Source organism: Nicotiana tabacum, chromosome 3, assembly GCF_000715075.1.
Source record: "Nicotiana tabacum cultivar K326 chromosome 3, ASM71507v2, whole genome shotgun sequence".
Lineage (NCBI taxonomy): Eukaryota > Viridiplantae > Streptophyta > Magnoliopsida > Solanales > Solanaceae > Nicotiana > Nicotiana tabacum.
The window spans coordinates 9878838-9950926 of NC_134082.1; the positions used below are offsets into that span (position 1 = coordinate 9878838).

The 72089-nt window shown below is 39.0% G+C and overlaps 3 protein-coding genes and 1 long non-coding RNA gene across 4 annotated transcripts; 2 read left to right on the forward strand and 2 right to left on the reverse strand.

The window, feature by feature from the left end:
- The first annotated feature begins 20313 nt into the window (after positions 1-20313).
- LOC107813248 (uncharacterized) lies at positions 20314-32301 on the forward strand. The gene is made up of 3 exons (XR_001654277.2): positions 20314-20443; positions 20523-31048; positions 32084-32301. It is a non-coding gene; the product is annotated as an uncharacterized LOC107813248 (long non-coding RNA).
- Positions 32302-43799: 11498 nt separating this feature from the next.
- On the forward strand, positions 43800-46425 carry LOC142179390 (F-box/FBD/LRR-repeat protein At3g26920-like). The gene is given in 2 exon segments (XM_075249206.1): positions 43800-44252; positions 44354-46425. A coding segment is annotated over 1 exon segment (726 nt). The 5' UTR covers positions 43800-44252; positions 44354-44571; the 3' UTR covers positions 45298-46425.
- Positions 46426-51448: 5023 nt separating this feature from the next.
- LOC107813247 (ran-binding protein 1 homolog c-like) lies at positions 51449-57945 on the reverse strand. The gene is made up of 4 exons (XM_016638487.2): positions 57668-57945; positions 56363-56514; positions 55603-55728; positions 51449-51998 (listed from the first exon to the last, which is right to left on the reverse strand). The coding sequence occupies exons 1-4, from the start codon at positions 57823-57825 to the stop codon at positions 51769-51771; spliced, it is 666 nt and encodes a 221-aa protein (XP_016493973.1). The 5' UTR covers positions 57826-57945; the 3' UTR covers positions 51449-51768.
- A 10603-nt stretch (positions 57946-68548) lies between these two features.
- LOC107813243 (uncharacterized) lies at positions 68549-68914 on the reverse strand. Its single transcript, XM_016638484.2, has one exon. It carries the CDS (start codon positions 68912-68914, stop codon positions 68549-68551), a length of 366 nt encoding a protein of 121 aa, XP_016493970.2.
- Positions 68915-72089: the final 3175 nt, after the last annotated feature.

Consider the following 72089-nt stretch of genomic DNA (forward strand, 5'->3'; position numbering starts at 1 on the left):
TCTCCGTACCATGGGTATATCAGGATCGAGTGGGGTTTCCTTCACTATTTTCCAGCTTCGAGGAGCCTCCTATGAGTGGTGGCGCACCTATGAGTTAGACAATCCGGATGAGGCTGCTTCACTAACTTGGACTCAGTTTTCAGATCTGTTCCTGAGAGAGTATGTTCCTCAGAGCCTCAGGGACGCATGGCGCGCAGAGTTTGAGCATTTGCGCCAGAGTGCTATGACTGTCTTAGAGTATGTTGTCCATTACACTAGTTTGGCTAGACATGCACCAACATTGGTTTCTACTGTTCTCGAGAGGGTTCACCGGTTTATTGAGGGGCTTATTCCCAGCATCAGGTCTAGCATGGCTCATGAGTTGGAGATGGATATTTCTTATCAGCGGGTAGTAAGCATTACTAGGAAGATTGAGGGTATGCATGTTAGGGAGAGATAGGAGAGGGAGGCCAAGAGGTCTCGAGAGTCAGGCCATTATTCTGGTGCCCGTGCCCCAGCTGCAGGTCGTCATGATAGGGGTTATATAAGTCGCCCTGTTCATTCAGCTCTTCCAGTAGCCAGTGTTATTCCAGCTCCTCCTAGGCCTCGGGATCCTTATTATGCACCTCTGATTTCTAACGCGCCTCCCGCGCGGGGTGCTTTCAGAGGTCAGTACAGTAGACCTAGCCCGAGCCAGTCACAGCCACCACATCCTCCTAAAGCTTGTTTTGAGTGTGGTGACACATGCCATATGGTGAGGGATTACCTCAGATTTGGGAGGGGTGCACCTCCGTAGACTTCTCAACCATAGCGTGCCCTGCAGAGTCCTTAGGATATGGTTACAGCTCCATTTGCTAACCCACCTGCTCAGCCAGCTAGAGGTTGAGGAGGTAGAGGTCGCCTTAGAGGGGGAGACCAGGCCAGATACTATGCCCTTCCTGTCCGTACCGAGGTTGTTGTCTCCGATTCTGTCATCACAAGTATTTTACTGGTTTGTCACAGAGATGCATCGGTTCTATTCGATCCAGGCTTCACTTACTCTTATGTGTCTTCTTATTTTGCTCCACATTTGGGTGTATCTTGGGATTCTTTGAGTTCCCCTGTTTATGTTTCTACTCCTGTGGGAGATTCTCTTTTTGTAAACCGCATTTATCAGTCGTGTTTGGTTGCTCTTAGTGGTTTTGAGACCAGAGCCAATTTATTGTTGCTCAACATGGTAGATTTTGATATTATCTTGGGCATAGACTGGTTGTCGCCCCACTATGTTATTCTTGATTGTCATGCCAAAACCGTGATGCTGGCTATACCAGGTGTACCGCGTGTTGAGTGGAGGGATACTCTAGATCACACTCCCAGTAGAGTTATTTCTTTTCTTAAAGCTCAGTGTATGGTTGAGAAGGGGTGTGACACATATTTAGCTTAGGTGAGAGATGTCAGTATTGATACCTCTTCAGTTGAGAAGGACTTCCGGGCATGCTGCCTGATAGAGATATTGATTTTGGCATTGATCTGTTGCTGGACACTCAGCCCATTTATATTCCTCCGTATCGTATGGCTCCTCCTAAGTTGAAGGAGTTGAAGGATCAGTTATAGGAATTGAAAGGGTTTTATTCGGCCCAGTGTATCACGTTGGGGTGCTCCTATCTTATTTGTAAAGAAAAAAGATGGTTCTATGCATATGTGTATTGATTATCGCCAGTTGAACAAGGTTACAGTGAAGAACCGTCATCCTTTGCCTCGTATTGATGATCTGTTTGACTAGCTTCAGGGTGCACGGGTGTTTCCTAAGATTGACTTGCGCTCAGGTTACCATCAGTTGAAGATTCGGGAGCCAGATATCCCGAAGACTGCTTTCAGGACTCGGTGTGGCCATTACGAGTTCCTTGTTATGTCATTTGGCCTGACCAATGCCCCAACAGCCTTTATGCATTTGATGCATAGTGTGTTCCGGCCGTATCTTGACTCGTTCATCATTGTCTTTATTGATGACATTCTGGTGTATTCCCAGAGTAGGGAAGATCATGAGCAGCACCTGAGGACAGTGCTCCAGACTCTGAGGGAAAAGAAGTTATATGCAAAGTTCTAAAAATGTGAGTTTTGGTTGGATTTCGTGGCATTTTTAGGCCACGTGGTATCGAGTGAGGGTATTCAGGTGGATCCGAAGAAAGTAGAGGTAGTGCAGAGTTGGCCCAGACCATCATCATCTATAGATATCCATAGTTTTCTCGGCTTGGCGGGTTACTACCATCATTTTGTGGAGGGGTTTTCATCGATTGCAGCCCCTATGACCAGACTGACCCAGAAGAGTGCTCCGTTCCAGTGGACGAAAGAGTCTGAGGTGAGCTTTCAGAAGCTTAAGACAGCTTTATCTACAACCCCAATTTTGATATTGCCTGCAGGTTCGGGGTCTTACACTGTCTATTGTGATGCCTCTAGGATTGGCCTTGGAGCAGTTTTGATGCAGGACGGTAGAGTGATTGCCTACGCGTCCAGACAGTTGAAGGTTCAAAAGAAGAATTATCCTGTCCATGACGTTGAGTTAGCTGCCATTATTCACGCCCTGAAGATCTGGCGTCATTATTTGTACGGGGTTCTTTGTGTGATTTATACTGATCATCGGAGTTTGCAACACCTGTTCAAGCAAAAGGATCTAAATTTGTGCCAGAGGAGATGGTTAGAGTTGCTGAAGGACTATGATATCACTATTTTGTATCACCCGGGCAAGCCAATGTGGTGGCCGATGTCTTGAGTCGTCGGGCGAAGAGTTTGGGGAGTTTGGCTTATTTACCAACATTGGAGAGACCTATGGTGATGGATGTTCAGGCCTTAGCCAGCCAATTTGTGAGATTGGATCTTTTGGAGCCCAGTCGGGTTCTAGCTTGCGTGGTTTCTCGGTCTTCCTTATTTGATCGTATCAGGAAGCGTCAGTTGATGACCATCGTTTGCTTGTCCTCAAGGACAAGGTTCAGCACGGTGATGCCAGAGATGTGACTATTGGTAATGACGGGGTATTGAGGATGCAGGGTCGGATTTGTGTACCCAATATTGATGGGCTTCGGGAGTTGATTCTTGAGGAGGCCTATAGTTCACGGTATTCCATACATCCGGGTGCCGCAAAGATGTATCAGGATTTGAGACAGCACTATTGGTGGAGACGGATGAAGAAAGATTAAGTTGGGTTTGTAGCTCGGTGCCTCAACTGTCAATAGGTGAAGTATGAGCACTAGTGACCGGGAGGGTTGCTTCAGCAGATAGAGATTCTGGAGTGGAAGTGGGAGCGGATCACCATGGACTTTGTAGTTAGGCTCCCACGGACTTTGAATAAGTTCGATGTTATTTGGGTGATTGCGGATTGACTGACCAAGTCCGCGCACTTTATTCCTATGTGTACTACCTATTCTTTGGAGCGTCTAGCGGAGATTTATATCCGGGAGATTGTTCATCTATATGGTATTCCAGTTTCCATCATTTCAGATAGAGGTACTCAGTTCACATCACGATTCTGGAGGGTCGTTCAGCATGAGTTGGGTACTCGGGTGGAGTTGAGTACAACATTTCACTCTTAGACGGACGAACAGTTCGAGCACACTATTCAGATTCTTGAGGATATGCTTCATGCGTGTGTGATTGAGTTTGGAGGGTCTTGGGATCAGTTCTTGTCATTGGCGGAGTTTGCCTACAACAACAGCTATCAGTCCAGTATTCAGATGGCACCGTATGAGGCTTTATATGGTAATCGGTGTAGATCCCCGGTGGGTTGGTTCGAGCCAGGCGAGGCTAGATTATTGGGCACAGACTTGGTTCAGGATGCTTTGGAGAAGGTCAAGGTGATGCAAGATAGACTCCATACAGCCCAGTCCCGATAGAAGAGTTACGCAGACCGGAAGGTTCGTGATGTTTCCTATATGGTTGGAGAGCGGGTTCTGCTCTATGAAGGGCGTTATGAGATTTGGAAAGAAGGGGAAGTTGAGTCCGAGGTTTATTGGCCCTTTTGAGATATTGAGGCGTGTTGGGGAGGTTGTTTATGAGCTTGTCTTACCTCCCAGCTTGGCAGGAGTCCATCTAGTATTTCATGCTTCTATGCTCCGGAGGTATCACGGTGATCCGTCGCACATGTTGGATTTCAGTTCAGTCTAGTTGGACAAGGATCTATCCTATGGTGAGGAGCCAGTGGCAATATTGTGCAGGCAGGTTAAAAAGCTGATGTCAAAGAATATTGCGTCAGTGAAGGTTCAGTGGCGGGGTCACCCGGTCAAGGAGGCGACCTAGGAGACCGAGCAGGATATGCGCAGCCGTTACCCTCATCTTTTCACTACTTCAGGTATGTCTCTATGCTCGTTCAAGGACGAACGAATGCTTAAGTGTGGGAGGATGTAACGACCCGGACGGTCATTTTAAGAATTTATGCCCTGATCCCCTATTTACTGCTTTCCCCATGTTTATTTCTGCTATTTGATTTGTCGGGATGTTCGGTTTTGAGTTTCGGAGAGTTTTGGGACATTTAGTCCCTAAATGAGAAATTAAGTGTTAGAAATTTGACAGTAGTTGGAACAGTGTGAAGACGGCCTCGGAATAGAATTCCGATGGTTTCGCTAGCTCCGTTGGGTAATTTTGGGCTTAGGGGCGTGTTCAGATTGTGTTTTGGAGGTCCGTAGCTAATTTAGGCTTGAAATGCCGAAAGTTGAATTTTTAAGTTTCCAGTTCGATAGTGAGTTTTTGATCCGAGGATCGGAATGGGATTCTGAAAGTTGGAGAAGCTCTGTAGTGTTGAATGCAACGTGTGTACAAAATTCCAGGTCATTCGGACGAGGTTTGATAGACTGTTTGATCAAAAGTGTATTTTTAGAGTTTTGGAACACTTAGGCTTGAATCCGTGGTTGATTCGTCATTTTGATGTTGTTTTCGGTGTTTTAAGGATTGGTATAAGTTTGGACAGTGGTATTAGACTTGTTTGTGGTTTTGGTTGAGGTCCCGGGGACCTCGGGATGATTTCGGATGGTCGACGGAAGAATTGGAAGTGGTTTGAAGCAACTGAAGCTGCTGATCTCTGTCATAACCGCACATGCGGTTGGGTTCCGCAGGTGCGGAGCCGCAAAAGTGGCGGATCCATCGCAGAAGCGGAAAGGGGAGAAGCCAGCAGGAGCCGCAGAAGCGGTACCGCATCTGCGAATGGGGAGTCGCAGGTGCGGAAACAGGCTGAGTTAGTGATTGTCGCAGATGCGACCGTTTGTCCGCAAAAGCGGGATCGCAGAAGCGAATTAGCTAGGCAGAAACATATAAATTCTTGCCTTCGCGAATTTGAGCTATTTTTCACCTCTTTTCAAAAGGGAAGAAGGCCTGAGGAGCATTTTCAAGAGAGATTTTCAGAGGAGTTCATTGGGGTAAGGTCTTTGGTCTCTAAACTCATTATTGGAGTGATTTTTATCATTATAAGCATGAAAAATTATAAAAATCAGTGGTAATTTGGGGGTTATGGCTTGATTAATTAGAGACCTTTGAGTGATGATTTGAGGGACCACTTGAGGTCCGATTTTTGTACTTTTGGTATGACTGAACTCGCGAGAGTGTGAGGATTATAGAAATGTAAATTTTACCCGATTCCAAGACGTGGGCCCGAGGGGCGTTTTGGTCATTTTACCTAATTTCGCGTATTAGTTTAGAATTTCTTTCTAGAATTAGTTAGTTGAAGTTTTATTTACATTATGCAATTGAATTGAATAGATTTGGGCCATTTGGAGTCAAGTACTCGTGGCAAGAACGTGGTCTCGGGTTTAATTTGAACCAGTTCGAGGTAAGTGGCTTACCTAACCTTGTGTGGGGGACCTTCCCCTTAGGATTTGTATTATTGATAATTAGAATGCCTTGTATGTGAGGTGACGAGTGCGTACTTGTGCTAATTATTGGAAATCCGATTTTCATTAAGTAATTACTAGTATGTTTCCTTTCCTGTTTTTATTACTTGCACTATTATGCTTGTTGTTAGCTTAGGAAAGTATGTCTAAGTGATTTAATTGCTTTATTTGCTCAAACTGCTTTACCTGAATTCTGTGCAGCATGCTAGGCTAGAATTACTTATTTACCTTAATATGAAATTTGACATTTTTGAATATTTTTCTGTTGTTGTTGTGTATTTACATTGGGAATATGGATGTGGGATTCCGGTAGCTTCCCCTTGTCTGTTTTCATTTGGGATTACAGATGTGGGATTCCGGTAGATCTCCAAGCACTATGAGTTGGAATACGAGACGGTATCCCGGGAGATCCATTAGATATGTATATTTGGGACTACAGGACGGTATCCTGGGAGATCTCCGATTGTTATTTTTGGTGTTGAGCCGTATTTCTTTCTGTGTTTACTTTGTCTCTGTAATAGTTATTATTGTCCTTTATATCACGTGTTACTTTTACTATTGTACTTACTTATACTGTTCTATTCTACACTGTCGAATTTTATATTTTATTTAACCTCAATAAGGCCTTGACCTTCCTCGTCACTACACGACCGAGGTTAGGCTCGACACTTACTAAATACTCTGTGGTGTACTCATGCCCTTTCTGTGCATATTTTTCATGTGCAGATCCAGGTACTTCGACTCAGTCCTATCACTCTTGAGGCGAGGCGACTGTTCCAGAGACTTCGAGGTATATCTGCCGCGTCCGCAGACCGAGGAGTCCTTTTCTACTCTCCCTATTGTATTAGCCCTTCTGTATTTCTTTTCCTTGTTAGATATTCTGGAATTGGACACTGGTAGACATTCTAAGGCTTGTGGTTTTCATGAGATTCCGAGTTTTGAGAAATGTTATTAGTTTCGAGAAGTTGTATTGTATATGCCGAGCGACATCTTAAATACTTTTTCATTCGGTTATTTTGGCTTTTTATTATTTCTTCCGCAAGTTTTGTTTATTTTACGCATTTGTTAGGCTTACCTAGTCGTAGAGACTAGGTGCCGTCACGGCAGCTCATGGAGGGCAAACTGGGGTCGTGACTAGGGGTGTTCATGGTTCGGTTTGGATCGGTTTTTCCCTAAAAAAACAAACTAAGTAAGTCGGTTTTTTAAATATTAAAACCAAACCAAACCAATTAAGGCGGTTTTTTCTCGATTCAGTTTATGTCAGTTTTTTCTTAAATATTTGACATACACTACCAAACACACATTTCGGCGATCACATTTTCAACTTAACACTATCAAATCAATTGCCCTTTGAGAAATCTATTATTTACCAAGATATATTGATGATAATTGAATCAAATAGTGATGAATAATTTAAGGACTCAATTAAAAATATATTATTTTTAACATGAAATAGATTCTTACACTTAACAAAAGAAAACTACCAATTAAACTAGAATGTAAAGGTAAGAACTGTACTAAAAGTGCAAACGATTAATATTTACTATAAAAAATTTAAAATTTTGTATAAAAGTATACATATATATAGGTGTAATAATAAATTTAAAATAGCTACTCCTATATTCAGTTTGGTTCAGTTTTTTTTAATAAACCAAAATCCAAACCAAATTTGATCGGTTTTTAAGTTCAAAACCAAAACCAAACCAAACCAAAAAGTATCGATTCTTTTGGTCGGTTTGGTTTGGTTTTCGGTTTGGTTTGGGTTTTCAGATTTTTATGAACACCCCCTAGTCGTGACATATAAATTTGAAACAAATTTAATATAATTCTGAAATCATTCTTATAAAATTATTACATAATTCTGATACAGTTTTGTATTATACTTGTATTACTATTGTATCGGGTTGTTTTACGTATCGATGTATCATATACAATTATGATACATTTATAATACAATTTGAAAATATTTATGATAAAGTTATGAACTTCTTCCTCTTCAAGTTTTTATATGAAATTCCACCTAAAAACAAGCAACAATCTCCATAAAAAAGTACAAACCTACTAATAATCATAACTTTTATTTTCATATTGAAAATCAAAGAGAAAGAACACATCACATAAAAAACATGCAAACCAATAAAAAATTGACACAACTCTGATATAAAAATTGTATTAAACTTGTATTGGTATTGTATCAGGTATTTTTTCCATGAATTGATGCATCAGATACAATTAAGATACAATTATAATAGAAATTATCATACAATCGCGATACAATTCTAAAACTTATTCTTTTTCTCCTCTTCGAGTTTCAATATGAAATTTTACCTAAAACCAACTCTAAATTTAACCAATCTCCCTAAAAAAATTACCAAATAAAAATTTCCTCAAAATTGAGATATAAAGTCTAAAGTATATTCTAAATCGTTTGGAAGAACGCCAGTCCAATCAAATTAAATATTCATTAAATTCGAATATTGACACAATTGTGATACAATTATCATACAATCGTGATACAATTCTGAAATTTCTTCTTCTTCGAGTTTCAATCTGAAAATTTACCTAAAATTTACTTTAAACTTCACCAATATCCCTCAAAATTAAGATATAAACTCAAAGGTATGCTCTCAATCACTTATAAGAATACCAAATTCAAACAAATCATAAATTCGTAAAATCTGAATATTGAATTTAAAGTTTCAAAACTTTTTGATGGCGGCAAATGGAGAACCTTTTGCTGCTGCAGTTTTAGAGATACTATCGATGGGTTTGTGTGAAGATGAGAGATTTGAGTTGACTTGTTTGGAAGATAAAGAAATATTTTTGAATCCTTTTGAAAATTAGATGAAAATATGATTTTAGGGGCTTTGTATAATTGATATACACGATAGTAAAAAGGGAATGGGGAAGAGGGCAGTGTGGGGGGGGGGGGGAGCTATTAACAGTTACATTGTAATTTTAAGGAATGCTCTCTTTATTGAGGTTTTGTATATAAGTAGTAAATATATACAGAGAATGTAACTTTTAAGGAACCTAAAGAAAAGTGATAAATATGTGTTTTATTATGGTATAGCTAGGTATTAAAAACATGGCCCTATTGGGATCTTTACTCAAATAGATAGTCTGATTTATTGTTTATTTTTTCTAGCCGATATACTTATATATATATATATATTGTTTACCTCAAAAATCTGAGTAACAATTAAACTTGATTAGTAGTTTTAAAGATATGTGATTTAGTTCAATACCGATTAATAATCAAGAAATATGAAGTAGAAATAAAAGATAGAAGTGAGTCAAACCAATAATACTTGACAGTGATGACCTCAAGACGGTGACCTCGAGTTGGCTTAGGGCTGTAAGAACAGTTAAGTAATCAAAATAAAGTAACGATGGAGCTAAAGGACAATGTTGATGAACAGTAAAAAGGTAGAGAGTATATTCTTTGCTCAGTGATGATAATACGTGTTTACAAATGATTGGGGTACCCTTTATACAACAGGGGAGCCCTAAATAAGGAATATTTTCATTTACAGTAAAGAATATTCTTGGTACAACTGTCTAATTGCCTAGTACGGAATAGTACAATCATATTTCGGGATTTGCGCCATGACTTTGGGGACGTGGCAGGAATCTAACTCATCCTGGTACAAATCCCCGATGGTACTATTTCGAGGTCGAACACACTCGACCTCGGTATGTATCGTGCCTTGCCTTCGAACTCTGGCGTGATCCCTCGAACTTGATCTTGCCCGGAGTTCGGACTCAGGATGGTGCCCCGAGCCTAAAAATTGGAGGGTTATGATCTCGACCGTATACAGATAGTCCCTGTATTTCTTAGAATAAGATGATATGAAACGATTTGAACCTTGATTTTCTCGAACCTCTCATAATGACGTCATGCTCATGACATAGGCGTTTGAAGTGATCGGAAATGTCATGTCAGCATCTTTCCCATAACATCAAATGCGTTCCAGCATTGGTCGGCCACTTGTGCCGCTGATTCCGTCGTCGGCCTTCTATAAATAGGAGGCTACAAAAAACTGTACTTATCCCATCTTCATCTACTTTTGATCCTTTCCCCTCTTTACCTTCTTCTCTAATCATCTATTTCCATAGTTCGAATCTATGATCACAAGGTCACATGGCAACAACTTTATCAGTTACGCCAAGGCTCCCTCTTTCAAAGCTTCGACTCGAAACAATGAGAGAAGAGCGCTGAATCCTTTCCATATCTACAAATATGCGAATTTTACACTACTGCTCATCTCTCTTAACTTCAACCTGGTGTGGCACTTCAGTCCTTTTGCTTTCTATGGAATGAGGTGGCACTATCATCTACTAACTTTTGCATCCCACACCGGAATAATGTTCCAAGGATGAACGCTCTTGGATCGTCGTTCGTGCATCTTGCAACCCTTTTGTTTTTTCTTATGATAAAAGGCGAAGCTACATCTTCTGGTCTTCCCTTCTGATCTTTTTCTTTTACTGTTCTTTTTAACGGATTTTGGCCCAAAATCTCACGGAATGCTCAATCTCGGCTACTGGAGATATAGTTACATTTATCGAGGGCCTTCTGCCCCAAAGCTCTTCGGGCACACAAGCGTTTCCAAAGATTAAGATGGGGTCCCCAGGAAGGAGGTTCCCAAAGACGACACTCTCGAGAACGTGGTCTTAAAAGTAGATTAGGTCCTTGGCTTTTGTTTTTTGCTTCTTTGTTCCTGTGTAAGTACCCTCCACGAATGTTGTAGTTATATTTTGTAACCGTCTCTTGTAAATATAAAAGGATACCTTTGTCTCCCTGTTGGCTCGTGTTGAATTCCATTCCATTTTTACTTGTGGAAAATCTGATTGTATAACTTTTAGTGACTATTCCAAATATTGGATTCTGGACATAATAAACCCTTAGGCTTCTAATCGATCAATATAATACATCTTAAGGCTCTTGTTGAATTTCGAGCTAAGCTTAAATTGATTTGATGCGAGCTTAGGACATCGACACTTCCTAGTCCGAGTTGAGTGGCGCAAGGCCCCAACTTTGAAATAAATCCTGCCTTTAGGCTTCGTGGATAATCACCGAGTGAGAATTTTCCCAAGTTCAGGTAGCCCTTGGTCTTAGTAATCGATCGAGCATTTTCTCGAACATGAAATAGAGTTAGCCCCTAGGCTCTTTTATAGTCCCCGAGTGAGAATTTTCCCGAACTCAGGTAGCCCTCGGGCTTAGAAGTCGAGTGAACACTTTGCTCGAACTCGAGATAGATCGATAAAAATGAACTAATCCTCGACGCCTCGATCTTGATACCAATCTCATGACGTCAGCGGCTGAAGTGACTGAAAGGTTGCTTTTCGTGCGGTTCCCAAAGTTATTAATTGGAGGCGACTGACGGTCGGCTTTCCAGCTTCCTCGGTACGCTTAAATGACCTTTATAAATAGATAAGCTTCATATTCTTGCAAACTTTATTCTCATATAGTTTCCAAAGTCTCATTAGCTCTTTTAGTTTTTCTGAATTCCTCCTTCTCTTTTACTATTAACATTCTCCATTTTCTTGAATTTCCATATTATAATGGCCAAGACCTCTAAATTGGTTCCCCAAAAGGAAAATGCTTCTTCATCTTCTCGATCGACCAAGGGCAAACCAGTAGTGCCCTTTCGTATTTATGAGTGAATTCCCCCGCCATACGAAATAACATCTGATTTCAAGATCAAGAAACCTATATCGACGCCAGGCTGATGCGAGCCCATGTCTCGATATGTCCGTTTGATAACCAAGGAAGACCTCATGCAAATAAAGGATTGCAATTGGGGCGACAAAGATATAGTGATTCCTTCTTTAGAAGAGGACATCACTACCCATAAAGCGGGGTACTTGAGCGTGTACACCTGCCCGTTCACGCTGGGCCTGGCAAATCCAGCTCAGGGCCCCATAGACCCAGTTATTCTCGACTTCTGCCAACGATACCAAGTGACGATTGGCCAGATCTACCCTTTATTCTAACGGATAGTTCATCTAATCAAATTTTTCTCGAGCCAAGTCGAGGGGATGTCTTTCACCCTCGACCACCTAATCAGGCTATATAGACCTCGACTGTACCGAGGTGGTTTGATAAAACTGCAATGCCGATCCTTGAAATCTCTTTTCCTCAGCATCGATGAGGACAAGGACCGAGGGTGGATGAGCCATTTTTTCTGAGTCAGTACCTCTGACCTGATCCCTGCTGAGAGGATGTCATTCCCTGAGGAATGGAATATGAAATGTAAATAACTTCATATCTTGCTTCTTTTTTTCCTTTCCTGATTTTGTATTTTTACCGATATAATTCCTTTTCGATGATGCAGCTATTGCTTGGTTTCCTGGAGCGGTCTAGGACCTCGAGGGATGGGTCCACCAACTGGCCTCTACTTCTTCATACGCGGAGCGTTATTGGCGCGATTTAACCAAGGGCCGATGGGAGGCAAAAAAACATAGTGAGCTTTCTTGTTCGCTTACTCGTGTCTCTTACAGCAATACTTACTTCATCTTTTATGCAGGTCTCGGGGAAGCTGTCGAAATGCGGCCGCCCCCACCTAGTGAAAAAGAGATCTCAAATCCTCCCAAAGAAAAGAAGAGAAAGAGGGGGTTGTTTGCAAATACCTCGAGGCGAAAGAAGAGCACAACTCAAATGCCCAAGGATGACACCACGGCCCTATCTCCTGAAATGGCTCAATGCCTTCGGGATCAGGAGGAAGAGGAAGAGGATGATGACTGCCTCCTGGTAGCTTAGTAAAGAGGGAGCCCTGACGCTTCGAAGACTGATGAACCGATGGCGACGGAGGCGGTTCAATCCTGAATCGAAGAAATTTCAGAGGGGAGCTCGAGCAAAGTCCCCGAGCCATCATGCAGAAAAGGTGCTCCTCGTCCCGGGGGATGTTTGGTGAGTGAGCTCGAAGAACCTAACTCTGAGGCTCTTCAAAGACAGGATAGCACTCCAAGTGAGTTGGGGTAATCAACATAGATGACTCGCCTCCGGGCTCGGTGTTTTCTGAAGGGCAACTCCGAGATACCTAGGATATGGAGACTCTTGATGTGGCAGTGACTCATGAAGAGAATGATATTTTTCGGGAGTGTCTCACGGGAATCGAAAAGGGTCCCAACCCTGATTTTTCGTTTATTCTTGAGGAAGCTCAGAAGCTCCTTAAACAAGTAAGTTTTGCCTTTCACCATTTTGAGTTTAATCTTCATCCTTCTAATTCTGACCTTCTTTCCTTGTATAAAGGCTGTGTCGCTTCACCGACGAGCATTCGCCAAATATCGGACTGAGCTTGCCCAATGCGAAGCCGAGCTTAAGAAAGTCTCAAAAGAGAGTGAAAACCTTAAAATCTTCTATGTCAAGAAAGAGGGGGAGATCAGCGATCTATGAGTGGAATTGACGAAAGCTTGCCAAGAACGGGCCAAGTTTATTGATGATGTAATGTAGTCTTTGAGGGTCTGTTAGGTACTTGTTTGTTTTGATGACTAATACTTTTAATTTTGTAGTTCCATCAGAAGGGCGAATTGGTGTTGCAACTTCGGGATGAGCTTAAGATAAAGTAGGCCGAGACCTTGGGGTGGAGGCCAGGTATGGACAATCTTGCCTCTAAGAAGGAAGCTCTTCGAGGGCAGCTGGATTCACTTGAACGCCAGTTTCAAAGTGCGAAGGAGGAGATCCTGGCTCGAGGTTACGAAATCAAGGGGCTTAAAGCTAGATCCGCTACTGAGCTGGCCAAGGCCAAATCTGACGTTAAGGCCATTGCGTCTTCATATCGAGCTGATGCTGAAGTAGCTAATGCTCAGGAAAAGGAAATCTCTGTTGCGATAGAAGTCAAGCTATCAAGTGCACTTGACCATGCTAGGCGACAATCCCGGAGGGCAACCCTCGAGGAGGTACATGCTCGGGGCTTCGATCTCTCAATCGATATTGAAAGGGCGAAGATTTTGGAAGAAGAGGCTGTCGCTTTGCTTTCTGATGAGGATGATTCAGCCAGTGGCTCCGAGAGTGGAGGAGACGAAGATAGCGAGGCTCTCGAAGATGCGGCTCCCGCAGTTGTCGAAGATATGACCCCGAAGTAGTTTTAGGTTTTCTTGTTTTGTTTTTGTGCAAGTATCCCTTGTGCAAAGTACCTTTGTAATCATCTTTGGAAATACAAGTGGAAATTTTTCTCTTATCTTTGTCTTGCGCTGGATTTTATATTGTCTTTATTTATGGAATACTTCGTTTGTGTAACTTGAATGATTGGTCCGAGAATCGGTTTGGGCTCGGGATATAATAAACCCTTAGATCTTTATCGATAGATATAATAATCTTCGGGCTAAGTTTAAATTGATCCAATGAAGCTCGAGGTATTGTGAACCTTGAGTCCGGGTCGAAATGAGAACGGAATCTTGAACTGTAAGTTTTTGGCTCTTAAGCCTTTCGAGGTTGGCCTTTGGGCTCTTATATATCGGCCCTTATGCTTTTTAGTTGGCTTTTGGGCTCTTTAAGTTGGCCCTTAGGCTCTTTTAAAATTGGCCCTTAGGCTCTTTAAGTTGGGCCGTTTCGGCCTATAAAATGGCTATATAATTTTTCCCTCATTTCGGCTAAAAGACTTAGTGAAAATTTTAGTTATGTTGTAGCATGTGTTTTTTTGTACCCCTTGGGTTTTTTCGAAGGTTTGACGTATCAGAACCTTATTAGTAATTTGTTTGTGTAAACATAATTGAATACCTCTTGAGGTATTTCCGAAGGCCGATATTATTGAAGCCCTTGGATTATTTGAGGGCTGGATTTATCGAGGCCTTCAGATTTTTCGGGGGCAGAATTTATCGAAGCCCTTTATATTTTGCTTTTGCCGAGGGTAGCCTGATTTAACCAGTTTTTCAATATTTGAAGGCCTTTAATTTATAGCAGAAGTCGGACGTCTCCGAGCCGCGTTATTCTGGCTGTAGCCTTTATATGACCGTAGTCTATAGTGTGGTCGTAGCCTTCAGGTATGTCACTTGGACTTGTTTCCCGATAACTTTCCGAACTTATTCGAAAAGTTAGTCCCCGAGTATATTGGCCTTGGCCTTTGTTTCGAGGGGATGCCTTTTTGAGTTCTTATAAGTCCAAGTTCTCGATGGCTCGGGTGTACTGACTGTCGAAGACAGACTCGAGTATTTGGGGGTGTTTTTATGCTTTGGCTCTTGAGCTGTTTCCCGTATGATTATAGGTGTAGAGCTTGTGTAATAGTAGACTTCTTTGAGACACAAAGTGTTTTTGATATTAACATAATGTTTCTTCAAGTAATTAATACATGCGTACATGTTTTGGCATTGGGACTCGACTATTCTATACGGACACGGTTTATCTGACCGTTTGGCCCATTACAAAGTTTTCCTATCAAGGCCCTCTTAGTCACGAGCATTTTTCTCAAAATATAACCATCCGAGGGTGATGCCCCGCGGTATTCGAGGTAGATTGAAAAGAAGCCTTGGATACTGTTGAGTTTTCCTTAGGTAGCATGCACGTGTTGCCTCGTTAAAAACCTAACCGGTAAAACCCATTCGGGACAAAATCCGATCTAAGGGAAAAAGAGTGCAACACATGCTTTAAAACCTAAGGCTTTCGTGTAAAAAACGACGCCTTCGAGATCGTATGCCATCGATCCAAAATCTGTAGTGAGTTAGTTTTAAACTCAAATGGACAAAAGGATAAAATCGTACCTTAGCAATAGTATCGAGGGTGACTTTTTGTAGAACTAAGTCCCCGACTCCGAAACGTCGGAGGTTGGTTCTCCTATTGTAGTATCTTTCGATCCTTTGCTTTTAAGCGACCATTCGAACAAGTGTTGTTTCTCGTTTTTCATCTGCCATAGGAGTATGAAGCAAAGGTGGACTCGACGGATATCGCTTTAATTCTTCTAAGGCTAGCTGACATTCCGGGGTCCATGCAAAGCCCTTTTCCTTTTTGGCGAAGAGAAGAACTGGTGACTTCGATCCGATGACCTTGAAAAAAATCGACCCAAGGTAGCCATTCGCCTTGTTAGCCTTTGCACGGCCTCCATGCTATCCACGATTGTGACACCCCCGATAGCCTTGATTTTGGTACCTCGATTTTATGCCACGACATTGAGGAACTCACCTGTGCCAACCCCGAAGGCACATTTCTCCGGGCTAGGCTTTACACTGTATTTCCTCAAGATCGCAAATGTTTCCTGTAAATGAACTAAATTGTCCTCTGCACAGAGGGACTTAATCAACACATCATCAATACAAACTTCCATTATTTTGCCTATTCGTTTTTCGAACATTTTGTTAACTAGGCGTAGCTTCCTGCATTTTTTAGCCCAAAGGGCGTTACGTTGTAACTATAGGTTCCAAATTTAATAATAAGCGAAGTCTTTTGCTGGTCCTCCAGGTTCATCTGAATTTGATAGTTCCCGGGGTAGGCATCAAGAAAAGTTAGGGTCTCGGGGGCAATTGTGGCATTGATCATGCGATCGACGCTTGACAAGGGGAAAGGATCTTTTGGGCATGTTCTATTCAAGTTCTTAAAATGTTGGCTAATCTCTCGGGGTGTTTTACTTCCCGAATAGATCCTATTTTAAGAAGTTTGGTTACCTGTTGCGGTGGCTATTTAGTCGCCTGGTTACCTTTGTTTCTCGATTTCCTCGAGGTCAAGGGCTCAGGTACTGGCACCACTTCCTCGATAGCAAACATCTCCTTTGCAGCATGTTGCTCTCCGTAGACTGTTTTCACCCCTTCCTCCACCGGGAACTTTATCATTTGGTGAAGAGTTGAAGGTACCGCCCTCATTTGTGTATCCACGGTCTCCCGAGGAGTGCGTTGTACCTCATGTCGTCTTCGATCACATGGAACTTCGTATCTTGTATGGTCCCGACTATGTTTACTGGCAAGATGATTTCTCCCTTTGTTGTTTTGCTTGCCATGTTGAAGCCATTCAAGACTCGAGACACAGGTACGATCTGATCTTGTAGGCCGAGTTGTTCCACGATCCTCGATCTGATTATGTTTGCTAAACTACCTGGATCCACTAAAATATGTTTAATTTGAATTTTACTTAAAAGGATAGAGATTATCGGGGCATCATTGTGAGGCTGAAATATGCCTTCTGCTTCCCCGTCACAAAACGATAAGACGTCCTCGGGCACATAGCTCCGAGTCCATTTTTCTCTTGTAATTTACATCTTGGTGCGTTTGAACACAGGTCGTTGGGGAACATTGACTCCGCCAATGATCATGGGGATTACGTGTTGTGGTTCTTCTTGCTCATTTTTCCTTGCATCTCTTTCTCGGAGGTGATTCTTAGCCCGATTACTTAGGAATTCAAGAAGGTAGACCTCGTTGAACAAACGAGCCACTTCTTCCCTTAGCTTTCTACAATCTTCTGTTCGATGACCATGTGTTCCATAATACTTGCACATCAAATTCGGATTCCTTTGAGAAGGATCGGTTTGAATTGGCTTGGGCCACTTGGTGTCTTTGATTTTCCTAATAGCTGAGACAATCCCCGACGCATCTATGCTGAAATTGTATTTTGATAATCGGGGAGCCTCTATGGGGTCAGTATGTTTATCGAACCCCCTCTTACTCATGAGTCCCTGAGAACTTCGACCTCGATTATTTCTTCGATCGTTCCGAGGGGGGTTACAACTCGGGCCATTGTTTCTTCGTTCGGCATATGGCTGGTACCATTCTTTATAGAATCTCGATTCTCGGTCTGTGTCTCTCGGGGGCTTAGCTGCAAATCTGCTAGGATGAACTGAACCCGAGGGAGATCCCAGATGGTCATCATCGACCCTGATTTTTGACTGATAACGATTGTGTATGTCCGACCATGTCACGACTGGATATTCAATCAAGTTCTGCTTCAACTGTCGAGAGGCGATCGAGCTCCTTTCATTCAGACCCTGCATAAAGGCCTATACTGCCCAGTCATCGGAGACTGGTGGTAATTCCATTCTTTCCATCTGAAAGGGACACGAACTCCCTTAGCATTTCGTCGTTCCTTTGCTTTATTTTGAAGACGCCCGATTTTCTTGTGGCCACCTTTATAGCCCCAGCATGTGCTTTCACAAAGGCATATGCCAACATAGCAAATGAGTCAATAGAGTTAGGAGCTAAGTTGTGATACCAAATCATGGCTCCCTTTGATAGTGTTTCCTCGAATTTCTTCAACAACACCGACTCGATTTCCTTGTCATTCAAGTCATTTCCTTTAATCCCACAAGTGTATGAAGTTATGTGCTCATTAGGGTCGATTGTCCTATTATATTTTGGTATATCGGGCATGCGAAAGTTCTTGGGAATGGGAATTGGAGCCGCACTTGGGGGGAAAGGTTTTTGTATGAACTTTTTAGCGTTTAGACCTTTCAAGACTGGAGGTGCCCCTGGTATCTGGTCTACCCGGGAGTTATAAGTTTCCACATTCTTATCATTGTCTTCGATCTTCTTTTCTCCCGACTCGATCCTTTTAGTCAGTTCCTCGAGTATTTTTATAATTATGGGGTCAGTCCCCGAGCTACTTTCATGAGGCCTCTCTAGCGTCGATTCCACACGCCGAGTGTTCTCTAGTTCGGCGGTGTTTGGAGTTCTATTCTGACTCTGAAGTTGAGCGATGGCGACTTGCTAAGCTTGCAACATTTCGAATATCACTTGGAGGTTGAGTCCCCCTTCTTCCATTCTTTGTGCTCTTTGGCCACCGGGCCGGGCTTTCCTGCGCGCATTCCCTACGAGGTCTGCACCTGAATTCGTGTTTAGAGCGTTATGCGAACTGATATCAACCAGCTCTATATTTGGCACTTCCTCAGGATTTATGGGTGGTACACCGACCCCTATACTGCTATTTTCTCCAAGAATTTTGTCATCATGAATAGGTGCATTTTGTGTGCTAGACATGTCTAAGCCTGAGAATAAAAAAATCTTGACAAGAAAAAGTGTAAAGATAACGTGTCTAATGAGAATCAGTAAAGAAATAATCACTATTATCTTTAGCCCTACGGTGAGAGTCAAACTATTTACCTTAAAAATCCAAGTAATAATTAAATTTGATTAGTGATTTTAAAGATATATATGTAATTTAGTTCAATACCGATTAATAATTAAGAAATATAAAGTAGAAATAAAATATAGAAGTGAATCAAACCAATAATACTTGACAGTAATGACCTCGAGACGGTGACCTCGAGGTGGCTTAGGGCAATAAGAACAGTTAAGTAATCAAAATAAAGTAACGATGGAGCTAAAGGACAATGCTGATGAACAGTAAAAAGGTAGAGAGTATATTCTTTGCTCAGTGATGATAATGTGTGTTTACAAATGATTGGGGTCCCTTTAATATAACAGGGGAGCCCTAAATAAGGAATATTTTCATTTACAGTAAGGAATATTCTTGGTACAACTGTCTAACCGCCTAGTACGGAATAGTACAATCATATTCCGGGATTTGCGCCATGACTTTGAGGACGTGGCAGGAATCTAACTCGTCCCGGTACAACGGTACTATTTCGGGGTCGAACATATTCGACCTCAGTATGTATCGTGCCTTGCCTTCGAACTCTGGCGTGATCCCTCGAACTTGATCTTGCCCGGACTTCGGACTCAGGACGGTGCCCCGAGCCTAAAAATCGGAGGGTTATGATCTCGACCATATATATATATATTGCTAACATACTAGGTTATCAATGTATGTATATTTTGCTTTCTCCAAAGTACCATTTGCTTTATCATTCCCGCCAATAAATATTTAGGGATCTTGAAGTAATTTGCATTCGCATTTCACTACCTCCACCTCTTCTTTCTTCGTCCGAGTGCCGATAGCTACTTAGTACGTTCCAACTTCATTAACCGATCTACTTCTTCTAACTCCAGTTCCCTAGCTAGGACTTTCTTTTCTCTTTCAAGATTGATAATGATTTAATTTATGCAGCGCAATTTAGTTGAAACTTCATTTTGTTTGAAATTTTTAACAGTAAAATTTTGATGTACAGTATAATCGTGATTGGATATACGACTTTATATTATGTAAGGATCTTCGTAATGCATAATTTGTTTCTTCAAAATACCCTTATTAATGGAACCCTTAGCAATTTATCAGCAATAACAACCAGAGAGATAATCACAATATTGTAAGAAGCCGTTCACCCAATTGGAAATAAAAACTTTTGGATATATATATATATATATATATATATATATATATATATATATATATATATATATATATATATATATATATATATATATTATATATATATATATATATATATATTATATAAAATGTGTATGTCAACTAAAAAAAGTATTAAGTGAATATGAGCGGCTATTTGTGTAAGATACCTATAGATCGCTGACCTCTTTGGGCTGGAGATTTGGACCCATTCAAAACCACGATAAAAATTGTAATTTGGGCCTGATAACTGGGCCCAGGTCAAATTACCTTTGGCCCATCCGTCACTATCCACCAATCACAAAACTCTAGCCTTTCCTATATAAACCATCCAAAACCCTAACTTCACTTCCTCCCATCACTGCCGCATTTCTTCTACCATTTATAGATTCGCTCTGATAAGTAAAAGGAACTCTTTGATCATCACCAATTCAGAATGAGAGCTAAGGTATATGAATTCTGTGGCATATCATTTTGTAAATTTTTAATCCTCAATTTTGTTAATTATTTTTTGTTTTCGTTTTCAGTGGAAGAAGAAGCGTATGAGGAGATTGAAGAGGAAGCGCCGAAAGATGAGGCAGCGATCCAAGTAAAACCGTATTTCGCCCTAATCGAACCGAACCGCATCTTTAGGTTTATTTAAGTTCTAGTTTAAAATTTCAGCGACATTTGAGTAGTGTTTTTGTCCTAATGGCACTGAATTGAGATTCTGATATCCGTATTTTTGTTATAAAATTATGCTACTTATTATTCGTGTTGTTTTTTTGCTCTATTTTATTTACGTCGTTGCATTTTATATCTGATTTTGAGTTTGTTGATTTGGGATAGTGGCTCTTGGCCTGCTAGCTATTTGTTTTTAATAATCTGCATCCATATATTCGCGGTAACCTGAAATAAGAAATGTTGTTATACATCGTTAACTAAATGAAATAATTATATAGGGTATTTATTTTAGTGTTTATATTTTGAAGATTTCAATTAAGATCTTTACGGTATCTACTTAGGGAAGATTGTTTTGTTGTTTGAAAAGTGCTATGATTAGTGGACTGGTGGATTCGTTTGGATCATTATCAGATGCAATTACCTAATGAAAAAGATGCAAAACAGAGAAATTATTTTAATTTTGACCTGAACTTTCAGTGAAGTCCAGATCAATTTGGACTTGAGACCGATATCATTGCTAAATGAAATTTGGGACATGCGTATTGTAGTTCGCTTCTCTTTACAATTTTACTATCAGAGTGCCATATCCCGGGTGATTATTTTATTGTTTAGCATTGATTGCCTTCTATGTCTTGCATTTGAAGTGGTTGTTGCATCATTCATGTGTTTTCAAGGCTTACCAACTAAAGTTTGGCTCATTAGTGCCTGATTTCAGCGGTACTGATATTTCCTTTGTATTGGCTAAGTCAGTGTCTGATTCTCTAACAATATCTACGGTACTAAAAGCACTTTGGGTGCTGCATAGCGGCTTAATTTGGGAGAGGTTAGTTTTGTGCCATTGCTGCTCTCTCCTGGAATTTATAGTCCACAATCTTTACGAGTGTTTAAAGATGCATTGAGTAAGTAAGTTTCTAATTTAATGGCTCATGTTATGGCTGTTGCATCGTGTCTGGTATTTATTTAAATGGATGAGGGTAGAGGGGTTTGTTTATCTTTGAGTTTTGAAGTTGAACAGTGGACTTCTTGGTCATAAAATACATTAGAAGGTTCTTTGTATGACCACTTTGTTCTGCAAAAATAAGGAAGCAGGTGGTGCTCCTTGCCATAATTCCTGTTTATTTAGCTCTGCTTAATTTCGATGTTTCATAATTGCCCTAGTTCAAAAATACTGTTTGGGTCTGTATCGAAACCACCTGTAGCTAGACCTTTTTCCTTCAAAAAAGTTGGGTACCCGTCTGAGTGAAACAGCACCGCTTTTTGTCACAGTAATGTCTAAGCAAAGGCTTTATTTGATGCACTTGATAACCATGTCTAACTCTCTTTGAGTAAGGTTGGCGTCCTACCTTGCACCATATGCGTCCTGTCAAATATTTAACATTTTCATCAGTCTCTCATAACTTACAAAATTTCCATGAAATACAAGTTGGAAGTTGTTTGGATTCATATCAATATCAATACTAAAATTAGAAGAATGGTTCAGGGGTCTGAGCAAGCTGAATATTGAATTCATTGGGGAAGACTTATCCAAACACAAGTGCCTGTATTTTTGAGTTTCCTTGAGATTATTTGAACTTTATCTTGTAGTTTAATTTCCCTTATTTCCTGTTTTCGCTACTATTTCGACTTGTACCATCTCAAATGACCCTATAAATGTAGTTGTCACCATATATATATATATATATATACACACACACACACAGACACTTTTTCTGAGCAAGTAAATTTGAATAATATTTAGAGTGTTTCTCACATAGCATTATAAAAAGGGCATTACAAGTACTCCAATATTGTTACTATTAGTATAAATAAAAGATTGGGTGTTAACTGAACCTCTTGCAGCCCCAATTTTCAGTTAGAAATACTCCCATGACATCCGCATACAAAAAGCTAAGAATACGAAGAGATCCCCATCAAGGACCTCAGACTTTTTTGTTTGAAGTTTAGTCCGACAGTTTCAAACGTCGAAAATTTGTGTCTGAAGTTTGGCCTGGCAATGCAAAAAACTTAAGAAAATGTCTGAAGTTTGCCTTGACAATCTATCTGAATTTTGAACTTGGACTATCAACCGAAAGATCGATTGTTTTCATTACGAACAACACCAACTTAGTCTTGGTTCATGAATATTATGATATTACACACACGAGGGAATGCGCTAAGAAATTTCCTGGCATTGCATCATTCATTATTTTTGGCTGCTTTTGTTGAATGTTTGATAGATACTATGCTCTATTTGACAACCTTGAAGGCAAAAATAAAACTTGACTAAGGTTTCTTGTGGCTAGCACGACTTAATAGGAACTATTTGTCCATATTTTCTTGGAGCCTGCATTCATCCACTTTTAATAATTCCTAGTAATAATAGTTCGGGATGAGCGCAGTACTAATTAATGAAGGACGTCAGTACTTCAGATTTTTATAAACTTAATTTGATTAAGCTTTGGCTTTTTTATTTTTTTTTATTTTTTATAACTTCATTCTGCTAAACCTTGTCGATCACACACTAGGGGGACATTCTGTTAATTCCAAGTTAGGGAATGAGAAAAATGCAATACGTCGTCTCTCATTGATAAAGATAAAATACTATGCGTAAAGTTAATTGTTATATAAATCTATGGTACTAATCTTCTATTTGCATTGCAGGAAATAATAAACTTCGCAGAAAATCAACAACTCACTACTTGTCATCACTTGGACTAGAACGAAACTAAAGATCAAAGATTCATATATGGACTCCATCATATAGAAATGAGCACATGGAGAAAATGAATAAAATATCAGATACCTCGGTGTAAAAATAAGGGAAATAATACTCTCTCTTCTCATGCTCTCGACGCAAGTTAGTTAACCTGTGCCGATATGGATAGCCATGGTAGGAGGGCGAGGGCGAGGACGAGGACGCGGTGGAAGGACAAAGAAAGTACCCACCTTTGGAAGCTTCGTCGGGGCACGCATGCAACCAGAATCAACAAATTTAGAAACTGAGCTAATAACACCAATACATTTGAGTGAAGTGAGGAACCCTAACGAGGTTGGGCAGTGTTCGATTCCAATAGGAGCTACTAAGCAGCTTCAATTGAGTTCAGATTTGATAATTGAGAAGCGGAATGAGGTCGTAGAATCATCAATTGAGCACAATAGCGTAACTATTGAAGCTGTGGTGCAGGAACCAAATGAAACAGTACTGAAACAGGGCACTGATCCAGTTGCTCCAATACAAGAGAAGCCAACACAACCATAGGTGAACTTATTTTCTAAGAACAGAACTATGGAAAACTGTATGGCTCTTTCCTATATAGCACCTCAAATAGTTAATGGAAAGATTGTCATCCAACTAGAAAAAGGTGGAAGTGGAACGAGAGACTGAAAAATGGAGGGGACCCTAAATTGCTTATATAATTGGGGATTGCCTAGGGTATACTGCTATGCGAAGATATATCGATCAAAAGTGGAATAAGATTACAAGTCCTGATTTGTTCATGCATGACAAAGTGTAATATATCATCCAATTCCAAACTACTGCTGACATGCACGGCAGACCTATATTTCTTGGTTTTAATAGGATTCTTCTATACTCTTGACCATATATCATTAATAGCCGGCCCATCATCTTGAAGCCATGGATAACAAATTTCGATTTTGATAAGGAATTCCCAACTGAAATACCACTATGGGTTAAATTCCAAAAACTACCTATGAATTGTTGGGGGAACAATTCGTTGAGCAAGATTGTCAGTGCTATAGGCATTCCTATGTACGCAGATGAGTGCACAACTAAATAGACAAGGGTCTCCTTTGCAAGAATGCTAGTTGAAGTCATTGTGACAAAGTCTTTTCTAGATGATATAGAAGTTATGGATCCAAATGGGAGAACCTTTCTACAAGCACTAAGTTATGACTGGAAACCATTATTCTGTGACAAATGCCAAGTAATTGACCATCGTTGTCCAACTATGCAGAGAAGAACTGAAGCACAACAAATGGACCAGACAAGGAAACAAGGAGGACCAAATAAGACTGTCCAAATACGGGTAACCAAAGATCATTGAATATCTCAAAAGAGAGACACCACACCAACCATTGAACAAGGTGTACACCAAGAGGTGCCCCAGAATAGTGAAGCTGATAACCAATATATGGAAGGAGGTGGACAACAACAGAGGACACTTGCACTGGAAATACATGAACAACAACCTAAATTCACACAAAACACAAGGGGAGTACAAAGTGCAAAGGTCACTCCAAACAAAGGGAAAAAAGTGTCTGAGGTACCTGAACCGACGTTGCATGATTTTCCTATATTATGTTCAGTACCAGTTAAGAATGGATTTGAAGTGCTACATAAAGGTTGTGATGGATCATAATCAGCACCTCCTGATAGAGGAGGCAAATTTAACTCTACTCTATGACTTGGCTTTTCAGGAATGTGATGGGTGCTACTAAGAGGTATAAACAGAAGGAATTAAGGCATTATCTAAAATTCAAACACATTACTTTAGCTGGGTTGGTTGAAACTAGAGTGAAAGAGCATAAAGATTATATCATAGCTAACACTGTAGCTCCAAAGTGGGAATTTCAAAACAATTACCAAAAGGCTAGTAATGGCAGGATTTGGTTGCTTTGGGACACTAACATATGCAATGCAGACAAGATGAGAGAGGAATCACAACTACTGCATTGCTAGGTTACTAAGAGAGCAGATGGAGTTCCATGTGTTCTAACTAGCATATACGGCTTTAACACATGTGAACGGAGGAGTTTTCAGACTATGTTAGTCTTGATGTTGTCAGACGATTATTGTAGATGCTCATGGCTAGTGACACCCCAATGTCGGGCTTTCTTTTCGCAATTTGTTTTGATTTGAACTCCTTTATGAAGGTTTTATATTAAATAGCTTTAGAATTATCTTTGAAATGAAGATATCATTTTGTTTTGGTAATGTGTCGGCTTGCCTAGTACCACGATAGGTGCCATCACGGCAGAGTTAGTTTTTGGATCGTGACAAGTTGGTATTAGAGCCTAGGTTACATAGGTCTCACGAGTCATGAGCAGGTTTAATAAAGTCTTGCAGATCAGTACGGATACGTCTGTACTTATCTTCGAGAGGCTATAGAACCTTTAGGAAATTCCACATTCTTGAATTCTTATCGTGCGACATTGATTCAGCTTGAAGAGTAACTACTTGAATTCCTTCCATGTATTCGTGTGCGCACATGAGCGCTCGGTATCAGTTGTGCATCGCCGGCTTGTGAGTTCCATGGTTGAGGTGCGAGATGTGATTTTGGCATGTTGATGATGGGTCGGTCTGGAGAACTTGAGGCTGGGTTTTGACTGTAGCTCGAGCGCTGAGGTGTTAATTGTGTGAGCACGTGCTTTTGGATTTATGTGTCTGATAGTGTCCCTATTAGTGGAATTGATGGTTGGATGGCTACGTGATGAGTATGATGTGACTGTGAGATGTGTTCATATGATTTGAATGTGACGTGAAGGGTCTGCGTGAGGTGTAGAAAGAACTATTTGGTACTTGATTTCCATCTTGATTTGAAGTATAGCCCCGGGTTATGGGTGTGTTGAAGGATCTTTTCATGTTGTTTAGTTGGGGAGTGAAGTAGATTCCGTGTCGTGATATGAGTTCAGACTCAGGAAGATTAAGTGATTGCGTAATAGTTATGATTATGGAGGAGTATAGAGATATACCAGTGTGAGGCTAAGCAGGTGGGTTATCTCCTGCGGGGTGTTCTGAGGTTTGTGTGATCCCTATGTTGTTTGTTGGGAGTCCTCTATTACCAGTGAAATATATGTGTTGCAATTTGAGTTTGGATCGCTTATGAGAGTGGGCTTGACTGTTACGAGGGTGAATGCAAGATTTGCAGATGATTAGAAAAACTAGATGGTTTGTGTTGCATGAACTTATGAAGGATTTAGTTGAACCACACTATGGTATTATGGCAGTAATAGAGTATGGGCATTGTGAGTTTTTGTGTGTTTTGATCTATGGTTTTGAGCCAAGTAGGGGAGTCTACTATTGATAAGTTGATTGCACGGCTAAGTGTCGTATTAGTTTCAGTTTGAGGTATGTTGGTGAATCAGTTATGGCTTGCAGAGGTTAAGATCAATGATGACTCGAGTAAAGTAGATTTCTGGATACGAGTTATATTAGGCTTTATGAGTATATATGAATCATGGAATGATTTGAGTTGATATTGGTAAAGGATGTAATATGCATGGAGCATAAGTTTATCTGGTTGCATTAAGGTGGGGTTACTTCCTTGGGTGTTGGAATGCTAATGGGGCACATGTCGATCGGCCCATTTGATTAGTCTAATTGAGATTTGAGGAGAGTGGATAACTCTCGAGAATGGTTCTAATGGATTCAAGATTTATATGTAACAAGTGGGGATCTTTAGGATGTGTAATTGGCTAGAAACTGAGGTTTACATTGGATGGTGTCAAGACATGTGGTATTCCAATATCATCATGGATTCTACACATCAGTATCAGAAAGATAATGGCTTTAGATTCGCAGGTAGTCTCTTCAGAGTAAGTATTTTGAATGTGGTACTTTTGGGGATATTTAAGAGAGTATCCAATGGCTTATGAGCCTTAGGGCGGTGTGGTTTTATGCTTGGGTCTCGTGTGGTGAGTCTGGGTTGAGGATTGTGGTATTATGGCGAGGAGAAGTGTCAATTTGAAGGTAATTCAGAAGGAACTCGGATAAATAGGACAGCTGGGTAGTAGGTTGGATCGACATAGTAAGGGATATGATTAGTTCTTTAGGTGCTTATGAGGCAATGAGTTCTACAGGTGTTTCGTGGCAATGCTCTTGGGTTTTTGGTGACCTGCGTAGCTTGGTTGAGTTAGAAGGATTCAGTCCTGACGGTTTGGTTTTGTGCAAATGGGATTCGGAGAGTTCTTGACGGTTTCTATCACAGTTAGAGATATATATTTTCTACTAGCGTGAGGAGCATGTGATGTATAGTGATTTTCTCCTAGATGGGATCAAATGGAAAGTTCTTGGCTAGTTGAGTAAGTAGTTGCTTGTGACTCGGAGTGGATTATAAAGTTCTCATATTTATCGTAGGATGGAATGGTATATGCAGTATATTGTGTAGGATTGAGATTTGCATGTGTAAGGTCACAGTTTAGTTCTGAAAGGAAGGTCATAAATTCTTAGGCAGCATGGACAGTTTCAGATGACTAGGTAAATGATATTACTAACTGGTATGGATTGATGAGAGTATACATTTCAGAAAAGGTGATGTGTTTGAGTTATGGATACTTCATTGGTATACTCTCTTGTCTGATCGACGACTGGAGTTCAAATTTTGCCTTATGGCACAAAAGAATTTAAGAAGTATTCCTCGTGGTATGACCGTGTAATTGGAGAAGTGTGGACATTCAGGCGGTGGAGTTGAGATCAGAGATGGTGATTCGTATGTTCTATGGATTTGGAGACTGAGAGTTCTCATGAGTAGATTGTTTTGTGGTTGTGGACTGTAAAAATGTAGTCAAGGTTAGTATGTGTTGTGATTTAGTCATTGTAGACTTTCGGAGGGTTAATTATCTATTGTGGGGGGTCCAGAGCTGATCTGGGGTTCATTGGTAGGCCCAATATGAATGTGTATTCTGCATCGAGTCGAATTTGTTGACTCTGAACTGTTATTGTTGAGAGAGGTATCATTTAGTGGTTGTTAAGCTTATTCGTGTTCTGAAATGATTTGTGAGTTACCCTTCTATGTTATGAGGAGTTGTGAATTGTTGGTTATATGCACATACGGTGCGGGTCTATTTGGGCTTATAGCGGGAATTTGAGCAAGATGAGTATTCGGGTGTTGCGTGATTGATTGCGTGTTGACTATGTTCTTTTTGGATGGTGGCATTGTGTTATTTGCTCTCTGTGGATGTGGTAATGTACTTTGGGTTCTTGATGTCGAATTTCGACTGGCTATGGATTTTGAGTAGGGTGGCTCGAGGTATATAATGCAGACCAACGTTTAGATGGGGTCACACATTGTAGCGGAGTTATGTAGAGGTAAGATCCTTGGTGTCGAATTTGTGTGTTTTGGTTCTACGATGTGTGCTAGGCTTTTAGCATGGTGTTGTGATGGTACTTGTTAAGCTAGCGAGATAGTCCTCTCATTTGAATCATTTTCTATGATTTGAGTACATCTAGGATGTTGCTATTGGGTGCACAAATTGCATAGGTTATGGCTTTGATTGTATTGATGTGTCATGTCATCGGAATGGTCGAATTAGATGAGATAAGGTCATTGGACCTAGAGTGAATACTATGAGAATTGGTTACAACATGGTTGGAAGGATAATATCGGAAGTAGGCTTAGAAATCTGCTATAATTCCTGTCAGAGAAGAGGGAGCTCCATGACTTGTTGATCTAACGAATGGTTATGAGTTTCTACATGTTTCCTCCATCATTGGCAACATATGAAAGTGTTAGAACAAGTCTTTGTTTGATAAGAGGTTTATTACCGGTATTGGGTTTTTTTGAGCAGCTACTGTGATTAAAAGTTATCGCTATGAGTTTTCGAGTTATGTGATATATCATGTGATTATATCTTGGGTTACGAATATTGTTTGATATAGCTTGTTCGGACTTATACAGTGTGTTGATGCGAGATTCTGATCTTATAGAAAATTTTGGATGTTGGAAATTGGGTTCTAAGACTTATGTGCTAGGTTGGATTAAGAAATTTCAGTCATGTTGTGTTATCAGATCTATATGGAACAGGGTGACGTAGGATCACCCCCGGGTATATGCATAGTGAGGTTACACGGTGATTTGATAGCTTTTGGAATAACTTTTGGCACGCTCGAGGATGAACATATATTTAAGTGGCGGAGGATGTAACGACCTGGCCAGTCGTTTTGAGCATTTGTACTTCGATCGGTTGTCTGAGGACATGAGTAGCTCTGTATATATTATGACTTATGTGAATCGTCAGTTTAGGTTTTTCAGGGTATTCAGAATTTATTTAGAAGAATAACTCCCAGCTATAACGTTTAAGTTGAAAAAATTGACCTGATGTTGACTTACGTGTAAACGACCTTGGATTTGAATTTGTATGGTTCCATTAGCCCTGTTAGGTGATTTTGGACTTAGGAGCACATCCGTAATGTGATTTGGAGGCTCGTGGTAGAATTAGGTGTGAATTGGCAAAAGTTAGAATTTTGGCGATTTTGGTCGGCATTGGAAATTTTGATGAAAGTTGGAGTAGGTTTGTGGTGTCATTTTTGACTTTTGTGCAAAATTTGAGGTCATTCGGGTGTGATTTGATAGGTTTTGGCATTGTTCGTGGAATTTGGAAGTTTAGAAGTTCTCAGGCTTGAATCCGAGTGTAATTTGGTATTTTGATGTTGTTTTGAGTAAAGGTTCGACTAAGTTCGTATGTTGATATATGACTTATTGGTAGGATTGGTTGAGGTTCCGAGGGCCTCGGTGTGAGTTTCGGGTGGTTAACGGATCATTTGCTGGTGTTGGGAGATAGCTGATTTGCTGGTTTCTAAAGTCGCTGGTGTTTTTTGCACCTGCGGAAGGGGAGTTGTGGTGCGAGGCCGCAGGCGCGTGTTGGGAGTTCGCAGGTATGGATGGGGTTGAGATAGGCTGGGTCCGCAGGTGCATAGGAAAGGTCGCACCTGCGAGTCCATAGATGTGGATATGTGCCCGCAGAAGCGGAAGTGATGAGGTCAGGCAGTGGCCGCAGGTGCGAGGTCTTTTCTGCACCTGCGTAGTCGTAGATGTGGATATGGAGCGCAGGTGCAAAGTTGGGGAATTTAATGATTTTTCGTAGGTGCGGAGGTTCTTGCGCAGATGCGGCACCGCAGGTGCGCATGCAGGTGCGAAAGGCTTGGGCAGAAGTATAAATAGAACACTTCGCAAATTTTGGTTCATTTCCACCATTTTCAAGTCGGTTTTTTTGGAGCTTATGGAGTGATTTTGAAGGGAGATTTAAGGGGTTTTCAACGAGGTAAGTTGCTTGAGCTCTAGTACTCCCATCCATGGTGTTTTTCCATTGTTTTATCAATTAATTAGTGGAAATTAGGGGTGAAAATGATGGGTTAGGGCTTGGGATTTTGGAGAGTTTGATTTGAGGATTTGAAGGAACAGATGAGGTCGAATTTTGATGAAATTGGTATGGGTAGACTCGTGAATGAATGAGCTTTCTAGTTCTGTGTTTTTTGTCGGATTTCGAGACGTGGGCCCGGGGCTGGATTTGAGTGAATTTCGAGATTTGTGTCCAATTAAGTAGTTTTCCTCGTGGAATTAGTTTCTTACATATATTGATTGCTTTGTATTGCTTTTGGCTAGATTCGGGATGTTTGGAGGCCGATTCGAGGGCCAAGAGCATCGCAGAGTAGAGATTTGATCGGTTTGAGGTAAGTAATGATTGTAAATCTAGTCCTGAGGGTATGAAACCCAAATTTTGTGTCATGTGACTATTTTGAGGTGATGCACATGCTAGGTGACGGGCGTGTGGGCATGCACCATTGGGGATTGTGACTTGGTTCGTCCCGTATCAACTGTAAAGTTGAATATTTTGTTGAAACTACATGCTTCTTACGTGTTATAGAAAGATTTCTGTAAATCAGGCCGGATGCTATGTTTAGGCCTTATGCCAGTGTTGTTTGGACCTTTAGAGGTCTTTTATTGCTATCCTCTCATTGTTTATGATTGGAAATCTATACTCAGTCATGTTTATACTTATTTACTGCATAATTGAGTCTCTATTACTCCGTTTTGATGCATCATATAAATGCTATTTTTCTGATTCATGACTGAGTGAGGCCGAGGGCCTGATTTGTGATGATATCTATGAGATAGGGCTCCACACCACAACATGTTTTACTGATTCATGGCTGAGTGAGGCCGAAGGCCTGATTTGTGAGGATATTTATGGGATCGGGTTGCACGCCGCAACATGTTTTACTGATTCATGACTGAGTGAGGCCGAGGGCCTGATTGATTTATGCCATGATTGGCTTGTTATAGCGCTTGGGCTGAAAGGGCCCCTCCGGAGTCTACACACCCCCAGTGAGCGTAGGTACCTACTGAGTGCGAGTGCCCAGTGCCGGGTGATTGGAAAGTAGGAGTGATGGTGAGGTTTACCCGAGGGGCTATATATGAGTGATATTTGCCCAAGGGTTGTTTATGATTTCATCATTTTGCTCACTTTTGCATTGAGCCTTTGTTCGAAAAACTTTTGGAAGATGTTTTTAAATGATTTTACTGGTACTGAATTTAAAGAAGTTGATTTGATTCAAACTCTATTTTTAAAAGCATGCCGTATTTTACTAGTTTTTGTAATATGAACTTTACTTGCATTATTGCTCGTCATTACTTCTCAGTCTTTATTTACTGTTGTTACTTACTGAGTTGGCATACTCACGTTACTCCCTGCACCTTGTGTGCAGATCCAGGCATTTCTAGTCACGGTAGAGGATGTTGATTATTCAGTCGCAGATCCATCGGAGTTAGCAAGGTAGCTGTCTGGCGATCGTTGCGTTGTTTTCCTCCCTCTTTATCTTCCCTTAGTTGTATTCGGGTATTTCCAGACTATGTCAGTCTTGATGTTGTCAAATGGTTGTAGTAGATGCTCATGGCTAGTGACACCCCGATGTCGGGCTTTCTTTTTGCACTTTGTTTTGATTTGAAGTCCTTTATGAAGATTTTATATTAAATAGCTTTGGAGTTATCTTTGAAATGAAGATATCATTTTGTTTTGGTAGTGTGTCGACTTGCTTAGTACCACGATATGCGCCATCACGATAGGGTTATTTTTTGGGTCGTGACAGTTTTTCTTCCCCAATCATCTGAATGAAAGTATTGAGCTAGTTTCCCGTATTTGGACGTGTGCGATGGGTTAGTCATTCAGAAGAACTCAGAAAGGCCCGTGTAGTAACATCACTCGAGTCTGAAACCAAAATGGCAACTTTTTGGACTCAAAACACGTTTATACTGTGTGAAAAAAGATATTTTTCTACCTAAAATGCGGTATTATACTGCATTTTACTTTAACAGAATTTTAGCCGTTAAAGTAAAGCGCAATATAATACTGCATTTTACATATAGCGCAGTATTATACTGCATTTTACCTATTAAAATATAAGTCCCTTTCTTCCCCACGACAGAAACCAGAAAGCTTCAAATTAAAAAACAAAACAGCGGTTCCTGTCATGACCCGAATTTTCCACCATCGGGGATCGTGATGGCGCCTACTAATGAAAGTGAAGATTGTAGGTCCCACATACAACCCAAGCCTTCGATTGTTGTGGTTTCCTCGTTTCGGGCTCAAAATTTTAATTTTCCGACTTTTCTATAAACATAAATCGAGGTATTCCAATTTAGGTTATGTCAAAACTCGTACAATAATGCATATTAGTTGTCTTGAATGTGTTTTCACGTTGTTTTGTGTTTTGTTTGCGATTAAATTTGTATGTTATTTTTATCCGGATTAAATTATTAGTGTTTAAAAAAATAGTTAAAAGTTGAGAAATAATTTTTCTTGTTAATAAAAATGTTCATAAATTTCTTTTACTGTTTTATATGTAATTTCGTGAATGTTATGTTATTAAAATATGTTTGTTGTTTTTATTTAGTTTAGATTATTTATTTGCTTAAAGAATAGTGCTCTTTTAGCGTAGTAAAATATAGAGCCTTATAAAGTAGTAAAATATGGAGACTTTTACCGTAGTAAAATATAGAGCCTTTTAGCGTAGTAAAATATGGAGCCTTTTAGCGTAGAATTTTTGTAGTTTAAGTATCTACTAACTATAAACTCTATCCAATTATACTTTACAAAAATTAATTATTTAATTAATAAAACAATCATACAGAACTAACAAATTAATATATGCTGTCAAATTAAATATCGAGTGTGGAACTCATAGATATATACTCTGTCCAATTAAAAATTAATTATTTAATTTATAAAACTAACAAAATTGTAAAAATATTAAAATTGACATACATAAGAATTCAGGATAGTTTGGTGATACTGGGCCTCAAATATCGAGCTTGGAACCCATAGATATTTACTCTGTCCAATTAAATAATTAAATATTAATTCTTATTTCTGAAACAAAATTGTAAAAATATTGAAATTGACACACATAAGAATTCAGGATATCTTGGTGCTACTGGGCCTCAAATATCGAGCTTGGAACCCATAGATATATACTCCGTCAAATTAAATAATTAAATATTAATTATTATAACACAAACAAAATTCTAAAAATATTGAAATTGACACACATAAGAATTTAGGATAGCTTGGTGCTATTGGGCCTCAAATATCGAGCCTGGAACCCATAGATATATACTATGTCCAATTAAATAATTAAATATTTAATTTATAAAACTAACAAAATTCTAAAAATATTGAAATTGACACACATACGAATTCAGGATAGCATGGTGCTATTGGGCCTCAAATATCGAGCCCGGAACCCATAGATATATACTCTGTCCATTTAAATAATTAAATATTAACTATTATAACACAAACAAAATTCTAAAAATATTGAAATTGACACACATAAGAATTCAAGATAGCTTGGTGCTACTGAGCGTCAAATATCGAGTCTGGAACCCATAGATATATACTCTGCCCAATTAAATAATTAAATATTTAATTTATAAAACTAACACACAATTAATATTGTTTAATTTATAGCAAACGACATGGACGTGCCGCCTGTGCATCCTGGACCTTTCTCGGATGAGATATTAGTGTTACAGGGCGATCATAGGTCCGCCTACGTATGCGAGGGAGAGCTAGTGGAGCAGACTCTTCGCGCTAGGAGAGTGGACGACATGTGGTACTTTATTAGGAAGAGAGGTTTTCATTCCCGCGTAGTCCAGCGCCTGCGTGATACGGGCTTCTATAGGATTTTTGAGATGGGACGGCTGCAACACGTCTGGTCTCTGATCATGGCGTTGATAGAGCGGTGGCGACCGGAGACACACACTTTCCACCTACCCATTGGCGAGGCCACCATCACGCTTCAGGATGTTCAGGTTTTATATTGGTTACATGCTGATGGACTGGCCGTTGCTCTGCCTCAGTATATGAGATCTATGATGCGTGCCCAGTATTTGGACTTGATGTAGCAATTCACTGGTTTCAGGTCATAGGGTGAGGCTGCATCTTCAGGGGGCAGTCGCATTTCTGTGATAGCTATTAGACAGCATTTGGAGGTATGGCACCCCGACATCACCGGCGAGACAGAGGATCTACATATTCACCGGTACACAAGGTCGGCGCTGCTCCTACTTTTTGGGGTTGTCTTGTTCCCGAACACTTCGAGAAATCTAGTGAGTATGCGATTTCTACATCATCTTCAACAGCTAGATGAGTTACCCCAGTACAACTGGGGTGCTGCTGTTCTCGCTTATCTGTACAAGAGTATGTGCCGGGCTAGCATGGACACCCAGAGCGACGTATGTGGTTTTATGCTGCTTCTACAGGTGAGAACATATTTGAATACTCTGTTCATTACTTCCAATTCTATATAGTCAAAATGACTTAAATTTTACGTCGACCTTGTATGTTAGGTTTGGGCCTGGGAGCGGTTCCTGCCGTTATAGCCACCTTTTCCACCATTACCTCCGGATGTAGCACCTCCGTTTCTCCCTCTATCTAGGAGGTGGGTTCTCTGGCGTGGAAACTACCGAGCCATTGATGCTCATCATAATCTCCCCCTTGTCAGGAATGTGTTGGATATGCTGGAGGCTGCACAGGTAAATATGTACCTAAACTTACTTGTTATAAATTCACCTGTGTTGCGCATACTCACTTTTATGTTATTATTTGATAGTTCATCTAGACGTCATACAACGACGACTTGATAGATAGCCTGCCCGATTATTACTCGATCGATCGACTGATTTGGAGCATTTTCGTCCCGCTGATGTGCCTCAATATTGTGGAGCATCATGCCACAGAGCGGGTACTTTGCCAGTTTGACCATCTGCAGACTATACCAAGGGAGCCTACATGGGAGGCTACACATTATCATCGGGGTGATCATTCGAGGGAAGATGACGCATTTGTAGCATGGCTAGAGGCGTAGGTCCATACTTGGGAGCAACGAGAGGACCTAATTCCGCCCCCACCTTCACAGATCCAGGCGGCGACTGTTGAGATTTATACGTCCTGATACCGCCTTCACACCCGACTGATGATCGGGAACCCCGTTCATCAAGTTGGCGGTCGGTACAGATCATACGCCGGGAGGCACGAAGCACTGGTATGTTTTTTTGGAACCCATACTTATAACTGTGATATAGCGTTATGTAATTAATATTTTAAATGTTGTGCAGGCTATTGGTCATCATTTATTCTACTGGTTGGGACTGCAGCAGCATACCGACAATCCTGCAGTCACTGAGTATGGCTGTCAGGTGGTAGAGCTGGCTCTCCGGACACTACAACGAGCCAAAGAGAACGAAAGGTTAGATCACATTGATGAGTATGTGGCGCCAGAGCAGCACTATCGGGGTAGGCCTGTCGCACGAGGCAGGGGTCGGGCACGAGCCAGGACTGCCCCACTAGGCAGGGTTGTCCCACGAGGTAGGGGTGCCCCACTGGGTCATGGGGGACGACGAGAAGGTAGTCCCCAGCAAAGGGGTGTTGAGTCATTTGTTGAGCCGCCTGATGAGGATCTTAGAGATGATCAGCCAGGTTATATCCCTTAGCAAGACGAGCCTTCCAGCAGCATGCCGTCGTACAACCTTCAGCTGGAGCTGCCAGCATCGCAGGTTACCCCGTCAGATCCATTGATGATCACGGGTACATTTGACGGAGATGTAGAGCAGTCCTTTTCAGGACCATCTATTGCAGCTGAGGACCATCTAGTGCAGCTGATGTAGGGTTATAACTTGCAAATTCATATTTGGACGGTACCCCCTATAAAAATATGAGTGTAGATACAAATCCAATTCAAACATAAAATAAACATCGCTAAAGCGTAGAAAAATTGAAGTTTACCAGTCGTCTTGTGGATTATATAAAGTCAAAAAATTATTTCCTCGCTGCTCATTAGCTGGTGGTGATAAGTTTAAATCAAGGCAAGCTCTTTCATCAGGAATCTGTCCGGAAAAAACTGCCCCAGAATAACCACCCGATGATTGGGGGTTATCCCTACTATGCACAACCTCATTATTGGGAACGTCTTCAACCTTGACGTACATTTCCAACAATTTTATTACATTAAATTCTCTATATTCATCGAAATCCGCAAATAATCTTTAAGAGTTTCATCATCTTCGATGTTAAACTCAGAATAATAAGCAAACCCCTGCGGAGTCACAGAATACGGAAATCTACCGGTTACTTTAAGGTTCACCGAACGTTTCCTCACACTCATTTTTTACATAACAACGATACCAATTTATCGTATTTTATTGTAAGCGGCAATTCAACATGACACTGTGGAGGTGAACTATACCTCACAGAGTTATTCTCCATTACAACCTCACCCTCCCCCCTCCCCCCAATGTAATGAAACACTTATTTTTGGCTCTTCGGACATTATAAAAAATGCTTGATAACAAGAAGAAAAGTATGAACGGAAGGTTGAAGGAAAGTTTTGAATAAATTTTCATAAAATCCTAACGCCTTTAAATAAGGCAAGTCCTAGCTAGGGGTACAGATTTTTTTTAATGTAAAACTCAATATAATACCGCGCTTTATATATTTGAATTATTGTTATGTCAATTAACCGCAGAGCACTTATTGGTGGGCCCAAAAAAAAGAAGTAAAACGCAGTATAATACTGCGCTATATGTAAAACGCAGTATAATACTGCGCTATATGTAAAACGCAGTATAATACTGCGCTATATGTATACTGTGTTTTACTTTAACGGCTAAAATTCCATTAAAGTAAAACACAGTATAATACCGCATTTTAGATAAAAAAATATCTTTTTTTAACACGGTAAAAACATGTTTTGAGTCCAAAAATTGCCATTTTGGTTTCGGACTCAACATTGATCCCCCCCCCCCTCCCAAACCCCCCAAACGTAGAAATAGCGTCCACTTGCCACTTTTGATTTTGCCATTTGAAAATAATCGTTGTTCTAGATTTCAAAATTCCACAAGTAAAACTCCAAAATAATATTCTAAAGTTTCATTTGTAGAATTTATTTCCGGATAGTAATTTATTTTCAATTACAAAGACTGAGAAATGGCTACTTGTAAATTTTACACCCTCCAAAGAAACTAAGAGCTTGTTTGGTCTAGCTTCTAGTAGGTCAAAAGTACTTTTCTTGTTCAAAAAATTACTTATTTAGAAATATAAGATATTTGGCCAAAACAGAAGAAAAGTGTTTTTAAGTTGTAGCAAAAGCAGTTTTTCTGTTTTTGGGAAGAAGCTATAAATCTAGCTTCTTCTAAGAAGCAGAAGCAAAAAATTAATTTTTTCAAGACACAAATATCTTTACCATAAATTTATATTTTCTAAATTATTCCTCATTAATTTAACTTTTACTTTTTTTATCTTTACCATATATTTCGTCTTCTTTTTATTTTTAGCATATTTTTGTTCTCTTCTCTTATTCCTTTTTGAAATGATCTGTCTATTGCAAATAGATCTCTTCTTTTCTCCTCAATTTTTTTTCGAGTCTCCTATTACTTGTTGAATAACAAGGTTAATCACCAGATTCAAGCACTTTCTTCAAAAAATATAATCTTTTTTCTTTTGTTATATACCAATATTATACGATCTGATTGGAACAAAGTTTATGTAATGTACGTGCTCATTAGGAACATCCCTAAGTTCAAGTGTCTAAATGAAAAATTGTGCCAACTTTAAGTGTCTCCGGAATATTTTGAAACTTGAAAAAATACAAAAAGCTATTTTTCAAAATTTTCACTTCAAAGCACTCACAAAAATTCAAAAACATCTCCAAATTGTATTCATATCCAAACATAACTCTAATTTTCAAATACATTTTCTTGAAACTTTTTTTCACTTTTTTTTCCTCATAAATTTCACAATTTTTATGTCCAAATGCCCACTTAGTCTTGATTCATGAACATTATTATGGTACACACAACAAAGGAATGAGCTAAGAAATTTCCCGGCATTGCATCATTCATTAGGTTTGACTGCTTTTGTTGAATGGGCAACAACACTACATAGACTACAGGCTCTTGATAGTTTACATGTCATATTTAGACTTGGGTACGATATAATAATACTAATTAATTAAACTTCTTTATTTTCGTTTTTTATTTTTGTTTATACATAGATATATAATATAATATTATCTATCTATTACTAATATTATTATATGCCGAAGGTCTATTTGGAAACAACCTCTTTACCCCAGAGTAGGGGTAAGGTCTGCGTACACACTACCCTCCCCAGACCCCACTAAGTGAGATTATACTGGATTGTTGTTGTTGTTGTATAAGTCTTGCAGATTTACAAAGGTAAGTTGCCACTTACAAAGAAATTTCCACCACTTATCCAAACTTGGAAACCAAGAATAAATATCTGCCAAGTAATGTTTTCTTATAGGCACATACCTATTGCCAACTAAGAATAACTTGGATTTTACAATAAAGAAACAATCATCCTTTTCTTGTAAAGCCAATGAGGTCATATTACAATATTTATATTGCAACGGTGCAAGAGAATCTATCCGAAATAACATATTTATCTTCATAAAATAGGGGTAAAATTTACGTACACATTATTTTCCACGCCCGTTTGAATTCAGATGACGAAGAAACATTACTCCCCTCCAAACATAATAATAATATCCACTTACCACTTTTTAACTCTCTCATTGAAAAAATAGTCATTGGAGTTTTAAATTCCACAAATAAAATTCCAAAAAATATTTTAAAATTTAAAACGTATAAAATTTAAAATTTTAAAGCAATAATTATTTTTCAATTACAAAAACTAAAAAATGACTTATTGTAAATCTTGCCCCGTTAGAAAAACGAAAAACTAAAATCGGGAATCAGGATTTAAGTAGACCCCCCCCCCAAAAAAAAAAAACAAGACAAGGCTCAACTTTGAGGAAATTCCGAAAACGCGAGAGATCATGGCTTCACGCGGAGAAAATGATTAAAATGGTCCTTAATGTATAGGAGTTTGGATTATTTTGATCCTAATATATACCCAGTAACAAAAATAGTGCTTTCTCTTTAATTTATATGACATATTCTTTTTATTTGTCCATTCCAAAAAAAAAAATATATTTATGTTTGAAAATAATTTAACTCAATTTATTTATTTTACCATTTTACCCGTAATGAAAAGTTTTTATAGCCATATAAATATCATGGTCTCGTAAAGCTTTTAACTTTAATATTTTAGGACCACAAGTTTCTTATAGCACTCAGAAAGTCATTCAACCAAATTTCTCAAACTTTTGATTATCAAATGCCTATTTTACCCTTTAAATTATTAACTTTTATCTTTTTTCTTTTTTCTTTTTAACTTTTTTAATATTATATTTTTTTCTCTTTTTAATATACATTATGGACTTCTTTTTTTTTTATTATTTTTTCTTCCCTCCACGAACTCTCCACCTTGCTCTTGGGGTGACTCGAACTCACAACCTTTTGGTTGGAAGTGGAGGTTACTTACCATCAGAGCACCCCCTCTTGTCTACATTATGGACTTACCTATATAATAAAAAAATTAATTTTCTAGCATTTATAATGTCTGAATAATAATATAATTGAGCATAATTTCAAGAATATATAATTTATTTTATAAAATACCTTTATTTTAAATAGTTAGTGTTTATATTATGTGCATGGAATATCTATTTTAAAACTTTTATTTTCTTTCATTTTGAATTAGGTAAATAAATTTTTGAAATTTTGTTCTTAATATCAAAATTATTATTATTACGGACAAGTTCTTCTAATTATTTTTTTCTATTAAGCTCAATATTTTATTGTTCCAACATTATATATGCTTAAATACTATTTTTATATTTTAAATTTATAAATAAAATTTATGTAAAAAAATCATAATATTAAAAAGTTAAAAATAAAAATAAAAAGAATAAAAATATTGATAATTTAGAGGGTAAAATAGGTATTTGGCAATCATAAGTTTGTGAAATCTAGTTGAGTGACTTTTTAAGTGTTTTATACATAGTTAAGTAATTTTGTTGTTACATACAAAAAAAAGATGACTTTAGTAGATAATTTTGGATAGGTAACTGATAATTTGAGTGATTACTCATTCATTAGGTTTGGCCGCTTTTGTTGAATGGACAACAACAGTACATAGACTACAAGCTCTTGAGAGTTTACAACTTTACATGTCATATTTAGACTTTGATATTATAGTACTAATTAATTAAATTAAGTAGTAATCTTATTCATTTTTCGGTGTTTGGTACGCAAATTAAGGAAAATGACTTCTCAAGAGTATTTATAAATAATTTAGATATAATAAACATGAAGTCATAAACTTTCAAACCAACAACCTTCCGAACCCATATTTTTCATAAACTTTCGAACCGCTAAACTTTCGAAACCACGGAATTTCTAACCCGTAAACTTTATAATTTCTAAACATGTAAACTTCCAAACACATAAACCTCCGAACTCATAACTTTGGAACTTGTAAATTTTGAACCTTTAAACCAATAAATAAAAAAATTAAAACTGAAAAATATATTTAAAAAAAAATTCGGGGGGTGGGTGGTGGGTGAGGGGCAGAAAAATGAAAAAACAGAATTTGAAATTACGAATAAAAAGTAAATTTTTTTTGGGGGGGAGGTGAGGTGGGGTGGGGTGGGATAGTAGGGTGGGTGGTAACGAAAAAACTGAAATTTAAAAAAAAAAAAAAAAACTTTTTTTGGAGAGGGGGTGGGGTGAGTTGGTGAGGGTAGGGAAGATTGAGAAGGAGTTTTGAAAAATATTTTCTCTTCTCTTGATAAAGAAAATATTTTCCTCCAGTTGGAGGAAAGTGAGTTCATAAGAAAAATATTTTCCAAAATACTTAAAGCCAACCAAACATGAAAAAATTGCAACACACCCTAAGTCTTACAAGTTTACAAAGGCAAATTGCCAACTTACAAAGAAATTTCCACCACTTATCCAAACAAAGTTGTTAGTCATTCAGAAAGACTCATCTAGAAACACTACTCCCCTCCAAACGTAGAAATAATATCCACTGACCATTTTTTAACTCTGTCAATAGCCATTGGAGTTTTAAATTTTACAAATGAAATTCCAAAAAATATTTTAAAACTTCACGTATAATATTTAAAATTTTAAATCAATAATTTTTTTGCAATTATAAAAACTCAAAAATGATATTTGTAAATTTTAACCCTTCAAAGAAAAAGTCGGTAATCAGGATTTAGGTGGAGAAGTAGCCCCCCCCCCCCCCCCTCCCAAAAAAAAAAAAAAAAAGATAAGGCTCAAGTACTCAACTTTGAGGAAATTCCCAAAGCGCGATAGATCACGGCTTTGCGCGGAGAAAATGATCAAAATGGTCCTTACTACTTAATAAGAGTCCATTATTCGGATGATTACTAAATTATTGAAAATTATGGAGCAAATTCACGTTTCTTTTATTTGTAACAAGAAATCATTCAACTATTTCTATTGATGATCATTTAACCGAATTTCTTAATATTTCCGATGGAAAAAGTTAACTTAGTAATCCACATGACTTTTTATATTTTTGGCCACATAGAATAATGATCAACCAAACAAAAATAAATCCAACCTGATCCATTAAAGGTAAGCCGACCTGAGATAAACTTTTATTTTACACGCATCTCTCTTCCGAAAACCCTTGGACACATTATTATTTTATGAAACTCTCTTCTTCTCTCGAGCAGATGAACTTTTCATGGTTTCTCTAATCTAAAATTGAACCTTTCCGCATTGAAGATAGTTAATTAATAAGAGCAGTTATTTAATTACTTGGTATATCATAGTCCAATTAATACAATTCTGAAAGTAAAACTATCAATTTTTTTTGATTCCATCGATATTGTTTTGGTCCACCATTGTGTATCTTATTCTCTAAATATTTTCTTCTTAAAATAACAATAAGTACGAGAGAGAGCAACATGGGCTTCTATATAAAAGGAGTGAAACAAAATTTCTTTTAAAAAATAGGATGGAAATGCAATAAATGAACTTTAATATAAGATTAAACAAACGAAAAAGTAAAGAAAAGCAGTAACAAATTTCATTAGTATGATGTGTTACAAAGTCTAATGGTTCAAGCGAAAAAGAAAGAGATATATAAAATAATAATGGGTCCAAGAGTTTTTAGAAGAGAGATATTTTTAGGAGTAAAAGTTGATTTCGGGTGGGTTTACCTTTAGCAGGCCGGGTTGGATTTATCGATGAGTTTCTATGTTTTGCCTTTTGAGCCGAGGTCTCCTGGAAACAGCCTCTCTATCCTTCGGGGTAGGGGTAAGGTCTGCGTACATATTACCCTCCTCAGACCCCACTTGTGAGATTATACTGGGTCGTTGTTGTTGTTGTTGTTTCTATGTTTTGCTTGGGTTTTAATTATTTTATGTGGTCCAAGAATATAAAAAGTCCATGTGGACTGCCACGTTAGCTTTTACCACCGGAAATATTAAGAAATTCGGTTGAGTGACTATCAGAGTGTAATAAGGATAGGTGAGGAACTTTCTTGTTACAAATGAAAGAAAAGTGACTTTAATCCATAATTTTCGATAGTTCAATGATCATCTAAATAATGGACTCTGCTTAATAATGTATAGGAGTTAGGACTATTTTGATCCTTAATATATATATATATATATATACCAGTAACCAAAAATAGTACTTTATGCGATACACTTTCCTTATTACTCCATTTTAAAAAGAATAAATATATTTTTACTCATACAAATATTATGGTCCCACAAAGCTTTTACTTTAAGTTTTAGGACCACAAGTTTCAAAAATTCTGTGTCGAGTTAAACTACATCATGTAAATTAAAACAGAGGGAATACTACTTAATATATGCAAAAAGTGGATAATTTTGGTCCAAAATCCTAGGGGTCGTTTGGTTGCAGGGATTAGGGTTATCCCAATTTAAATTTGAGATGAAATTTGTCAAGTTTTGGTTGTGGGGTATTCACTAAAATCAGAATAAGATTATACCCAAATCATGAGATTATTTTTCCCGTATAAAAAGGTGAAATTATCTATTCTAATTACTATAATTCTAGTATAACCTAGTTTTGAACCAAACAGACCCTATAAGCAACCGTTTCTTTAAAATTTCAGTTAAACTTTCCGATGACTTCAAACCCCAAAAACAGAAAACACGAAAACATTAGTCAATTCTAGAAGCGTTGACTTTCACTTGCTTTTTATGGATGAGGATTTTGAGCTTTCCATTCTATACATAGAGAGGAGGTTAGTAATTATATTACTGTTTTGTTTATGGAAATAGGTTGAATTAACAGTTGACTTTTAAGGTAAGAGATTAGTTGTTGGATTCATATGAAAGCAAAAGATGTATTAGAATTAATATACGGTGATTTTGGCTTTGCTGGAAGATCTAGTGCTAGAGGCCGCAGAGGCGAATCCAGGATCTAAGTTCTATGATTCAACCAGTAAGGTTTTAGCATTTTACCCGTTGTATGTTTAAAATTATGCGTTCATATCTTTATTTATTGCAATTTTAATAGATTTTTTCACATAAATTTATGTTCAGCGTCGAAAGTATTGGATTCAGATGAATCTGGTGGCGCAGCGCTGCATCTGTCCTCATTTAAAGGGAGGAGAAAAGGGGCACAACTTCTGAAGATCCTTCAAAATCATGGCTTAGCGTTGAAAGTACTGGATTCGCGAGATGCGCTGTTAAGTTTAATTGAATTTTTGAGGGAATTTGTTACTTTTAGATTTAGGATCAAAATTCCTTAACCCCTATACATGAAGGACCATTTTGATCACTTTCTCGCTTCACGCCATTCTAGAAAAAATGGCGGTTGTAGTAATAGTAGCAATAGTAGTACTTTGAGATATTCATCAATGTCGAAGAAACAAAAGAATAGAGTCACTGGAGTTGAAAAACCTCTAGATCGTATCAGTCAGTTGCCGGAGGCACTCCTGGTACAAATTCTATCTCTTTTGCCAACCAAAGATGCGGTGGCATCATGTGTTCTCTCACAAAGGTGGCGTTATCTTTGGAATTCAATTGATAGTTTCCTTTTCGTTGGTAGTAATTTCAAGAAAGCTGAAAACTTTATATCCTTTGTGGACCATGTTTTGATGCATTCCACTTGTCCCAAAATAAAAAAATTCCATCTCCATTTAGATTACACCTCCGATTTGAACTTTGAGTGGAGAATCAGTCGATGGATTAGTTTCGCTGTGGAAAGGAAAGTGGAAGATGTTGTATTGTGTTAATTCGATTAAGATCTCACTTATAAATTGCCTCTATCTGTTTGCACTTGTTCGTCATTGATTACATTGGATTGGAGTTGTTGCGTATTTGGTAAAGGATCGGTCATAGAGTGGAAGTCGCTAAAGACCCTGAAGTTGAACTATATTGTGTTAGATGATGACGATATTGTGAACTTACTGTCAAATTGTCCTTCTTTGGGAACTCTGGAGTTGTCTTTCTTTGATGGTTTTCGTCGTCTGGAAATCACTTAGTCAAATTTAAAGAGACTTAAGTTGGAACAGTATTGGATGCCAAATGACGATGATGATCATTCTTTTGGAACGTGAACTTTGTGCAATACGGTTTTCATTTGATCGTAGACCTGCATTTGATCTCGACTATATTCTTTCTCTGGTTGAATCCTCTTCGATGCACATTCAATTTAATCCGGGTGACCAGAGTGATCAACAGCTTGATCAGCTTAAGGGGAAGTTTCGCAGGTTTGTGAAGACAGATTCTCGTCACTAAGTTTTTAGAGCTAAGCCAACTGATTCAGTGGTCTCCCTCTCTCCCAATACTTCGAACCAAGACTCTTCTTCAGACTTAGGTTCTCTAGCTTCTATTCTCGGGGTACGTAGTAGGATATTTGGTTAAAGGAGATGATATTCATTTGCTGTCAAGCTTCGGATTTCCTAACCTCAAGAATGTTAAAGTTGTCAGCTCCTCAGGATGTCTCTGAAGGAAGATCCTGAACGCGATTATGATGAACTTTTCAAACTTTCTGAATTTCTTCTAAAGAATGGAATGGTTTTGAAGAAGTTCATAATTATATCGAGGAGATCAAGAAAGTGCAAGAGCTGTTCAATGAACTGTGTGTCTCGATATTTAGTTCGATTGGCTGAGAAAGTGGTAGGTTGCCCAAGATCCTCTACCAATTCTGTGATTATTTTCTCGGAGGAAGCTTTTCATGACTAGATCTCAAGTACCAATTTTGTTCAGCATACCAGAAATGTTACCTTATATTTAGTTTTTGAAATTTACTGCAGGTAAAAATCTTGAACTTGTCTATGTAACTATACTATTTGTTCCTGTTATCTTACCCTTATGACATAGTACCAAATTTTACTTTATGAAATGCTGTGTTTTAGGCTTTTTCTGGGAAGGAAGAGGTTTGCACTGTTTTATCAAATAGATTATGTAGCCAAATTGTGATTGAGGCTTACAATGCGGTCGAATGCTGTGAACCTAAGGTTATTTTATGATTTATGAGTGTTGGTTTTGGTACATCTGTTTGATTCACCTGAAATCTTCATTCAGGCTGATTCGAGTTGGTTAGTGGTTGTAAAAGTTTGTGGAACAATAGCTTTTGTGATAAATTCCATGAAAAAGAGTTACTGGTATCTTTTATTTCCTTAAAAGGGCAGCCCAGTGCATTAAGTTTCCGCTATGCGTGAGATCCGGAGGACCGGACCACAAGGGTCTTATTGTCTTGTACTCGTAGGATGGTATGAAATTGTTGTAGGGGCGGAAATAGAGTATTAGGCACGGGTTCGGACAAACTCAATAGCGTTTGCGGAAATCTTGTATTTGTATTGGGAAATTCATTAAGTATTATAAATATTTAATTGTGAATCCAGTAACTAAAACAAGCAATAGACACGGTAGCAAGTTCAAAACTCATAAACTTCAAATTCTGGCTCCACCTTGCATCATTTTGAAACTAATATGCAATTGGGTGCATCATATGCTTTCGTATGGCAATGAGGATTTAAATAGTTCACTTCTCCCTACGTTTTTCCTGCAACAGTTCTACACTTAGTTTTTACAGAATGAAGTAAAGGTCGTTTTGTTTTCCATGTCTTGCATTTAAATTGGTTGTTGCATCATTTTTGTGTATTCTCAAGGTAGACCAAACTGAAATTTTGCATTTTTGCTACTCATTTGTCTTGAGAACTGTATGGCATTTTTGCTACTTAACTCAACCCATCCATAGTTGGATGGGTTACCAAAAATGAGTTAATTTTGCGAGTTTGTGGCAAAAATCATCCTTGAACTATAGCCCAAACTTAAAAGTACATCCATGTGATGCCTTAATGAACAAAAAATATCCCTCTACTATTTAAACTGTTACAAAAATCATCCTTGCGTTAATTTTTGTCAAAAAAACTAACGGCAGAAACAAAAGTGCATACCAAGCACCCCTAAAGTTTCCAAAACTGCCCCTCCTGCCAATCATTTTCCACCTTCACCAAAAATGACAAAGGCTTCAAAAATAAAAGTTCACAAAACCAAACTACAGAATTGGAGATTAAACTCTAAAATACAACCAAACTCCACAAAACCTATATATAATTTATAACTTTGGATCTACTCCTGATTCCGATTCTGGTTCAGCTGTTGGAAGACCAAAACAGTGATGTGAGGGAGAAGGTTTGTGGAGTTATTGCCCAGTTGAGTTACAATGAAGCAGATAGAGCTGCTCTTGCAAATTCTGGAGCTATTCCGCAATTAGTAGATATGTTGTAGGACGAGTCCGAGGAAATGAGAGATAATGCTGCAGAAGCTCTTGTTAATTTCTCGGAGGAACCATCACTGGGTGATAGAATATTAGATGTGTTAAATAGTCCTTCATTCCAGAATATGCAAGAAAGACTGAATTCATGCTTCAGATGCTCATTTGGCTGCATCCCTTAGACATGTGAGCTTTGAGCAATTAACTGTGGAGCATGCTCTTATCTGACGCATGATTCTGTTACATAGGTTTTCTTGAATGTGAGTATTTGTTAGCTCCAAGGTTTCACATATTAATTTTGATGATAACAAACCAAAATAATTATTAATCAAAGAACATTTACTTGTGGTAATCTTAATCTTGTACAGGAAAGAAAATGTTGGTAAAGATCCAAACAAATAAGGGAAAGAAAATATCTTGTGAAGAATTTATCAAGGAAGATTATTTTCAGAGATTTAATCTAGAAGGAATAATATTTGAAAGCAAAATTTCAAATATTGAATGGCTTACTACAATATCAGAAGAAGAATCTATGGAAATTATAGATGGAAAGCTTTTCAACATCTTGAAAGGAAAGTTGCTAAAATTATGAAGAAAATCTATTATTTTGTGGAAGGAAGATACTATATGAAAAAGATACTACAAGGTAGACCTGTCAAATGGGCCGGGTCGACCCACGAACCGACCCACATAACCCATTAAAATTGACTCTTTAACCGGCCCGTGACCCACAGAACCCTAACCGGACCAACCCATTAATTTAAGGGGTCTGGGTCGGGCTACAATATTTTGACCCACTGAACCGGATCGGATCCGAACTGGTAACTGACCCACGGGTCAACCGGCCCGGACCACCCTTATGAATGTGGTAGTAGAGCGGGTAATTGACTAATTGGACGTCGACCAGCTCAGTAAGATTTATTTTAATAAAATATTACATATATTTTTTTTATAAAAAGAAACTAAATCCATTCAACCCGGTGCTATCTACAATGGCTCGTGATTTTTTGGCGGTTCCAGTTTCAACTATTGCTTCAGAAAGTGCATTTAGCCAAGGAAAATTACAACTTGGAGAGCGAAGATTATCTTTAAGTCCTCGCACTTTGGATGTCCTCGTTACTTTTAGAGATTGGATATATGCAGAAAGAAGAAATCAAGAAAATAAAAATGACGATTCAGACTCAACTGAAGATCTGGCCATGTCCGATGTTGAAGGAGTGGATGGAGTAGCTAATGAGAATTAGAGTATGCTATATTAGAATATCATTTTTCTTATGTATTAGATACAGAAATAATTGAATTCCATATTACTAAAGTATGATTTTTCTTTCATTTTTATTTTAATTGGCTTCAAGAACATGTAGTAATTTCAAGTTCGTATATATGTATAAAGTTTGAAATTTTTATCATTTATTTGTTTTTAACTTTTTTTTAATTAAATTAGATTTGGCCCATTAGGGCCCGGGTTAAGGGGTTATGGGCTACGGGTCCGGGTCGGGTCAACATATTTTTATTAATGGGTCTAAATCTGGACCGGTCCCTATAAGAAAGTGAACCAGACCGGCAAGGTTAAGGACCCACGGGCCAAGAGTCAACGAGTTCGGGTCGGGGTCGGATCGACCCATTTAACAGGTCTACTACAAGGACAAGGAAGAATATATTTTCTATGAAAAGAAAATATATTATGAATGTAGTACAATTTATATTATGGAAAGATATTATTTTCCAAGATCAAGAAAGGAATATTTTCAATATAATGGGAGAAGAATATATTTTCTATAGAAAGAAAATATATTATGGGTATAATATATTCTATATTATGGAAAGAACTTTGGACAACTAAAGAGAATATTAGTTAACAAGGAAAATAAATTCAAAAAGGATATTCACCACAATTTGTAGAAGAAAAAGAAGCCGAAGATTTCATACAAGGAAACAAATCAAAGAATATCTATTTGCCATACAATGAGCCTTTACAATCTATCTAAGACTATCAAAAGCTTTTAAGCAAAGATTCTTACCTATAATTATTAAGGAAAGTCTAGCAGGTGCACAAAAGAATATCAATATTCAAAGACTTAGTGGTCATCTTTGGAAAGATTAGAAAAGAAAGATTATCATGTCCTGCAATTAAGGAGAGACCCACAAGGAAAGGATTTCAAGCAAGACAAAGACTATATTCTATCCAAGTTAATAAGAAGCAATCTAACCTTGGACAAAAAGCCACAAATCATATTGGTTCGAAGGAGGATCTCATGGCGTGACCAAATTTATATCAAGGCTAGATATGGACACAGATATTACTCCAAGATTCAAGGAAACAATGGATGCAACGAAGATCTCGAGAATATTCAAAATTCCCTTGGGTCATGAAATAGCCAGAACAAGTTGAAAACGATATAAATAGGCGCTTCTAAGAAAGAAGAAAAGCATGCAGCCTTCTATACAATTGTCTATCCAGCTACAAGTTCTTTATTCTACTCTTAACAAGCATTGTAATTCACTTTAGTAGATTTACTGCGTACCCAAAAGAGAGAACAGAGACAGAAAAATATTGGAGAGGAAGTGTGTCTTAGAGGTTGTGCCATTGTTCGTTTCTTTGGTGAGCGAGTGAAACCAAAGGGTCGTTATTGGTGAGCGAGTGAAAACCAACTCTGTCAGCGTTGGTGGTGATCGCTAAAAATCACAAAGGTTGTACTCAATTCAATTTACAAAGAGCTCTAAAAGATAACACTCTTGCAACCCAAGAGGACTGGATTAGGATACCACATTGGTTCCGAACCAGTATAAAATTCCTGGTGTCATTTACTTTATCGCTCTCATATTATATTATGTTCCTTTACTGTTTATTGTGATTAATACTTGTTTAAATCGAAAGAACTAATAGTTCTGTGCAGGCTGTCTCCGCATAAGTCGACTAGGTCTGAAGAGTAGTCGACTAAAAATTTAGCTGACTCCTGATTCTGTTGCATAGTGTTTCTTGAATGTGAGTATTATCTTAATAAAAGTATTATTTGATTGTTGCCCTGTCTGAAACTTGTTGGAATAGTTCAAGTAAAGGTAAATCGAAATGATCTTGAAGCTAAAAGTATCACACAAAATGATCATTCATCATAAGATTTAAAGAAATTGTTGACAATGAACATACAACTAATTGGGATTGTTTCTTCTACATTACAAATATATTACACTACATATTTACATTTATTCTTAATGCAGCTTATTTTTCGGACTTTCTCTTCACTTGATTTCATCAACAAGCACCAAGCTGGCGTGGCCGACCTTCTTCCCGTAATATAACTTTGAATCTGCACCAAGCTGGATCTATTGTTTGGATTTGCACGCTAATATAACTTTTATTTCAAAGCCTTTGTCTTTTTTGGTGAAGGTGGAAGATGATTGGCAGGAGGGGCAGTTTTGGAAACTTTAGGGGTGCTTGGTATGCACTTTTGTTTCTGCCTTTAGTTTTTTTAACAAAAATTAATGCAAGGATCATTTTTGTACCCGTTTAAATAATACAAGGATGTTTTTTGTTCATTAAAGCATCACAAGGATGTACTTTAAGTTTTGGCTATAGGTCAAGGATGATTTTTGCCAAAAACTCTAATTTTGCCACCTCTAGGTTTGCCATAAACACCATCTGCGAGTAACTGCTTTGTAGTGGATATAACTTAAACTGCAGGACTAATACCAAAAAAGAGAATCCTATTTAATGGCAAGCTCAACCGTCCCATAACTTCAATCAAGAGAGCCCATTTCCTTGAGCACCCCAATATTTGATATGAGAAGGATATGTCCACAAAAGCACAAAGTAAACACATCAAAATATGACGCAGCAGCATTAACCAGCAACACCTTTCAAATAAACTATGAAGTCGAGATATGAATCAAACTGAAACCTCAAGTAAAAATGGACTCAAAACTCAGACGCATTACTAAATGGCGAAGTACATTGTGTGCGCAAACAATACAAACAAAACCTATTGTTACACCCACTCGACAAATATTTCAACCAGAAAACAGAACGTGACCTTAAAAGTGAGACAACTTCTGTAAACGTTCACACGCCTCAATGATAGACTAATAAAGCCAACCAATTCCCAGTTCCCATAACCCCAACCCAACCTCAAGAAAAAAACAAAAGACAATTCCACTTAACCTCAAAGTGGAATTGTGGAATGGCATCATGAACCTCAAAACTACAAGGGCGAGTGCACGGGGTGCATACCCCTCAGGCTGAAGCACTTTCATCCTTTTTCTCTGTATCCTTGGATGGATTCTCATCCTTACCATCCCCTTCCTTGGTTTTGTCTTCGGCTTTATCTTCGCTTTTCTCTTCAGCCTTTTTATCTTCAACACTTAATTTCTCAAGCAGTCCAGCAGCTGTAGATCCATCTTCATTTTCCACTTTCTTTTGTGATTCAGCAACCTCTTGAAACATCTCCATGAAAGACTTGCAATCTAAGAAGAAAAACAAGTCAGATTAAAACATCATATCGGACAAGAGAGAGGGAAAAACAGAGGAACAGTGTTAAAATTTAAGACATCACACTTGTAAGACCCCTCTCCATTGAAGTGTCTAGACAATTATCTAATTATATAAAAGTCAAATACTGTAACTCCAACCCCTCAAGGCAAACATGCAGTGATGCATGCAGTATTACAGACCTAATGCATCATAAGATTATTTTCACACTCACCCAGTTACATTCCACACCTTATAATCCAAAACACTCCTCAAGCCCATAAAAAGCAACCCTCCACAAAAAAAAATAAGCTAAGAAATATTACTCATTGGATATGTTACTGACCATGGTCTTTCACCACCACAGCCATGGAGATATATTTCGATTCCGTGAAAGATCCAAGCTCAGTTCTTCTCTAGACGCCAACAGAGACCTCAACAAAAAAAAAATAGGACGCATGGATTCTCCGGAATCTCAATCAAACAAAGACTAGGCTTTGGGTGCACTGATGATTCTAGCAAAGGAATGTCCCATTCAACCTATTTCGTTTTACTTCCTTTTGCTCTTTATTCTCCCAGTTACATCAATGAAGTTGTAGGCCTACTGTTCATGGTCCTGAGGTATGGCATGGCCAAAAAGGGGATACTAATCTATATCCTAAAGCACAAATTTCAAAAGTAAAATCACTCTAAATATTGAGTTAGCAGAACATTTAAGAATAAACTCATCAATTCATGAGTTTTAGATGTATCCAGAGGTACAGCCAAGAGTGTGGCTTAGTAGTCAATGAAGTAGGTTAAGAACTATGAAATTTCAGGTTCAAATCCAAGCGTAGGAAAAAATACTAGGTGATTTCTTCCAATTATCCCAGCCTTGGTGAATAGAGTTACCCAGTACCTGTGCTAGTGGGAGGTAGCTTGTGTCCCGTGGAATTAATCGAGGTGCACGCAAGCAGGCCCGGACACCATGGTTATCAAAACAAACAAAAAAATGTATCCAGATTGGCTGAGCAAATTCCTATACTCCTAAAAATGTTTACTCCTTCCAAGTTCTATCCCAACTTATCAACCAAGATTTTCTATCTGAATCATATTCAACTTACACATCTGCAGACATGCATAAACAAAAACAAACAAAATATACTAGGCTTTTTCCCTTTCTTTTTGGACAGTACGGACAGCAGGTTTATATTCAGACAGAAGTTAGGGCTTTGGTTTACAGTGGAAAGAGTGATGATTCGATGAAGCAATTGAAACCGTCAGCTAATTTGCAGCCTTGAGTTTCGAGGAAGAATGACGAAAACAGGTCAGTTTTAGACTAAAGATCTGAGATGGAAAAAATTAATCACGTCCATATATTCACTTCACTTTAGATGAAGAGGAAACACATCATGTGCATTTAGCTTGGCGATGGACTCTGTTTATTCACCTTTTGACTAAGTCACAAGTCCAATGTGAAACACGTGCAGCAAACTTTCTTGTTCTGATTTATCAACTAAATTATATAACATATACATATAAAGCTTTTTGAGGTAAAAATCAACCTTATGGTTAGCTCAGGTATCTGCTGGGATATTTGACTCTTTTTTTTCATAAAGATGATGTCTGGGAAGCTTGTGTGCATCTCGACTAATCCTCTATGTACTTGCTACCTCCCACCAGCACAAGTACCGGGTTCTGCCCACCAAGGTTTTGGCGGATGGGAAGAAATCACCTAGTGTTTTTTCGTGTCACATAAGATTGAAAAGTACTGTTTCCCTCTCCTGTAACCCCCCCCCCCCAAATCTCACCTATTCCCCATCCCCACCCTCAGCCAACCAACCACCACCCCAACCCCTCAGGGCTACTGCTGCCCAACACATGGGATAAAACAGTGTTTCCGTTCTTCATCCATGTTTTAGTTGATATATAAATTTATTTCTTGCTCTCGTATCTTTTTGATTATTTCATAGCCTAATTTATCTACAAGCTTAATAACTTCACTAACATTTATTTCGTGCCTACTAGTCAAATTTTTGTACGAAAATTACTTTCAGATAAATTATAACAATTTGACACAATTAGCCTGAAGAGACTTTTCTTACCATCTATGCCCCAAAAAAGGACACAGACAGTATAATTTCAATCAAAGTACCTACCTATAGTTTGTTGGTATTATGGTCCATCATGAACCCAAAAAGCTCTAAGAGGTAAAAGGAAACAAATACAGAATGGCATCTAAATAAAGGTTTAAATCGCTGAATTTGATGCAGGCTCAAAATCTAATCATATGATTCGCACTTCTCAGACGTTCAATATTCCAGATCAGCGTCAATTGAGTGTAAAAAGGAAAAGGAAAAGGAATATTTAAAAGTACAATTTCAAAAAAAAAATTAAGGTTTACAAACAATTTTTCCCTCTGATAGATTCTAGTCTTTTTTATAGTTCCATCCGAGTAAAAAACACACACAAATACAGGCTTTAGTTACAGCATAGCCAAGCCTGAGTTGGTTTCTAACAGGAAAAGGATCAGACTAGAGTTAAAATATGGCAAGGGGGAAAATTAATGTTTGATTGAAAATTATGGCCCATCAGGATTTGAGAAGTCGAGAGAAACATGCAATTCATAGTATATCGGAAACCCAGCACAATTCACTGGTTATGTTAACTGAATAATAGCCTGTTTGGCCAAAAGCTTTTTTTTGGCCAAAAGTGCTTTTTTTTGGCCAAAAATTGAGGTGTTTGGCCAAGCTTCTGGAAGGAAAAAAAGTGCTTTTGAGGAGAAGCAGCTTTTTTCTTCTTCTCCAAAACTGTTTCTGCTTCTCCTCAAAAGCACTTTTTTGAGAAGCACTTTTGAGAAAAATACACTTAGAAACAGTTTTTTAAAGCTTGGCCAAACACTAATTGCTGCTCAGAAGTGTTTTTCAAACTAATTAGCCAAACACAAACTGCTTCTCACCAAAAGTACTTTTGAGAAAAACACTTTTGAAAAAAAGCACTTCTCAAAATAAGCTGATTTTTGCAGCTTGGCTAAACGGGCTATAAGTTTCTTTTTTTAAAATTAATTCTTACTGAAAAAGTTTCTAAAAGTTGTTTCATGATACATCTTGATATTTCAACTGAAAAAATGTCACTAATATGGAATCTTCTCATAAATGATACAGAGGTGGAGATGTAAAACTTCTACCTGAGTACGTAAAACTCTAAAACAAAGGAAATAACACTCAAGCAATAAGCACTCAGAGAAAAACAGAATCTATCCATACATAAAATGGCTGATTTTGCAACCATAGAGATAAAGGAAGCTACTGCCTATATTTATCCCCCAAAAAATAAGGAAGCAACTGCATATGTAAAGCATAGCCGGCCCTAGACTAGGATAAAGGAGAAGGATTGGAAGGTTGACTACCAAGCATAAGAAACATGTAATTATGATAACTCCTCTAGATTGATAGTGATAGAGAAAACTTCTATAATGATGTGCTAACAGGGCAGAAAAGGATTGATGAATAAGAAACTATCAAGTATTGTCTTCACTAATTTGCTAGAACTCCATCTAACTAACAAGAAAACTTAGAAACAAGTAGATAAAGATAGTGATCCAGAGTTGAGATTACTCACTCTCGATAGATGCAAATCTGAGGCAGAAAAGCTCATCTTTCAGTTCACCATCAGCAAAATCTGGTGCATGCCACAAGCAAGACTTCTCATTTCCAGCATGTTCCTGAAGCGTCATCGTTGGGAGAACTGGATAACACGTCCAAAACATATACTTGTCAAGAAAAAATTAAACCCAAAAAAAATTAGAAGAGACACTATACTTCAGATCACCCAAGCAAATGAAACTGATTCATAACGAGAATTAGGAGAAAAGTAACTACACTGTAAACTGCTATAAAGATCCTCTATATTCATTATACTTCATTCGAACAAGTTTCATTAGAATACTCAATAATTTCTTTGACAAATTACGGGTCCTTTAAGACTACAGATTCCCTAAATCACATATCTACACTAACATACAAATCTCTTTCCTAACTCAAACGATTCCTGCTAAGTCAACAGATTATAAAATATTAAATTTAATTTCAAAAAGGTTGAGAAATCTACATCCTACTTTACACTGAATTTTACATTCTTTATGCATGTAGTCAAAATATCGTCATCCTTTTATAGATATAGGGAGTATAATATTATTTAATACCTCTTATATTCCTCTATATATGACACTCTTTCCATTTTGTTCAATTCTAAAAAGATTGACATCTTTTAGATACTTTACTCTTTACCCTTTATAGAATGCTCTAGCAGGAATTGTCATGAAATATTCACATAATAAGGAGGGCCCCAAAAAATAATTTTCTTTAAAAGAAAAACAGACCAAGGTGGTTGGCACAGATCTTAAGGGTCTTGGATTGGCGCATAACAAGGCGAACTTTGCCAGTTTCCTTATGCTTCAATAGCTTCACAGTTCCAGCACCTCTCTCTTTCCACTGATTCCCATCTTTATCGAACCTATAAAGCTTGGCTTTCCTGCAAATTTTATTTCAAAAGAGAAGAAGAAAATCAGATCCGAAATCACACAACAAATATACTGCATCGACACTCCTACTCGGAACCCACCATCTACATTTGGAAGGTGAGAGCACTAAACAGCAGATTTGGGAAAATGGTTTATTAATTATCCCTAGAATTGGATCAGCAGGCAAGCAATAAACAGATTCAGACGGAAAATTAACTGCACTGACACTCATACTCCGGACCCTAGAATTGGATAAATGCAAAAGCAATGAACAGATTTGGGGCGGACCAATTGACTGCATTGGCACTTATACTTTGAAGCAGCCATTCTTTGAACAACTAGGTTACTAATTAACCCTAGAATTGGATTAATGGACAAGTAATAAAGAGGTATGGATGGATACGGGCGTAACATATGGTTCGGCCAAACCCAATAGCTTTGACGAAAACCCTGCATATTTTGTTACGAAATCCACAAAATATGAACAAATATTAAATTCCAAACCCACTTATTAGCACTTGAGGTCAATATGCTAGAATCCCTAACCCATAAAATTCAAATCCCGGATCCGCAACTGGATGCAGATATTTAACTACTTTGACACTTGTACACCACCAATCTTCTTTTAAATAAGGGAACATTTAAATCGAATTACTGGACAAGCAACAAAGAGATTCACACTAAAAGTTAACTGTGTTGACACATGTAATCCAACCCCAGTTATTCTATTTTGAAAGAAGCATCTAAAACGGCATATTTGAATAATTGGGTTATTAACTAACCCTAGAATTGGATTAATGGACAAGCAATAAACAGATTTCCATGCAAATTAACTGTGTTGATACTCGCCCTGCAAACTCCAACATCATTCTAACGGAAGAATATATAAAAACAGACATATTTTATAAACTGGATCATTGATCCGATAGCTTTGACTCGGACCCTGTATATGTGTTGTTTAAAAAATACACTAAATAAGTACAAACAACTGATTTCGACCCAGTAAATCAAATGAGTTCATCGTAGAATCCCGAATCGAATCCATAAAGTTCAAATCCTAGATTCCACTTGAAGGAGTATTGAAAATGACAGATTTGATCAATTGCGTAATTAATTAAACCCTAATTTCAGATCAATTGACACAATAAAGAGAAAGTGAATTACAAATCGACGATGGCATCTTCATTCTCCTCGCCAGTTGAAACAGTAACTTCCTCAAGCTTGACAATTGGGGCAACCTGAGCTCCGGTATCTTCATCATCGGCTCCGGCTGCTTCTTCTTCCTCTTCCCTGTTCTCGAGTTTAGGCTCAGTGCTTGCCATTGATATTGGATGTGATGCAGAGAGGATTGTAGAGAGTAAAAACAGTGGAGCAGCTGTTTGAATCAAATCGTTTGATTAATGGTAGGAATGATCTACAAGGACCAAGGGTTTTATATAGGGTTTCTTTAATAATCAAATTAGTACTCCAATTTCTTTTAAATAGAATGAAGTAATTCAAAATAGGCGAGTTAAACTATTTATGGTGAATGTCTATATTTAAAAAGATTCTAGGGTTTATTACTTGGTGGCTAAGTCACCCTCTCCCTATAAATAAAGGGTTCTATTCCATTGTAAATCATCTCATATCAATAAGAATTCTCTCTCTGTTTTGCTCTGCAATACTTTTCTTCTTTTATTATTTTATAACATGTTATCAGCACGACACTCTAACCAATTGAGTAAAAGCTTTGGGATTGAGCATAATGATTGTCAATTGCTCCATAAACTTCCTTCGTGATTAAATTCTGGATTTAAGGTAAGTGTCACGACCCGGATTTCTCACTCTCGGGAGTCGTGATGGCGTCTACTGGTGAAAGCTAGGCAAGCCAAATTATTCTAATTACTTAACCTTTTCCAGTTTTAAACCATTATTAGTGATGAGTAGATATTATACAAATAGCGAAAATAATTAAGCGGAAGACAAAATCTGATAATTTATCTTAATACAAACTGCGGAAGTCTAACTACAACTCTACCTAGAATTTGGTGTCACAAGTTCACACACTGTCTAAGAATACTACAAATAAGGTCTGAATGAAATACATAAGTCTGTCTCTGAATAAGTAAAAACAGTAAGAGAAAAGATAGGAGGAGACGCCAAGGCCCGCGGACGACTGCAGGACTACCTCGGGTCACTTGCATGGACTGAAGACAGCACACTCACTGCGGTCCAAACGCTCCGGTATCAGTATCTGCACACAGTGTAGAATGTAGTATCAGCACAACCGACCCCATGTGCTAGTAAGTGCCTAGCCTAGCCTCGGCAAAGTAGTGACGAGGCTAGGACCAGACTACCAAATAAAACTGTGCAGTTAAATCATATACAGAGGAAATAGAAGCAGATAATTACAACTAAAGTTGAGCGGGGGAAACATGCTGCGGGGAGTAACAGGTAACAACAGAACGACAATAGAGAAATATAATGAATGTCATAAATCAATTACCAGCAAAGATAAGGAAATAGAAAAATAGGTACACATGTAATACTGTTGCAGGCGTGCAACCCGATCCCATTTCATATGATACCATTGCAGGCGTGCAACCCGCTCCCATTTCATATACTACCGTTGCAGGCGTGCAACCCGCTCCCATTTCATATATTACCTTTGCAGGCGTGCCACCCGCTCCCATTTCATTTATCAACACCAATCATAAAAGAATCCCGGCAAGGTAACAACAACAATGTAAGAACATCCCGGCAAGGGAACAATAATATTACAACAACATCCCGGCAAGGGAACAATAATATCAAAACAAACATCCCAGTAAGGGAATAATAACATCCCGACAAGGGAACAATAATGATAATAACATTCCGGTAAGGGAATAATAATGACAATCCTCATCTGAAGCGCAATAAACCACAACGTGTCATAACAATTACAATACAAGACTCGTGGGCATACTTGACACCGACGTATAAATACTCGTCACCATGCCTATACGTCTTACTCCACAGTTACCACGTAGCAAATAAGACACGACTCCTAATCCCTCAAATTAATGTTAGACCAAACACTTACCTCGAACTTCCACGGCCAACTCAAGCCTCAAATACCAATTTTCCTTTTGAATTTGGCTCCAAATCAATTGTATCTAGACATAATCAACTTAATAACATCAATAAACGCTAAACAATCCAATCCCAATGCTTATTATAGATTTCCTATCATTCTTCCCAAAAAGTTAAAAATCGACCCCGGGCCCGCTTGGTCAAAACATGAGGTCCGGACCAAAACTCGATCACCTATGAGCCCGAATATGTAATTAGTTCCAAAATCCGACCCCAAAACGAGGTCTAAATCCCAATTATACAAAAAAGCCCTAACTCTACCCAAATCCCTAATTTTCTACCCTTAAGAACATGATTTAGGCCTAGAAATCTAATAGGTGTTAATGGAAATTGAAGAAAATGAGTCTAAGATTACATACCTATGGATTTGTGGTGAAGTTCTCTTTCAAAAATTGCCCAGTTTGGAGTTTGGAAGAAGAAGTTATGAAATTTGGTTTAAATCTCGTATGTTCTGTTAGTGTTTAAAAATCACTGGGCAGGCGTTCATTGCGTTCGCGATAGGCCTGTCGCATTCGCGATGGCTTAGACCCAGCTGATCATCGCGTTCGCGGAGCTTCAGCTCCTAGAGCCTTCGCATTCGCGGTCAGATGGTCGCGTTCGCGTAGAACAAATATGACCCCCCAGGCCTTTAACCTTATGCGTTCGCGAGTGCCTCGACGCGTTCGCGAATGGTACTCCCCCCACAACCTCGCGTTAGCGTCCCAAGCTCCCTGTTCGCGAAGAACAAACTGGCACCTGAGGAAATTGCCTTACGCGTTCGCGAGTGGAACCACGTGAACGTGATAACGCCAAACTATGCCTTATACAAAGACACACACGGACGTAGCAAATATAATCTGAGTAATTCTGCCCAGAGTCAAACCACAGAGAATTAACCTATCAATTACTTTTGACTGATTTACTAAATTCACAGAATCAATTTTCCCCAAACTTTGTAATTCACAATTGATGATAATTCTAACAACTAAAGTTTGAAAATAATTAACAGCTGAAAATTAACTATGCTTGATGTGTAAACAGTTGGAATAAGGTCTAAGGTAATGGTTTCCCCCGTTGGTGATTTCCTTGGTTGTACGTTTCTTATAGTGATGCCTTAGTTGTCTCTATCAATCAAGAACTCTCCGGCTATCATAAATCTCTCTCAAGCAATTATGATAATTTACTAGACGCACTCTCTCAAGCTACGCTAGCTAGATTCACATTACCGTTCTTTTAGATTGCACCCGAGATATCGTTATCTCTAATCCAATCTCTAAACCCTCGGTTATGACTCTCGTCTATACTCCGGGAGATGTTGTTCAAACAACTACCTAAATATGCGCTCTCTCTCAAGAAGATACATAATAAATAGGAACGGATAATTGAGGGCCTTTTCAACTAACCACAATCAAAACGTAGATGAACAAATAGAGATTAACAACCAATTCAAACTATATTAATATAACAACCAAGTCATCCCCAACGGGTTTCACCAAAACCTTAGATTAGAGTATTTAGCTACTCATGACAACGTAAGAATAAACTACGAAAATATTCATAATGGAAAATTGCAAGAAAAATAGAAAATAAGAACTATGATGTTTTGGGTGATCTCTCACACTTGTTCTTCTTTCCAAAATAATCTCAAAATAAGCTCCCTTTTCTTGGGCGAGTTTCCTACATCTTATAAGGGTTTTACAAAAGTTTTCCCGAATTGACACTTTGGCCCCTTAAACTTCTGGGTTGTGAACATGCCGCCGCCGCCGCGGCGTCGACCGCGGAGAACACTGCCTCCAACCGCGGAGTGGACCGCGGTGGCAACTGCGGTGCGTGTGTTGGGCCTTTTGTCTCCGCGTTCCTTCTCTTTTTGCTCTTTTGTATTTGGGTACTTCTTGAGTGGGTATTTTCTTCACGTTATTGCCTCTAAACACTTCATGTTGCTTCCTCACATCTTATATTCCCTGCGAAACCAAATAGCATTAATTAAAGCATTTTATTGGCAACTTACATTATAAAACAACAATAAAGCATGGGCAATTATGGTGTAAATAACAACTATATAGCCTATTATCAACACCCACACTTAAATTATTGCTAGTCCTCGAGCAATTCACCACACTCCATAAAAATTCATTTCCTATGCTTTTCCCTCAACGACTCACGCCATGAACATTTCACAAGAGTTAAACCTAGTAGTGAACAACTTTTACCTCAAGATTCAAGTTTTTCGTATCCTGTAACATTTGCACTTACCCAAACCACTCTACACAATAGTCACGATGCACCTTTCCTTTGTGAATCACATGCCCTCACATCACACAAGAGAGTAGTTCCATATATATAATGATAGTGATAACAATTAGGAACTCAAATAGACAGAATTCGCTCACTCTCCAAAAAGAACATTCACATGCCACAAAGATGCACCATAGGCTTGCCCCAGTGTAGTACTCGACTAATCGAGCCCCATTCAGTCTAAGATCAATAGGACTTTATTTGGTTGTAATGTAGGCTAAGGGACGGGTAGGATACATTTGGATATAGTGACTAACCTCCCTAAGCACTTTTAATACAATTACGTTGAATTTAATAATGATCATTTTGTAAACCAACACTCCTCCACATTTATTTAAACATCCCCATGCATTAGGTGCAATTTGTACAAGCTACCACTTATTAATCACTACAAAATATATATGAACTTTTTTTTTCGTGGTGCTTTTCTTTTTACGCTTCACATTCTGCACCTTTTCTCTATTTCTATGGTTCCACTTCAAAAACCAAACCACCACCCCACACTTTTATTTTCACATAATCTCAATACCAATCTAGTGCTTAGTGAGAGGGAGGAAAATTGGTTCAAACAGCAGGCTATTCAAACAAATGGTTAAGGTTCACATTGTGGTTGCCAAAGAAACAGGCTTATAGGTTCAACGGGGTTAACTAAGATGTAATGCATTTAGGTGGGTTAACTTTATATGTCTGTCTCAACAAAGAAATGTCTATATCACTTCTAAAACCGAATGAAGCTACTATTTCGCTTTGCAAATACACAGGGCAAGTTCTAGGCATCAAATGTACAACATGGAATACAATGATACTTACACCCACATGGCACATGACTCACTCCGGATTAGTTTATCAAAACATTCTCTTTTGAGTGTTCAAGTTAGGTACAAACATACAATTTTTAAGGCACTTAAACAAGATTCAACCCTTGAAGCTAAGCGCTACACTCTAGCGTCTATCGTGTTCGGGTGTAAGAACGCTAAGGGTTTTTCTTCTTCAATTTTAAGCTCGTCACCCATTAATCCTAACCTAAAACCAAAAAAAAAATCTACTTATACCCGGTTCAAGCTAAAACCTTGGAAAAGAACCGAGGCCCAAAGAAAAACCAAGGGGGAGTTACTACACTACCTAAGAAATAAATAAAAAAACTTTTTGGTATTTTCTATTTACTAGCTTCCCTCAAGAAAATTTGTCTAAAGAATCGGTCATTAGGAAGAGTCTTTATATTTCAAAAAAAAAATCTCAACTTAGTCCCTCAAGAACCCCGCCGAAAGAGATCCATCGTCGGGACAAGTCGCTTCTATTTTAACTTCCTAAAAAAACACTGGTACTCTATTTCTAAAGCAACTAACACAAAACAAAAATAAACAGATAATATTCACAAGTACAACATACAACGAAGTTTCCCCCACCCCACACTTAAAATTAAGACATGTCCCCATGGCTTGACAATATAAAGAGCAGTGAGGTAAAGAAACTTCCCTGAAGGGTCACTCTTGATCTGAAACTGTGTCTGGGTTCACGTTGCAGGTGCGACAAGTGCTCTCAACCAACCCATGAATTTCTTTTCCGACTTCACCTGTCGGTTAGCCACAACATCCATGCGGGACCCCAAGTCAGTGACGTAGGTCCGCAGTCCAGTCATTCCCTACTCCAAAGCATCCATCCGAGTGCTCCGGTGTGGCTGTGACGATCCTGCCTCGTCCCTTCTAGGAGGGGTTGTGATCTCAATAGCTTCAGCAGCATCAGAATCATCCTCAGACTCAGACTCATCAGACGAGTCATCATTGCGTCGTACTGGCTCTCGTCCCTCTTGCCCAATTTTTCTCGCCTGGAAAGGGGTTTTTATAGGTAATTTCCCATCAACTCGGGAGTTCTCAGGAACATTAGCAAGGCGGCATATACAGGTGATAAGCGAAGGGAAGTAGTGGCCTTTGCTTAGTTCGGGCAATCGGATGGACATTTCTTTAGAGAGGACTCGGGCGACGTCAAACCCTTGGTGAGTCATGAAGCAATAGATCATAGCGGCCCGTGGCCCATTTACATCGGTGGTATTGCTGGATGGTAGCAACCGAGTTGTGATGACAGTGAGCCAACATTTGGCCTCCCAAGTAAGAGACTTGGAATGCAGAGTCATCGGTTGTGCTACCCATTTGGGCTGTCTACCAGGTATACAGATGACCTCCAGAATTCTGTCCCAGTCAACCATCGGGCAACTAGCCATGATGTAATGATCTGCACCCATGAATGCGGGGAGGCGATACACTCTGCGGATGACCTCTATAGCAGTATTAACCGGGGTGTTGCGCACAGTCACAACCTTGTCCTCGTGTTCTGGCAGGTTTGCATAGAATTCCCTTACTAGCTGAATATTTGCTTCCACGGGAGCCTCAAAGAAGATTTCAAGCTAACACCTCCGTAGCTCATCAAACATATTGGGGCATTCCCTCACCAAAGCCTTCCTGTCGATATGGACCTCATGGAGTAACTTCCTAGCAAGTTTCTGATTGTACCTTGCCTCTGTTTCTGCAGAGACGAACCAAATGCTATCAAACCGTGGTGCACTGGTTTGGCCCCTAGCTTGGGAGGAGCCTCCTGGTCCACTAGCAGAGGACCCGGTGTGTCGTCTCTTACGGGCTGAACTCATAATACCTGTCAAAATAGAGAAATACCTATTAGGATGAGCCTAAAATGTGTGACTATGGGTGGTTACTCCGACTTCACCAAAACCATATCACAACATCTCTTTATATCACCATTGAGGCAATTTCTCAAACACATTGTGGGCAAGGCATTTTCTTCATATTCATGGCCCCAAGGGAATCAAGAAAACTTTCCCAATTCAACTATCTACTATACCCACACATTCCACACTTTTTGTTAACTATCACCCACCAACAATACCATTCCAAACATTCAAAACACAGCCCCTTCACCAGACATATGCTAAAAACGAAATTACACTAAAAAGAAGAAGAAGAACTAAACAAAACAAAATCCTATCACTAACACTACATTAGAACAACATGAACTAGCATAATGCAACAAAAACAATAGAAGGAAAGGAGAAGGGGGGTCGGAAACATACCTTGGTGGGGGAAGAAGATGAGGGGTGTTGTGAAGGAGGAAGAAGAAGAAGAGAGTATGGAGGGGAGGGTTTGGAAGGGAGGGTTAGAGAGAGAGAGAGAAGTGGGGATTTTAGGAGAGGGGGGATTGTTTATTTTGATATAGGGAAGGGTTTTAAAATTAAAAAGAAGAGTGGGAAAAAAATAAAAAAATTAAAAATTAAAATTCAGCGGACGTCGTCGCGGTTTGAGACAGAGTCTCCCGCGGTCATTGCCGCGGTCCGAGCTGCGGCCGCGGTGAAAAACCGAATCGCTTAGTGATTTCCGCGGTCGAAGCCGTTGTCCTGGCCGCGGTCGCGGCTGGCAAAAATTTTTGTTTTAATTTTTTTTACACTAAGTTACATACTACACTTACAACACATTCGTGGGTTGCCTCCCACGCAGCGCCTGATTTAACGTCGCGGCACGACGCAAGTGGTTGAGCCTTCACTCTTCATTCGCTTACTGGGGTTCTTTCAAATTGATCACCATTGTATTCCATTTTTCTTCAGCTATTCCAAGGTAATGTTTCAACTTTTGCCCATTTACTGAGAACTTGTTTGTCCCATTTTCTGGCTCAATCTCGACAGCTCCACTTGCAAACATTTGCACCACTCTAAATGGTCCTGACCATCGGGACTTTAACTTACCCGGAAACAATCTCAGCCTTGGATTATACAATAATACCTTGTCAACGGGTTTGAAATTTCTGTCCACAATGTGCTTATCATGCATCTTCTTCATTCTTTCCTTGTAGAGCCTTATGCTTTCAAAGGCTTGATATCTAAATTCTTCCAGCTCATGCAACTCTGTCAGTCGATTTTGTGCAGCTGCTTCGGGATCCATGTTCAATTGTTTCAGTGCCCACCAAGCTCGATGTTCTAGCTCCACCGGTAGGTGATAGGCCTTCCCAAATACCAACTTGTATGGTGACATACCTATTGGTGTTTTGAACGTAGTTCTATAGGCCCAGAGTGCGTCATCAATCTTCTTTGCCCAATCAGTTCGTGTGGCATTCACCGCCTTGGTTAGTACACTTTTTATCTCCCTGTTAGACACTTCAACCTGCCCACTGGTTTGTGGATGGTAAGGGTTAGCCACCTTGTGGCGTACATCATACTTTGCAAGCAATTTCTCGAAGGCTCTGTTACAGAAGTGAGTGCCTCCATCACTGATGATCTCTCTTGGTATCCCAAATCGGGTGAATATATTCTTTTTCACAAAACCTATCACCACTCTTGCATCATTAGTGGTCAACACTGCAGCTTACACCCATTTAGACACGTAATCCACAGCAACAAGTATGTATTTATTGCCAAATGAGCTGACGAAGGGGCCCATGAAGTCAATCCCCCAAACATCAAACACATCTACCTCTTGAATCGGGTTCATGGGCATCTCGTGGTGACGGGAAATGTTCCCGGTTCGCTGACATTCGTCGTAGCCCTTCACCCATAGGTGTGCATCTCTAAACACTGTTGGCCAAAAGAACCCGGCCTTTAGCACTTTCGCAGCTGTCCTGGCTCCTCCAAAATGTCCTTCATATGTTGATGCATGACAAGCCTGCAAAACAGAAGATTGTTCTATCTCGGGGACACACATCCGGATCATATTATCAACACAGATTCTAAACAAATAAGGCTCGTCCCAATAATAAATGCAACCTTGTCTTTTGGACAGATGAAATGTCATAGGGAACAATACCGCAGGCCAGGTAGTTTGCAAAATCTGCATACCATAGGGCTTCTTCAAGACTGTCTGCGAGCAGCTGCTCGTTTGGAAAGGTTTCCAGGATCTCTTCGACCTCGACTGATTTTTTAGCTCCTTCAAGTCGCGATAGATGATCAGCGACTTGATTTTCTATGCCCTTATGATCACGAATTTCGAGGTCGAATTCTTGCAACAGTAGCACCCAACGAATCAGGCACGGCTTAGACTCCTGTTTCTAAATTAGGTACTTGAGTGTTGCATGGTCAGTATATATAATTACCTTGGAACCAATCAGATATGATCGGAACTTGTCAAACGCAAACACCACCGCCAACATCTCCTTCTCCGTCACTGTGTAATTGAGTTGTGCACCGCTTAGGGTTCTGCTTGCGTAGTAAATCAGGTGCATCAGCTTATCTTTTCGCTGCCCCAAGACTGCTCCTATAGCATAGTCGTTGGCATCACACATGAGCTCAAATGGTTGCTCCCAATTGGGGTGCAACAATGATGGGTGCAATGATCAATCTCTTCTTCAGTTCCTCAAATGCCAACCTGCAATCATTAGAAAACACAAAGGGCTGATCCTTTTCAAGGAGTTTGCATAATGGGTTAGCAATTTTGGAAAAATCTTTTATGAAACGCCAGTAGAATCCAGCGTGTCCAAGAAAACTTCTCACCGCCTTGATTGAAGTGGGAGTTGGTAACTTCTCAATCACGTCAACCTTAGCATGGTCGACCTCAATTCCTTTACTGGACACTCGATGCCCCAGGACTATACCTTCTTGTACCATAAAATGACACTTCTCCCAGTTTAGCACTAAGTTTGTTTCCACACATCTTTTAAGCACGCTCTTTAAGTTGTGAAGATAGTCTTCGAATGAATCTCCCACCACGGAGAAATCATCCATAAAGACCTCCATAATATCCTCTACCATGTCTGTGAAGATGGCTAACATGCACCGTTGAAAAGTCGCGGGTGCATTGCAAAGCCCAAAAGGCATTCTCCGAAAGGCAATGATGCCATACGGACAGGTGAAGGATGTTTTCTCTCTATCTTCGGGGGCTATTGATATCTGATTGTACCCCGAATATCCATCCAAGAAACAGAAGTGCGATCGCCCAGCCAGCCTATCCAACATTTGGTCAATGAAAGGTAGGGGAAATGGTCCTTCCGGGTGGCTGTGTTCAATTTCCTGTAATCCATGCAGATACGCCACCCTGTGACTGTACGAGTTGAGATCAACTCGTTGTTCACATTTTTTACAACAGTCATTCCCCCTTTTTTCGGCACACATTGGACAGGGCTGACCCAATTACTATCAGAGATGGGGAAGATGATTTCCGCATCTAACCATTTGATTACTTCTTTCTTTACAACCTCTTTCATGTTTGGGTTCAGCCTTCGCTGGTGTTCCCTGGAAGGTTTGTGCCCCTCTTCCAGGAGAATCTTATGCATACAGAAGGCTGGGCTGATACCCTTTATGTCTGCCATGGTCCAGCCTATGGCAGTCTTGTTTTCCTGCAGTACATGTACGAGCCGTTCTACCTGCACATCTAACAAACCGGATGATATGATAATAGGAAAGGTCGAATCAGGGCCTAAGAACACATACCTGAGGTGATCTGGGAGTGGCTTCAGTTCCAACTTGGGTGGTTTCTCTATTGATGGCTTTGCTGGAGGAGTGACCCTTTTTTCTAGCTCAAGGGACTCGAACTGAGGTTCCCTTGACCAAAATCCTCGGCCTTCCAGTGCCATGACCCATTCGGCTAACCCTTCACCATCCATTTCTTCTAAATTCGTCAGACATGCCTCCAATGGAGCTTTTACAGTTAGGGTCATATCATCTTCTTACAGGATTACATCCACTGCTTCCACTAGAGAGCAATTAGCATATTCACTGGGTCTCCTCATAGATTGTTGAACATTGAATATGACTTCCTCATCGTTCAATCTCATTTTTAATTCCCCAGTTTCACAGTCGATCAGTGCTCTCCCCGTGGCTAAAAATGGTCTCCCTAAAATAAAGGGTATCTCCTCATCCACCTGACAATCCAAGATAACAAAGTCTGCAGGGAACACGAATTTCCCCACTTGTACCAACACATCATCAAGAATACCAATGGGCATCTTCACTGTGCGGTCAGCCAGCTGTAGCAGCACCGAAGTTGGCCTAGCTCTACCAATGCCCAGTTTGGTGTACACAGCCAGCGGCATCAGATTTATGCTGGCTCCCAAATCACACAACGCCTTTGCAAAGGCATAACTTCCAATTGTGCATGGAATAGTGAAGCTACCTGGGTTCGACATCTTTTGAGCCATCGGTTTTGCCACCACTGCGCTGTAGGTCTATGTTAAAGTTACAGTGGATAGATCCTGAAAATCAAACTTTCATGACATTAGATATTTCATCATCTTAGCATAACCGGGCATCTCCCTCAAGGCATCCATCAAAGGAATATTCAACTGAATTTGACGCAGCATCTCCATGAACTTCTTATATTGGTCTGCCTTCTTTTGTTTGACCAGTCTCTGAGGGAAGGGTGCAAGTATCACCCTTTGTGCATTGATTGCTGGCTTCTCTCTGTTAGAATTTTCTGGCACAAGAGGTGCCACCTGTTCTGTAACTTGCTCATTCATCTTTTCTTTGCCTTTTTCCTCCTAACTCTACTCAACCACCACTTCTGTAAGCTCTGTTGGTTCCTCTACCTCTAATTGAACTGGAGTGGCTGGTGTAGTGTCCTTGCTGGCTTGTGCAATTTCATGCTCTCTGTCTAAATCTCTCCCATTCCGAAGACTTACTGTCATCAGCTGATTCAGGTTTTGGTCCTTGGGGTTTATGTTTGTGTCTGCAGGCAAAGTTCCCTGAGGACGGTTGTTCAAAGCCATGGACAGCTGACCCAGCTGCGTTTCAATATTCTTTATGGCTGAATCATGCACTGCCAATTTTTCCTGCACTTTATTATTTGTCCCAATGAGTTGCTGAAGCATACCCCTGATTTCCACCATGTTGTTATCTTGCTGCTGAGGGGGTGGTTGGTATGTCAATTGTTGCTGATTTTGCTGTGGATAGCCCTATGGTTTCTGATATGGTACTGGTACCAATTGGTTTTGAGGGTGCATACCCCCAGGCTGCTGCATATTAGGCCTGTACTGTTGATTTTGCTGCGGTCTCCACTGCTGTGCTCCTTGCCTCTGACCCCCATAGTTGTTGACATAATTCATATCTTCTCTTGCCCCTTGATTTTCACCTTCTCCGCTCCATGAACACACATAAGACTGATTAATACAAGATGTACACAGTCCCCCATTTGTTGTATCAACAACGTGCACCTGTTTTGTATCCATCTCATCAATCTTCTTTGTCAATATGCTCAACTGGGTCATGAGTGTGGCCATGTTCTCTGCATACGAATTATTTGGGTCAAGAGGAACTGAATGCACTATGGGTGCAAGTGTTGTACCTCTAGTCATCCACCCCGAATTTTGTGACATCTTATCGAGAAGGATTTTGCACTCAGTGAATGTTTTAAGTCTTTTGTTGGCACGGTTCAATGCCCTGAATGTTTTCTCGGGGTCTGAGAGTCCTTCTAGCAGTTCTCTAGTCCTCGAAGAACTTCTAGGCATATACCTGCTTTCCACAAGAGTTCAAACGTTAGAATTTCAATGAAAAGATTGGGTACAGAGAAAATTGACTACACTTAGAATTTTTGTACTTCTCTCAATTGTAATTGATAACACCGTTAACTCCCCGGCAACGGCGCCAAAATTTGATAATGCCAAACTATGCCTTATACAAAGACACACACGGACGTAACAAATATAATATGAGTAATTCTGCCTAGAGTCGAACCACGGAGAATTACCCTATCAATTACTTTTGACTGATTTACTAAATTCACAGAATCAATTTTCCCCAAACTTTGTAATTCACAATTGATGATATTTCTACCAACTAAAGTCTGAAAATAATTAACAGATAACAATTAACTATGCTTGCTGTGTAAATAGTTGGAATAAGGTCTAAGGTAATGGTTTTCCCCGTTGGTGATTTCCTTGGTTGTACGTTTCTTGTAGTGATGCCTTAGTTGTCCCTATCAATCAAGAACTCTCCGGCTATCATAAATCTCTCTCAAGCAATTATGATAATTTACTAGACGCACTCTCTCAAGTTACGCTAGCTAGATTCACATTACCGTTCTTTTAGATTGCACCCGAGATATAGTTATCTCTAATCCAATCTTTAAACCCTCGGTTATGACTCTCGTCTATACTCCAGGAGTGGTGTTGTTCAAACAACTACCTAAATATGCACTCTCTCTCAAGAAGATACATAATAAATAGGAACGGATAATTGAGGGCCCTTTCAACTAACCACAATCAAAACGTAGATGAACAAATAGAGATTAACAATCAATTCAAACTATATTAATATAACAACCAAGTCATCCCCAACGCGTTTCACCAAAAGCTTAGATTAGAGTATTTAGCTACTCATGACAACGTAAGAATAAACTACGAAAATATTCATAATGGAAAATTGCAAGAAAAATAGAAAATAAGAACTATGATGTTTTGGATGATCTCTCACACTTGTTCTTCTTGCCAAAATAATCTCAAAATAAGCTCCCTTTTCTTGGGCGGGTTTCCTACATCTTATAAGGGTTTTACAAAAGTTTTCCCGAATTAACACTTTGGCCCCTTAAATTTCTGGGCTGTGAACATGCCGCCGCGGCCGCGGCGTCGACCGCGGCACTGACCACGGAGAATACTGCCTCCAACCGCGGCGCGGATCGCGGTGGCAACCGCGGTGCGTGTGTTGGGCCTTTTTGTCTCCGCGTTCCTTCTCTTTTTGCTCTTTTGTGTTTGGGTACTTCTTGAGTGGGTGTTTTCTTCACGTTATTGCCTCTAAACACTTCATGTTGCTTCCTCACATCTTATATTCCCTGCGAAACCAAATAGCATTAATTAAAGCATTTTATTGGCAACTTACATTATAAAACAACAACAAAGCATGGGCAATTATGGTGTAAATAACAACTATATAGCCTATTATCAACACCCCATACTTAAATTATTGCTAGTCCTGAGACAGCAAAAACCTGCAATTTTTTCCTAAGTTCAAAACCTTCTGAAACTCACCCGAGCCCTGGGGGCTCCAAACCAAACATGCATACTAACTCAAAAACATCATATGAACTTATCTGTGCGATCAAATCGCCAAAATAACCTCTTAAACAATGAATTTAGTATAGAAATCTAAAAAAAATCTCAAAACTTTCAAAGTATCAATCTTCACAACTACGGGTTCGAATCACCTCAAACGACTTCCGTTTCTTACCAAATTCTCATCTTAAATCACATATAAGACCTGTACCGGACTCCGAAACCA

Excerpts from the sequence above, each read along its gene's own strand:
- LOC107813247 (XM_016638487.2), bottom strand. The coding sequence starts at position 57,825 with ATGGCAAGCACTGAGCCTAAACTCGAGAACAGGGAAGAGGAAGAAGAA. Across the intron at positions 56,515-57,667 it reads GAAGATGCCATCGTCGATTT|GAAAGCCAAGCTTTATAGGT; the intron begins GTAATTCACTTT and ends TAAAATTTGCAG. Across the intron at positions 51,999-55,602 it reads CAGATTTGCATCTATCGAGA|ATTGCAAGTCTTTCATGGAG; the intron begins GTGAGTAATCTC and ends TTTTCTTCTTAG.
- LOC107813243 (XM_016638484.2), bottom strand. The coding sequence starts at position 68,914 with ATGCCGCTGGCTGTGTACACCAAACTGGGCATTGGTAGAGCTAGGCCA.